Source organism: Melospiza georgiana, chromosome 4 (assembly GCF_028018845.1).
Source record: "Melospiza georgiana isolate bMelGeo1 chromosome 4, bMelGeo1.pri, whole genome shotgun sequence".
Classification (NCBI taxonomy): domain Eukaryota; kingdom Metazoa; phylum Chordata; class Aves; order Passeriformes; family Passerellidae; genus Melospiza; species Melospiza georgiana.
In genome coordinates this window covers 44,200,070-44,272,158 of record NC_080433.1, presented here as the reverse complement: position 1 = coordinate 44,272,158, position 72,089 = coordinate 44,200,070, and the positions used below count along the sequence as shown (strand labels likewise).

Genomic DNA, 72,089 nt, shown 5'->3' with positions numbered 1-72,089 from the left:
AGCTAAGCAATTCTACGAATCTGTTATTCTAAGAGATGAAAATGCTGTATGGGAGTGTGGCCCACAGCCCAGCAGCTAGAGGTGAGAGAGGCGTGGATGGTTTGTAGACTGGTGGCCCATTCTAACAACCAAAAGAAGAAGCTACTCCTGGGCCTCTGAGAAGCCTGTCTCACCCTTGTGCGGGCCAGAGCAGATGCCTATCTCCCATATTGCAAGAGTGGGTGAGGTGGCTGCAACCTCGTGCCACAGTCTGCCCAAGGAGGCAGTCAGCCCTGCTCCCCAGGGCAGCAGCTGCAGCTGAGGCCAGGTGAATCATGGGCTTGACTCACAGTGATTTTTTGCTACAATTACAGCCTTCAGGACCGAGTTGAGGCTCTTCCCCTGGTCAGCCAGGCTTTGCAGACACCAAGCCAGACCTGTGCTAGGCACCTGTGTTTAGAAGGATGGGAGGAGGCTTGCCCTCTGGAGACAGCAGCCTCTCATCACAGCAGCACAGCTTGAGTGAGTTATGGTTTCTCATGCCGTGTCCTGCAAAATCATCAGGCTCCTGGCATGTGTGTGACTCTCTGTATATCTCAGAGAGCCAACTTACAAACAGATTCTGAGGGCTTTTATGCTAATAAATGCTAAATAAATTTTAGCTGCTGTTTTCAATTTTCAAAGCCTGCTTTGTCAGTGAAAACCCGCATCCTCCTAACCATGGCATGGCAAACTCTGCTGACGATTTTTCCACCAGCAGTTACAACACATCACATTAGGTGGTCCTATCTTGGGAGAGGAGACAGCTGATGGATGGGGAGGGGAAACTGATATAGCCTAACCACGAGGTCTTACTGCCTGCCTGGGAAATAAGGGACACCAAAATATAACTGCGTGGGAAGGACTTCTAAGAAGAATTTGTCCCAAACCATTTCTGGAAACTGATGATAACATTATTTACTCAAATACAGGAAGCTTGAGATTGCAATGAATGATGAAAGAGTGGGGGGGAGAAATATGTACTTTCCTCTGCCCCTTCACAAAAGATAGAAGTAAAATCCCCACCAGCAAACCCCTGGTTGTTAGGCTGTGCAGTCAGAAGCTGATATATCCTTCTGTGTTTGTGCATGTGCACATCTCACACCCACACACTTCTGCCCATCCTCCTTTGGACCCTAATGCCAGGGGCCCTATCCAAAGCCAGGCACAGTATCCCACAGAGAAGAGTCCAGCTGTTGGGATCTTTCCCAGAAAGCAAACACTGCTGCATTGAAGCTTTTCCGGCTTTTCAGTAGTTAATCTGGGATACCCAGAAACCCTCTCCAATGAGAAGGGATGGGAAGCAAGGGGATGTGCTTAAAAGATTTTGTATTTATGTATTTATATGTTTGTGTTCATGTTTATGTAAATTTTGCATAAATCCAGACTGAACTTTGGGAGACTGATCTCTCAAATACAGAATCCAGCTGTTTGAAATCACGAGGAATGTACATTCCCACCAGCAGTGTAAAGCCAAAATATAAAAAGGCAAATAGCTCAGCTAGCAAAAAGAGGGGCAGAGGAGGGAATAGCTCTCACAGAACAGCATTCTATCTCCTTGTGAATTTATTTTTTTATTGCTGCTGCTTACTCTGGAGTGTGGGGAGAAGGGGGGGAATAGATGCTGGTTGTTTTGGAATCCACCGCAAGATGAAGCATCTGTCAGCATCTACTTAAAGAGATTCCAAGCCATGGGCTCTACTATGCTCAAAGCCAGTGAAAGCAGCACAGTCCCCAGGTGTTTTGCTATGCTGACAGACTGAGTGATCTGGATTTAGCAGCATTTTATTTATCTCAGCAGTGCCAATCAGCCCAGCCACTGTGAATCTGCTGGTAAACCAAAGAGTGCCTCCTCATCACACTCCATGGCTCAGTGTACCCATAGAATCACAGAACCACATAGATTGTGTTGGAAGGGACTTTAAAGGCCATCTAGTCCAACTCTTCTTGGAGTCACCAAGGATATCTTCAACTAGACTGGGTTACTCAGAGCCCCATGTAACTTGAATGTCACTAGGGATGAAGCATCTATCACCTCTCTGGGCAACCTGTTCCAGGTTCCTGCTCCTCATTCTAAAGGACTTCTTCCTTACATCTAATCTAAATCAATCCTCTTTTAGTTTAAAACAATTACCACTTGTACTATCCCAAGGCCAGCTCGGCTCCTGAGGGGCCTTAGGAAAGCTGAAGATCACAGTGATGCTGGTCTTGGCTTCATGGCACACTGACAGCATTCTCAGGATGCCAAGCACCAAGACACCACAATCTCACCATTTTCATTCATCTCTCCCCAAAGCAATGCAGCTTGTTAACTTTGCTTGAAGGGGCTATATGTTAGTACAAATGTCAGCTGCAGACCCTTCTGCCAGCATCAGGGCACATCATCAGCACAAGCTCCACACTGTGTGCCCTGTAAAATTGAATAGCAATGTCAGCACAGGCACACATCTGGTCTGTACATACCTGTATGATGGGGCACTCCAGTGAGAGCTGCAGTACTGGTGACCTCTGAGGCTCAGGCTGCCCCTCACTGACTTCAAGATAAGTTATATCTGTTCCTTAGGCACAGAAATGTACATAACATCTCTGCAGAATACATTAAAGTACCTGCTACAGAGATCAGCCCTCCCTTCCTATTACTTTACAACAGGGGGAGAAGTTCTGAACATTCTTTCAAGCCCTAAAAACATTCTTTCAAGCCCTAAATAAATTGTCAGGCTTTCAACAGCATTCTTTCTGTCAAATCTGTGAATATTATTATTACAATCAAGATTATAATAATGGTTATGACAATCCGCTTTGACACCTAAATGTGGAATTTAGATTATGATGCAAAAATGTCAGTTTGAGTGGGAAAAAAACAAGGTATCCTTAGGGCATGCATGTACTTAGCCTTGCACCCTAAATGAGCTATGCATTACATGGATTAAGAGGTCTCCATTTTTATAGATAATCATTTGCACACGCACAAAAATGCACCAGCAGAAAGGAATAACCAAGGGCGAAGTCAGCAATTCAGAGGTTAATTACTATCATTAAGAAAAATATCCCACTTCAGCCACATTAACTTTAAAGCTAGCTGGAAGTGGCCCTCTAAGAGGTGGAAGCAGCCATAAATAGAAGCTGTTCAATCTGTGATATAATAAGTGTGATGTGATACAGAGTCTGTGATAAAATTTTATTGTAAAAGTGCATTGCCAAACAAGAGAAGGGGCAAATCAGTTCAATGAACTCCAAGGGCCCCTAAACCCAGATGGATCTCTCACTGATGCCCAAGGTATTTTATAACCCTGGTCTGACACAGCTCCAGGAGTGTGACAAGGACTGTTACCCGACTTACAGCAGCACTTCACAAGTAACAGGGGAGCCCTGATTCCTGCAGCACTGGGACCCTGACTTCACCACTACAAACCCTCTGCAGCTTGGGGGTGGATACAGTCTGCCTGCAAAACCCACTTTTCTCCTCCCCTGTTGTCCAGACAGGAGCTCAAAAGGAGCAGTGCTCCCCAAACCTCCCCTGATGGCTCTTCATCCTTTCAGCCACCAACACCATATTTCCTAGTCCTCAAGTTGGTCTTTGCTAGTCTTTGTAACTTGAGTAGCTGTGTCTGTGCAGAGGGAGGTAAGGATAGCACTTGTGGGTGGATACACCTTAAGGCATTAAGTGAACACTTCAGCTGAGCACAGGAGATTTCTTCCAGCTGACTGATGCATTTCAATGTCAAAATTCATGTATTAGTGTTTAGATGACAGCTTCTCTTACATTTACGATGCCTGTGTTACAATGATGTCTCTCCAGAGCCCACTGGTAACTGAGTGCTGGTAATTAAAATGATTCAGATCATCCTTGTTTATGCCTCTTCCCAGTGAAACTGCCTTGATGACACTTCCCTTAAATGCTTCTGCAACACCTGCCACTGCAGAGAATCACTAAGGAAAGAATTACAGCCATGATTAAGTTTCAGCTTTCAGAAAAGAAAATGCTTGAACTAAAACCCATCACCTGTTTTGATACAAATTGAAAATATTGGTTTTCTTCAGTAAGTCAAAGCTCCAAACACTGCACCCTAAATTCAAGCAGATGTTCTTTAGTCACGGCTATGTGCTATTACTTTTTCCTCAGCTCAGCAACAGAGCAGTAAGCAGAAGTCATGTGAAAGGGGCTGACATTAAACAGAGAATGCCATTAATGTTACGGTTCCAAAGAAAAGTGAGATTTCTTTTATATTCGTTCATGGCTGTGGCTGATAATTGCTTCCTGTCTTACACCTACACAAAATTCATGAATATAATTACAGCAGCACAGTGCTGAATTCAATCAGAAGGGAGTATTGATTTGTGTATAAATCAAAAGCCATCTTCCTCCAGTTCTATTTACAAGGGGGAAAAAAAAAGGACCTTTCTAAAAAAGCTGCAAACCAAGGAAGAGTAGCGTATTGCAGAAAACCCCACTTGTAGATTATAGGGCCAGAAGGGAATATGATAATCTAAATATGTCTACATATGCAAACCACAGATTTCCCAAATTAATTAAGCTTTTCTCTACAATGTATTTTTTGAATAAAAAACATCCACTTATTTTGGTAGATTTTCAAGTGTTTAACTTCATTTATATGTACATAAATTATTTCCATCTTCTGTGCAGCAGAGCCTGCTGCCTGGAACTGGAGCAGGTGCTTCTGTTCTTGGGGTGCAGATCCAGGTGACTCACTGGCAAAAGAGGGATGCCAGCTAGCACTAGGGGTTGCTAGCAGGAGTGGGGAGAAACAGCTGTAATTTTTTAGCTCACTCACTTTCTTCCCCTGCTAGAGCCTCATCATGACTGGGAGACATATAATGAACTTTGCAGTAAAGGGGAATGAGAATGAAGGGATGTTTCTTTTCTTGATAGGCAAAACAAGACCACATCATTCCCTCTGCTGAACATCCATCACCAAGAATTCAGCTCAAATTAACTGTCTTGGGAACACTTGCAAGTTCCTGACTTCACCTGGTGCCACCAGCAATTAAAGCTTGTTGTTGTTAGCCGAGAAAGAATCGATCAGAACCGATGGCTGCATGGTTCTGCATGGATGGTTCCTTCTAGTGAGCCACGCAAACAATATTAAAATTGATTTTGTGAAGCATTCTTGGATGTTTTAATAAATGTATACTAACAGTCTATTTATGAGGCCACAGTGTAGAAGGATTAAAGCCTGATCAATTGTGACATGCCTTCATTTTTAAATAGGAGCCTGTTTGAAGAGACACAATCTGTGCAGACTATAATTACATATATAAAGTTATGCCACAGTCTGTTCTGCCACTGACTATGTAAGACTAAAAACATTGCTAGGAAATGGCTAACTAATTAATCAAACTGGCTCATTTCCAACAGCTTTAATTTGATCAGTTGTACCTCAGATCTACTTCTATAGAAACAGTCAACCAAGGAGAAAAAGCTACTGCAATGGAAAGTACTTCAAGAAATCACAATAAAGAGTCCAACTTTTTCCATTGCTCTAACGAGTATGATTCAGAAATTTGAAAAAATGAAGTGTAAATATCTTATTTCTAAGTATCAAGGAAAGATGATTGATGAGGTGCACTGCTAAAGCACACCCTATACATGAATATATACAGCCCCTACCCTGTTTGCCAAGAGCCATCCACCATAAATAAAAACAGGATATGAAATACTCCAAGTGTTAAGACTTAGGAAGCTGCATTGTATCAAGCATTTGTGACACTGACTTTGTAGAAGATAGCTGGAGAGTAGCTATTGCTGGTTAACTAAGGACTTAAAGCTATGGGAAAATGTTGTGGGATTTTCCTTGAAGTTTCATTTAGGAGGAGTCTCAAAGACATTATTGGTGTATTCCTGTGCCTAGCAAGCAAATGACCAGCTCTGTGGGGCACTTCAAAGCCTAAAGTTAAGAGCAAATTCTCACACACAGCCTAGAAGAAGAGTTCAACCTCTCAAATGGCATCCTGAGCAGACACCACCATGTAGCTACCAGAGAAGGTGATAAAGGCAAGGGATGGCTCCTGCAGCTTTCTCAGGGGTAGCACCTCATGAGGCACTGAGCCACAGCAACACCTCCCTTCTGAAGATGAACTTGTTGTACCCTGGGGCATGGAGGGCCACGTCTTCAATTTCTCTGTGCACAGAGAGCATGGTGAGCAGTCTTGTTGAACTCATGTTGATTTAAAGAATGTTAGAAACATCAAGGGGATGATAATGTAAGAAAATCAGCAGTTTTTCAACAGGGTTATTATCACTGTTTCTAGAGCATATTTTGTCTGTTAATAAAGGAATATCTAAGGAAATTAAATGTATGACCAAACAGGTGATAAAAAACCCCCACTGCCTCAGACAGCAATGTCAAAAGATGTGGCAACCCCTTGCTTTTGGCCTTGGATCTAGATACTCACAGAGAGACCCTGGGGAAAACACGCCTTCCCATCCCTTCCTGTGAAGCAAGATTTTTGGGCAGATGGGTCTGGGAAGGTGATGAGACAAGGTGGAAACTAAACTAGAAAATTACTTGCCTCTGTAAAGTGAAAACCACTGTACATAGAACATAAAGAAGTCCTTGCAAACAGAGTCATAGATACCTTTTATGAAGATTTGATCTTTCTCCTACTGAATCCAAGAGGATTCAGAAAGTGAGCCTACCAAGGTGCTCTGGAAACTCTCTCAATAGCATGTGTGCATATTGACTTGTTTACCAGCTTGAGAAATTGGACCCTGACTGTTCACAGCATGACAGCTTAGGTTGCAAGAAGGTGACACTCTCTTCTGTGTACAGAATTAGTTAATCCCCATCTGCTAGTGTGCCTACAATTCTAGTCATCTCCTGAAAAGAGACCAAAAGCCAGGCATGTAATTAAAACACAAGATGTTTTAAAATGCTAAATTTTTCACTCAGGCAAGCAGCTGAAATAATTTTTGCCATTTTGTCTCCTTTTGTCTTCTCTTCCCCAAACATTTGGTGAATTTGTTTTCTGACAGGGAGATTCACTAGGCATTTATGTTCTGTGGAACCCTTACAGAATATCTATAAAAAGCAAGTCCCAATTATTCCGCCACCAATGTTGGCATATGCAGCCTACACCTTGCCAGTCAGGAGTCACTGCATGTCACACACACTCACTGAGGGAGCAGAACATAGCTGAGAAGGGATAAAGAGAAACATCACCAACATGAATGGATACAGAAAGTTTTCAACGAAGACCGATATATTGCATAATTTGAAGATGTCCATTTGGCCAGGTGACACCATAAGCCTAATGAGCAATCAGGACCTCCAATTAATACTTACTTGGGGAAATCCCTGGGATGAACATGAGAAAAGCCAGCACAGGCCAGACTGGCCAGACTGTCCAGCCACACCAGGGCCCAGGAGCAGACAGCCCTGGTCCCCAGGTGCTCCAGGGAGCAGCACCAGCTGCTGTGACACGAGCACACGAGGAGCCCCAGCACAGGATCACAGTGCCATAGCAGGGCAGGCCAAGGGCCAGGGCTGGCTTGAGTCCAGCTGCCAGGGTCATGTCACCACTGGCACACATCCATGCAGGCACTCCACTGAGGACCTTGATTTTAGGCACATTGAAGACCACTTACATTTTAGCAAGGGTTTTGTAAAATTGCATTTTCCAGCTGGTGTTCCTGCAGTGCTACTGGAATGGTTCCTGTCTGTTTACCTGCCTATGGTCTAATTATTTCAGAAAGTGTTCCCAGCAACACTACAAAGAGTGAGCTTTATTCTTTGGGCACTTAACACATGGCTAAATTTGACTAAAGCCCCTTCTGAACTCCATAGCCCTTAAAGGCCTTGGAATTTGAACCATCATACCAACTAATTACTTAATATCTATGGCCCAGTTTGAAGTAATTAATGTAGTTTCACCTCCATTTATTCAAATTAAAGCTCATCCCGAGTACAGGAAATGTAAAACACGAGAGATTTACAAAGATGAACTGGCTTACGAATGATCCCTGGACAATTAATTTTTGTTCAAATGCTTACTGAATTACACATGTATGCCACATAATAAATTCAATAATGTCAGAAATTTCATCTCCGTGGTAAAAGTGTCCTGACATAAGGACTGTTCATGTTCCCCAAATGCATCCATTTGTTCACAAAAGAAATCTCCAGTTACAGCCTCCCTTAGAAGCTGTCCTCCAGCACAGGAGAATTAAAATCCCCTCATTTCCTAGTGAGAAGGTCTTGTGACAAGGAAATCTGGAAAGAAAAGAAAAAGCTCTTATATTCTTTTTTGTTGCTGTTGTTGCTTGCAAAATGTAATAGTTACTATATAGTAACCACCATATGAGCATTGAGAACTGGAAATACTGTTCTTTTGTCTCTCTTTTTTTACCAGGTTGCTTTCCCATGTGAGATTGGTGAATGCAGACCAATCACAGTGTCCACAGGAGACCTGGTACCTGACTGAGAACATCAGGGTGAATGAAGGGGAGAAGTCACCATTGTCACTGATAGTCCTGCTTGAAGAAAACATCCCAAAATATGACCCCAGGCTTGACTCCCATTGCATCAAAGGCAAAGTCCTTTACCTCTCTCTGCCTCAGCATTCCTGCCACCCTGGGTCTCACAACACGATGATCAAATTTGATGATTTGATTTGTTCATCAAAGGACTGGAGCACATCTCTTATGAGACAGGCTGAGAGAGTTGTGCCTGTTCAGTGTGGAGAAAGGGAGGTTTCAAGGAGACGTTGTTGCACTTTCCATAAACTGAAGGATGCTACAAGAGAGTTGATGAGGGACTTTTTGCAGGGACCTGTAATGAGAGAGGATGAGGGAATGCCTTAAACTGAAGGTGGGCAGGTTTAGATCAGCTATTAGGATGAAATTCTTTACTGTGATGGTGGTGAGGCACCAGAAGCAGTTGCCCAGAGCAGTTGTGTGTCCCCATCCCTGGAAGTGTTCAAGGCCAGGTTGGATGGGACTTTGAGCAACCTGGTCTAGTAGAAAGTGTCCCTGCCTATGGCAGAGGGGGTGGAACTTAAGGTCTTTAAGGTCCCTTACAACACAAACCACTCTGTGGTGATTCAATGAATATCATTAAGGTCCACCCTTCAACTGGACTCATCAGGACTGTCCTCATGAGAGCAGGACAAAGCCCTTTGTTCATGCACTCTTTCCACACCTAACTACACAGTGAGGAGCCATCTGAAGTAAGTGGCTGAGAGGGGTTATTCTCCAAATCTGTGGGGACTTGATTCAGAGGAATTCTGGTCCCTTAACTGTCCCTTACATCTCTTCCTCACACACAGTCACGGGGATCTGATTCCCCATGGGCACTGTTCTCTCTGGAGAGGTTCAAAATGGAGAGGGTAAGGAAAGCAGCTCCCACAAGCTCCTGGCAGTACTACTGCAATCTGCAGGAAACTCCATACAATTGCGCAAGGAGAGTGGGAATCAGAAGGTTCCTTGCCTACAAGACAGGCAACGCAGGGCACTGTGAGACTGAGGATAACACACAGGAGGGAGCGTGGGGAGAGAATACAGATGGGTTTTGTGAAGCTATCCTCTGCTATTTAACAACCTCTGCTAAACACTCTGTGCTTAAAATGTCCTTAAACTGGAAACTGTCTACCAAATGTAGCCTGAGGGCAGCTCTCCGGTTTGTCTTGTAACACTAACCTGCTATCAGGACAAGGAAAACATATGAAACAGGTTTTACAATTAGGCAGGTAACAGCTCCCCCAGCCCCTTGTTCAAGTGGGAAAATGGAATAAGAGACCCTGGTGGGCCCAGGCAGACGCTCCAGGCTGGACTGGGTTTCCCTCTGGGGCAGGGCTTGTGCCCAGCAGTGGCTCTGCCACAGGAGAGGGGCACATCCTGGCCTCCTGACCCACAGGGGTGAGCCTCCAGGGCAGCCAGGTTTCAGCATTCAGACATGTGAGCAGGAGCACAAAGAAGCCATTTATGCTGCTGCAATTGCAACATTAGATTTCAGTTTTATTCCCAAACATGAGCTGAGCTCTCAGTCATAGACGGGCTTTTTAATCAGCCCTGGCAGAGATGAAAAGCCCGAGAAAGAGAGGCAGTGTCTGTGCAAGAACAGCTCATTTACATTAAATAATTATCCTGGAGGAAAGAAACAGCAAGGGACCTAATTTTTTAATTATAAGGAAATAACTGCAGTCTGAAGGAGCATATAGAGTCCTAGCTTTCCCTGCAAGTTACCTATTTTCTGTAAAACCCAAACAGTAGGTCTGAGAGGTAAGAAATATCTGTTTGTTATTATTTTGAAAACAGTGTACTGTATGAGAAGAAAGACAGGGAAATACTTCTGCATCCCCAAAAGGCTGATGCTTTTATAATGTCTCCTCTGCACAGCAGGATAGAAAATCAGTATCACAAACATAAATGCTAAAAATACAAGAGCTGACACAGAAACACATTCTGTAATCTGTTAGGAATGACTCTGTCAATGAATGTCTGTGTCTGTGTGTGTGTGTGTGTGTATGAGAGAGCAATGCAGTGCTCTCCTACAGGGGTGTCTGACTGCTGCACAAACTGCTTGTGCAACCTGCTACGTGCTTCCTCTTCTTCAATATTGCTTATTTAGGAACAAAGAGAAAGGATTCAGCTCCAGTATATCCCCATAAAAATTAATTTTGAGATGAGATGAGATGAATGATAATAATAGTACCAAGTCTCCAAATTAGGAACTTTTTTCATTGCCAGGAATTTATGATAGGGGCTGCAGTCTCTTCTGGTCTTTTTGGATTCCTGCCCTGGATGGAGCTGAAGTCCTGAGCCTCCTGGCACATAGCTCAAGAGCACCGTTTTTTGGAACATGAGCATTCCTCTGCAGGCTCTATTGCTTGCACCGAGGTAGTGCCAAAATCTGTGAGATCCTGCCTGCTCCTCCTGCAGGATCAGGGCAGTGCTCATCACCCACTGCTGCTCCTCAGCACAGGACAGTGAGCACACTTTAGCTGTCCACAGGGAGCTCAGGGGCCAGCCTGGGGGTGACCAGCAGTACATTCAGGAATGTGGCAGGGGAGAGGGAGCTCCTGTGCTCCCTGTGACCTGGGCAGTCACTCTGCAGCACATCCCTGGCCATGCCACATGCCTCAGGGCCACAAACAGGGACCTACAGGCACAGCACCCCGTGGCACCTCAGGGTGCCCTGCTCCCCCAAGCCTCTCTCCTGCCTGGTTACAGGTGGGCCAGATTTCTACTCTGAAGGGGTCTGCCTCCTGCTTTTATCCACTGCATCTTACTGTGCCTTCTCACCCTTGGTTAAAGACCTGCTTGTTAAATGTACCTCCAGCTATGGTGGCAGCTTGAAATTTGAAAAATATTATTTCACTTTGAAAAGGGAGAGAAGTGCAGTCATAGGGGAGGCCCAGTAGAAGTGAGAGGCTGGGGAGAACAGGCATGGCAAGGGTCACTGGTGGGATAGGGCAAGGAAGGACTCCCACAACCAGGAACATGGGCAAACAAACAAGGCTGGACTTCCCCCTGAGGGCACATGGCAGCTGCAGCTTGGCACTTTAGCTTTGCTCCATCACCAACACCAGCTGATGGCATGGTTTATGGCCTGACTTAATTTTTACACTGGTAAAAATTTTGAAATATTGGCTTGTCTCTGTAAGTGAGAGCAGGCTGTGAGCTGACAGTGGGATACCATCTTCCTGTGATGATCAAAATGATTGCTGCTGAGATCACAGCAAATGTAATCATTGCAGAACTTTTGTGTTGCATACAACTGCATAAAAATATATAGAAAAATAACCATCTATACAATTATAGAATAAAATTTACTACATTAATTCCATCAGATGCCAATTCTAAAATTTTCTTGCTGTCCTAAATTCCCAGAAAATCTCCTTTTCAGGCCATGCATGCTACTATGTTAGAAAATTTAAAGGCAACAATAGCAGATATAGAAATCAGGCTGTAGTGCTCATCTATACAAATGTCACTGGAACGTGACCATCAGGATCACTGATTTGCATTTACAGCTCTAGAAAATGGATTTGGTGTCATGCACTGTGTCAAGCACCCAAGACAGCATAGCAAAAGTTAATGGGCATAATGCATTAAGCTAATGGGATTCAGTCAATGGTGAATATGTCTCTTTGGGCTAAGAAAGCATCAAGTCTGCTCACGTCTTCTGAATGCTCTGCATCCTGCTGAGTGCTTCTGCCATGGGCATGAATGTGAAACCAGAGCAGGAGAGGAAAAAACCCAGGGTGTATCTGAGAGAACAGGGATGAAAAGATGTCAAGGAACACTGCAAAACACCAATTCTCTTCAGTTGGGGAAAAAAAAAAAGAAACAAACCCCAAAAGTTTTGTTCATATACCTATTTTGAACCAAATCCAGCCTCGAAAGGCTGACCACTGCCTCAGAAAAATATACTCAAAATGGCCTTGTTTACAGGGAAGAGAATTTAAAGCAGCAAACTCTTTTTGATAAACATGGGTGAAAAAATACTTCCCTCTGCTCCTTTAGACAGATAACTTCCTCCCACCTCTACCATGCCATGAAAATTAATAAGGAAGTAAGTTCAAATAAAAGACTTAAAATTAAATCTGAACAGTAAAGATAAATACCATTGATTTAAAGGCTTCTATTTTAACCTCAATTTGTACTATTTCCATGGATTAAAAGAAACAGCACCACCAACACCACCAACTCCCCAACCCTTAGCCAAGGCTTCAAACTGGCCCTTCCTTAGCTGTGTCCTCTTCCTATGAGGAAGCAAGGAAGGAAGAATTTAGCTTTACTTACAGGCAGCAGATGAGACAGGTTCCCAAACACACAGAACAGTCCAGAACACAGCCAAGAGTTTCTCCTGCAAACCATCTGCTTGCAAGGACTGAATCAGCACTTGTCTTCAAACATCTACACATCATTTATAGGTCAGCTCTCAACACTAGAGCTTCTCAGCTGTTTTATATGTTAATATAGAAATATGTTTCCTCTGTGACTTGGCTCAAAACTTTCTTTTATGGCAATGCATTTTATTTCAAGACTTCAGAATTTTCTATTCTTCTCAAAGAAATCGAATTTGAAAAGCTGAGGAAATTCTTCTTCATAAGGTGTGAGATAAACCATGGGTAAAACTCCCAGCAGAGAATATTCATCTACATGAAGCCCCTCTCCATGTCTGTGTTTGTATGCAGGTGTCCAAGCTCACTGTGTCTTCAGTTCCAGCTCCTTGCACCCAAATTCTTCCTTCTGGGTATCTCATCTTTGTCTTGTCCACATCCCACCAGCCCACCCAGATGTGCCTCTGCTTTCCCTCTTTAGCTGCCAGCCTGACCTCAGGCACTGCATTTACCTCCCCTGTGCCTTCCTGCCTGGTGGAGCCTCTCAGGAAAGGTTTTGTCACACGGTGCCATCACAAAGACTTGTAGGATACACAGGACAGGAGAGTATTTTCAGGCATACCAGACTCACTTTTACATCAGACCCACAAATACTCAACACCATGAAAACTGTGCAGTATTTTCCAGTGGACAGAGATATTTAGTGGGCAGTGTTTTCCTGAGTGCAAAAAGGCCAGAATAAATTAAAATATGATAATAACTCTAAGCTAAACACAAACTGGTCATTGGTCTGCAATGTAGTTGTATATTTATATGCTTAAATATTGGTGTAAAATAGTTTTCAGACAACTGGTTTTCTCTAGAAGATGTAACACACTATCAGTGACCTCTTCAAGAACTTAGGAAAAGCTTTGAAAGAATGATAGATCTAACTTTGTGATGGAGCAGCCAAATTCTAGTCACATTTTAAGGGAAGATAGAGCTATCAGAACTGAGACAAGCTATGAAATATTCAAAATACTTGGAGGATTTGAGCAGTAAAGGTTCCTTGTCAGCAGAAGAGATTAAATCATAAAGGTCCCGATTATGTTGCACAAAGTCTTGCCCTGAAAGAAGATCCACAGAAATAAATTAAAGGAAAGTAACAGGACTATTCAAAGACTTCATTATTTTTCACCAGAAGGATGTCAAAATCTGGCCTCTAATAAAGTTGATTTCATTCCTTCCCCTTATTCCTGAGATTGTTTGCAAAACTATAATCAATCACACAGGCCAGTGTTTAATTAAAACCCCAGTACTGAGCTAATATGAATACTGGTCATGACCTGAATGGCATCAAAATCTGAAACAAGAGAAGAAATGAACTGTGGTGGATTAAACAATCCTCTAAACAAAACCTGGGCAGAAGTGGTAACCCCCAGCGAAAGCTTGGTGCAGGAGAAAGCGCCCAGGCATGTTGGCAGGACAGGCTGAGCTCTTGCCACTGGACTTGGTGAACAGCTCTGCGTTCAGAGGCAGGCTACCATCAGCTTCCTTCAGTCCTACTGAATCCCTGAATGAAATTCAGTCCTTATTACAGGTGGTCGTGCACAAACAAAGCCCACTGCAAGACAGTGAGTGGCAGAAGATCTTTCCTGGAAACAAATAACATCCTATTTTAGCGGCCCATTGCTGATGCACCAAGGCCTGATGCACAAGGAAATGAGCATGAGATAACATTTTCAAAATAGCCCGTGGTGACACTTTTGCCGCATGGGGTCCGTGGCATTCTGATGAGTAATGTCCGTCCTTATCAGGGACATGGGCCGTGTGACTCATGCCCAGGAGCCGCGCAGGGCCCGGTGCCAGCAGAGGAGCCGTGCCCGGCCTGCTCCATGGCGGCACCAGAGCTGTGCCCCTCAGAGGGCTGAATCCTCACAGCACAGCTGCTGCTGGCACCAGCACAGAGCCAGGGGGCATTCTTGCCCAGTCTAAACCCTCTTCCTCTGGAGACACATCAGCTCTTCCACGTGCCAGAATGGCCAAGCAGGTAGTGCGAGCTGCTGCAGAGACAGGTCACAGAGCAGAGGCCGGTGGAGAAGGGCACCATGACTGGAAGAGCGGCTGCCATGTTCAGCAGGATTTTGTTGTCCTTGCACTGATAAACTGCCTGAAAGGTCTGGCACCAAACCCAGCTGGCCCCATATGAAACGTGCCCTCATGAAAGGCAGAGTGGTGCTGAAATACTCATAGCAGCCACATTCCATGCCAAGAATGGAGAGACAATAATTCAAGATATGAGAAAAAATCATGGCGTCTTCTGATTAGAAAAATATGATTCGTGTTTTCAGTGCCACAGTATACGTGTTCTTATTGTCAAAGTTTACAGTAGCAATAACAAAATTTCTGGCACCAAAAAAAAATTGATAGCTTACATCAAAATAGCTATTGATTTCTTATTAATTTCTCTGGATAGATAATACACATCAAGAAAAATATCAACATCTTTTTTCTAAAAAAATCCCAGTTTTTCCTCTCTCAATCTAGCTAGCCTTTTCTTCTCCCATTTCCCTCCCATTTCCCTATTCTCACAATAAAAAATTTAATGTGGAGAATAAGGAAAATCAGGTAATGTATATAAATAGATGGACAACTGCTCAGACCCTTTCTCAGCCCAGTCAGGATTCTGGAGTAGAGTGGAAGTAGTTCAGTCCAGGTTACTTGCGTCACATTAAGCTCAGGAATTATTATTTCTTACTTGAAAACAGTTATGAGGTAAGAGGAATTTCAGGGTATACCCAGAGCCTTTACAACCATATACTGTTCTTCATGAATCATTTCCTCTGAAGTTAAGGAGATGAGGTACACAATCGTATCATTGCACACGCTTGTATAAAAGGTACAAAAGGCCTTTTCTTTTAAAGTTAATAGCAGGAGAATGAAATAATCTCTTCTTTTTTTACAAGAGAATAGTTTCATTGTTCTGCCCACACACTTTATTTGTTGATCTGACATCTGTAATAGTGAAGTGGAAGAGGAAAGGGAAGCGGATGAGAGAAATAAGTGAATTAAAATATTTGGGATAAGCTTTTGGAGAACACTACGACTATGCTTGAATAAACTTGACGTGATCTAAGTAATAGCACAAATAATCAAACACTGAAGGAAAAAGTCCACTCTGATCTAGTTGCAAACACTGACCTCTCTCATACCATCACTCCTTCCTAGAGTGTTATTCTAATTTGCTTCTAAGGCTGTTCCCTGAAGACCTAATTCCCCTTTGTGCATAGACAAAATTTCCACTGCTGCATCCGAGAGTTGTTTTTTTACTATGATGTGTTTGTTTCTGACAGCAGCTCCTTGTGCTGAGTTAACTCTTTCAACTTAAATTTGGTTCCTAGGTTTTAGATGTCCCATGGGGTTCACACCATACTGCTGTGGAAGGTGCTGGAAATATCAATTCCTTGGCAGGGCTAGGGAGTCCTGTCCTTATCTCCAACCCAGAGTCCAGGTGAGGGACAGCCCCACGGCCTTGCAAGGTGCGAAGCAAAATGTGGGTGGAGGGAGCCTTTACATCTCACTTCTGCCAGAGAACACCAATGCTGGCGCTCCAAGCCACCACAGCCAGGGCTTGAGCACCCTCCTTCAGGGGACGACTCACACGGAATGGGGCAGACTGGAGGGCAAGCAGCCAGCTGACTTGGTGGCCCTGCTCCTGTCACCAGGCTGCAGAATTTGTGCTGGAGAGGAGGAGGAGACTGAACTGCATAGAAAAAAACATACCCCAACATTTGCAAAGTTCCGCTGATTAAGGCAGTGCTCCTTACATTCCTTCCTTGTGCCAGGGACTTGTTGCTGAACCAACAAGACAGAGCCTTGAATAGCAAGTTAGAAGAATTTGGCACAGTGCAAGGAAGCCCCTCAAATTTTGTCAGTATTCCTCAGCAATGTCTCTGCTTGTTAAATATTTTCTGGGTGTAATGGGAGGGATAGGTTAATTACCACGTACATTTTTATGTGGACCAGCTGTCTGCTCTGTCTGCTGTCAGAAATGAAAAGTCCTCTGGGAATCCCTCTGAGAAAACACATTTTGTCTTCTAGGAATAGAATGGCTTTCTTTTAATATCCTCTTCAACTGTAACTCATTTAGCTTATAAATCTTGACAACAGATTCTGGCCACTGATGTACTGTTTTCTTATCTTAAGCCCTTTTTTTCTCTCCTTCCTCCTTGGATACCTTATACTCTGTGTTTAATGTGAGACACAGCTGTCTCTGCCAGCAGGAGTTCACATTCTGAAAATCACCAAGATTTATGCAACAGGTGTTCTGTGAACCCACTGTAATAACATTTTCTTCATGCAATGAAACAATATACTGGGCTGGGATAAAAAAAATAAATCAAAATAAAAGAAGAAAAGATTTGCTGGCTGGAAATAAGATTTGGCACAACTTCAGCTTAAGAGCTGAGTTTTTCTTTTTGTCTTACAGGAAACCTAAATAGCTTCCATATAAGTGGATGGGTGAAAATAGGCAGGTAGAATATAAGTAAAGGATTGACAACCATGGGACAAGGCTTAGTAGCAGGAGGATAATTGGGAGGAATCTCCTTTTAAATATATGCATCAGTTGCCCCAGTGCCTCTTCTTTGAGTAGTCTGGGTACACTTACCAAGCACCAGAAACAAGGTCACAGACCAATGCATTTCAACCTCTTACAACTGTCAGTCCCATAATATTTTTCCAGTCCATGATATGTAGAGCCCTGTGTAGAAACTTTTAAGTCTAGTGGCTTTTGCTTTTGTCCTGTAGTCCAATTTAAGATACTTCAATTATCCACATACCATGAGTTTTAAACCATTGCTTGAGTCCTACAAGCCTCATGGATGACAGAAGCTCCTCACGTCCCCAAAAAGCTGAAAACAGCTACTAATGTTTTTTAAATATATGCTCTGTGTGTTTATGTATATATATGTAGAATATCATTATGTTTAGATATAAGATACACAATATTATAGCAAAAGTGCCCCTGCCACCACGCAGTTGCAGAGAGAGGAGCACTTTATGTGTTTTATTCAGTGCTGTAAAAAACATTCAAAATTTCAGTCAGTATGTATGTAAGAGACAGAATGACACTTGGTACTCAAGCTTTCAAATGGATCAGATCAACTGTCCCTCAGGAGAACAGAGTTATAAGCTCAGGAAATGCTTGAGCACTTATCTCTGGGCTTTCTTCTGACAATGTGTTGGGAGGCAGAAGGTGGGGACAGCAAGAAAAGCAACAATTTCACAGGGGAAACACACACATAAGTGGGTACTTCATACAGTACAGAAAATGGCACTCGAGTTCTGGGAGTAAGATCCTGCTCTTCACACCTAAAAGAAAGACAGATTTGATAGCTCAGAACCCTTTGACTTTCAGTCTGGACACATCTACCCATCTCTTGCCTCTCCCCAAGGCCAATGCCAAGTGTTTGAATGGCCTCAATTCACACTCAGGAGTAAGACAACACACCCCTGAGAGCTGTGTTGTTCTAAGGACAGGTGGAGCATTTCACCTTGCCTTCCCTAAATAGGTTTATGACAAGAAACTTCAAGCAAAGAAAGACAAGAAGCCAAAAAAAGAAAGTTGGAAAAAGCCCTCTCATTGACTTACACACACATGGGTGATCCAAACAGTGATGATACAGAATAGATAAGACAGTGCTGATCATGACCATACACATCTCCTCAATGCTAGTAACAAATTTGAAGTACAAAGTCTTGAATATTTTGTTTAAATCAGGGGATTCACTATCAAGGCATGTAAAGAAAAATGTGCCAAATAGATGTGACTAGGGCAAAAATGACGGAAGGATTTTTGAATTCCAGGCACTTCATGCTACTGTCTTGTGGACAGTGTGGATACCCAGTGGAAGACTGTAGTGCCCAGCAACTGAGCAGAATCCAACCTGGAAAAGCTCTGTGCAACTTCAAAATTATCTCATATCCCTTGCTCGATTACAGCTGATCAGTCAGTAAGGCAAACCCTTTCAGCAGGCACAAAGGAAGCAAAACCCTCCAAGGGTTACTGTGTACTGAACAACAGTATCAATAAGCTCCTGAGGGAAATAAAAAGAGCCAGCCAAATGTTGACTGTGAGGATTTAAAACTCTGCTGAAACATGTGTTTCACATTCAGGCCTTTCCTGTGAATTAGCTAGCTGTTCTGAAGGTACTGAAGATACATGAGAAAGACTTCAAGTACTAAACTGAATGGAGGGATTATATTTGTTAATACTGTTCCACACTGCCCTGAATCCCTGAGGGTGAACAATACCTGCCTGCATATGTGACAATTCCTGTTGTGATTTGGGATTGACAATTGACCACTACTGTGCCTCTTTGCTAATCATGGTGCAGCCACCAGCACTAAAAGCATTCACCATTACTCTTGTTACTCATTCACTTGGAAAGACTGCAGTTCTTATTTTTTTAATTTGTTTTACATTGCTGAATTAAGCTTTGACCTAAGAGTTATTTTACCATGCGGAACTCACATCAATGAGTAGCAGACCTTTGAGAGGAAGCAATTTTCTGCATATTGGAGGGAAAATGACATAAGTGATTAAATATGTATATGTCCTTAAAGATACATGTAAATACTAAAAAAACTATTGTGCTGGTAATGGTATTTGATAACCAACACCCCTAAAACCCACTCTCCCACTCCAACCAAAAACCCTTTTACAACCAGCTGAAAACTCTTTAAAAACAGAACAGAACCCCACAACAAAGAAAATTGAACCTTTGGGCTGAGTTTACCCCCCTACAGAAAAATCACAGGTGGTAATGTTGATTGGGTTGGAGGCAGGAAGTATACAAATACAGTTAACATTTTTGCAAGAACCAAGGAGACTTTTTTGCTGTTGAAGATTGTCTGTAAATATCTTAAGGACAATTTATCAATGTTAGAGTCTTTCTCACTGTTATCTCTACTTTCTTACAATGACAGCTAATTTAATGCTTAATTTTAAGACTGTCTTTGGTTTCTAATGTATCTGTGAGGTGTTTTCTTTGACTTAACTGGCCAATGCTATCTTGGAGAGAAAAATAATCGATTTATTTGTTTCATTGCAATATTAAGACAACTATTGTGTTTCTGTGGTGGTCAGAGGTGGCTACGGACTGCTTTCAGAGAAAATGATTGGGCCTTCAGATGCATGAAATGCTGAGACCTCATGCTGCCAGTGTCAGTCACAGCCAGCATGGTGGCAGCAAGACCAGCTCAGCTGCTCAAGTCACAATGGCATCATTTGCAGGAGGCCAGAGGTGGGTACCTCATTTTATGCTTTCCATTCCTAAATAAAGCCTCCTTTCCCACTACATGGTCAGACTCTGGAGGCTGCCTCAGTCAGGGTTGCAGTGCCAACAGCTCATAGCTCATCACGCAGCCGAGACTGCCAGCAGCCACGCTGTCCCTGTGGCCATGCTGGCTCGGTGGGCACCATCCCTGCACAGGGATGTGCTGCAGAAGATGCCCAGCCAAGCCCTGCTGCAGTGGGAAAGCCATAATGCACAAGCACAATTGTTTCCTGGCAGTCTCAAGCACCACCAGCTGACAAGGCAGGCAGGATCCCCAGGCAGGTTCAGCTTGTGCCATCCTATCAGTAACAGTGCAAACCCTCAGCTGCCAGGGTCCTTCTCCTGCTGAGAGCCCTCAAGGTCATGGTAAATGGAAGCTCTTTGGCCAAAGATGAGATATTCCTGCAAGGAATGTATGTAGTGCAAGGGCAACCAGAGGTGCCAGAGGTTCCCCTATGCTCAGTGCAGCAAGCACCATGCTTGGAAGCAGCTTGGCAGGGTTCTGAGTCTCCCAGCCCTTGCACAGCCCAGCCCAAGCCCTCTCCTCGCTGCCTTCTCTGCCTTCAGAGAGGGAGCACACCATGTGTTATCCCCTGGTAGCTCATCTCCCTTTTAATTACATCTCCTGTCTTCAGATAACAATTATTGCTGTAGGGCCATGGCCTTGTGGTGGCAGTGAGAAAGGCCGAGCAGAAGGTTCCTGTGTGGCTCCAGGATGATGTTCAGATGGATGCCCTGTCAGGGAAACAGCTGGCAATATTATTTGGAAGTGGCTCACCCAGGAGCCACCACCAGCTGACATGCTCCCCTCTACTCTTAGCCCCTCAGACCTGTGCCCTCAGACTGGACAAGCTTCTGCAGGAACGCTCCCACACCAGCGTGGGGATGGGAAGGACATGCTTCCCTCTCAGATGTCTGACAGCCAAAAGGGACCAGGCACCTGCAGCAGAGACAGTTCTAGGACTGGCCAGGCTCTGTTCCACCAAATGTGTCTGGACTCTGACAAACACTGGAGAAAACTCAGCCCTGCTCTCTGCACCTGTCCTGGCACTGCCAGCCCCCCACGTGCCAAGACAAAAGGGCAGGCTGGAAACCTCTAAAGGAGCTGGTGAAGAAGGAGCCTGACTCACCACTGAAGCTCCAAATAGTCCTAATGGCAGCAATAGAGAGCATGGGGGAAACAGGGCAGCAAAAATAAATAGCTCTACTCTGGAGGAAGTTCTGAACATTTTAGAGCTTGCAGCTGGGCAGCTCTTCTGGAAAAGATTTTAATACAGGCAACTAAATGTTTTCCCTGGAAGTCTGCACTAAAACTGGATCTCTTGAGTGAGAGGATGCATTCTTTGGGCAGTAATTTACTGATGCTATTTCAAAAGTGTTGAGGTGGATCGTGTACAACTTCTCTCAGCATCTCAGTCATTCCATTTTTTATGCTTTGCATTGTGGGGATGGGCTTGTTCCAAGTTTTTGTAGCTCATAACACAGCAGTACTACACTGGCTTCTCAATGTTAATACAAAGATAAAACCCTGCAGCAGAATCACTTCTGCACTAACATCGTTCCAAGTGGTAATCAATCCAGCCCTAACTACTCTGTTTCATCAGGTCACTTCCCTTTGGGAAACCTCTCCCTCTCCATAACAAAGGCATAGAAACATGCACACCAACACAAGTCCACCTTTATAACAAAGGAATGAGTGATAGGCTTCCCTCTGTCTTTTTGCTCTATGATAATTGATTAGCCATCGGGCAGTCATATATTTGAGTCCTTGCCATACTTCTGGAAAGAACAAGATTTCTCACAGACATGGTAGATGATACCTTCAGATCATTTTAAGTAACTAAGGTATTTGTGGCTGGGGATGTGAAATGATGATGGTAACTTGGCTGCAGTGTTCAAGGGTCACTAAGGATCTGAAGGTCTTTTGCTTGGAGATCATTGCCTCTCCAGGCTGCTCTTCCATGACTCACTCGACAAACCAACCTTGTTGCCACAGCCAGGAGGAAATGATTCATGAATACTGACCTTTCCCCTTGCCACCCCTGCAAAATGAGGTCTGTGTATAAGCACTCCCAGAGCTGGAGCCATGGGAATTACAACTAGATAAACCATCCACTGACGGCAACATCACGCAACGACTTCCTTGCCTCTGCTAATGGGGGAGATGTTTGCTGTGAGCCAGGCACACTCACAGGAGAACATAACTGGGGCAAAACAGACAAATTAGGCAAGGAGAAGGGGACTCAGAACAGGGGAGGTTGAAAAAGAAGGGTCAGAGCTGGATGAAATCCCTCAGTCTCCTCTTTGCAGATACATGAAGTCAATGTCTCATAGAAAAATAGACATACTTAACAAAACCGATATCCTTCATGCCACACCCAGTCTATGGGATTCACAGTGCCAAGTCAGCAGTCATTAAAGAATAATATTGCTTTTTTATTTGCAACTTCCTCAGGACACAGGATGCCCAGCCTTGGGTTTGCAGCCTGTCATCGACCTGTTGCACAATCATAAAGTGATGAGGGGCTGGGACCCAAAGCACTCAAAGCTCAAGCTCCTGTCTCAGGAGTGGGTGCAGCAGATGGGAGGCAAATGCAAAAGGGAAGGATGGATACCTCTTTGTCTCCCTTCAGAACCATCCTCATGACCCAGGAGGTGCAGCGAGGCGGTGGTCTTAGGTTGAGAGTCTGACTAGCAGGAGGGGCAACCAACAGCCCACTGCAACTGGACAAGCACCCCTTGGCATCAACGGCCTCGGGCTGTGCTCACTGCGGATGGATTCGCTGCTATGCCGACGAGACAGAGGAGTCTGGACACTCGCTGGGGACTGTCAGATTTATTGTAGAACCCAACGTGTCAACCAGGGAGTAACCCTGAACAACGGGTGCAACAGGGTTATAAAGGGGGGAGGTATGCAAGGGAGGGGTTTACAGAGGACCAATAGGGGAAGATAAGGGAGTGAACCTAAGATAATAGACATTAAGGGAAAGCCAATAGATACAATGTAAGGGAGGGGCCCCGGAGCCCTAGCCAATCATGCCTCCCCGAGAGGAGAAGATTCTGGTAAACTAGGAGGAGTGGGGGGTGATTGACTGGGCCCAGGGAGGAGAAACAAGTCTACTTAAAAGGGAATGAGGGGAGGGGAAATTATATAACTCAAGGGACTGACAGTGACAGTGGCAGGAGTTACTAGGGCAACCGAATAATTGACAACACAATGGTGGGAAAAACTGGTGAGGGCAGAACCATTACAGAAGATGGGGGAGCAATACAGAAAATAGGGGAGCAATTAAACAAACTAACAGAACACACTACAACAAGGAGGTCCTCCCCACTTCTAGACAGACCTCTCATTGAAACTTCCCAGTTTAAGCATCGCAGAATTTATTTCACTCCAAATAAAAGATGGGCAAAAGGATCAAGACTTTTTATTTCTTTATCACACCATCTTGGCCTCCAACTCTGTTCAGCAGAGCATTATTCCAGGTCCTGCAGCATGCCTCATGCAGCTATCACCAGAAATGTCTAATTAAACTAGTAGGAATATCACCCAGACCTGGGAAAAGAGACTTGCTCCTTGGTTTTAAGTCCATGCTTCTGTGAGGAGTTGCCACAGAGAAAGAGAATAATGGCAAAGTGCTCACTGTCCTTTAGTGAGAGCTGCCTCTAATGATATGGCATCTAGGTACAAGCTGCTCTTCAGGTACCAGATATAACAGGACCTCCACCTTGGGACACAGGGAGTGGACAGAGGGGATAACAGCCAATGTGCACCCACAGGGAAAGCTGCAGGCTTTACAGGTGGGACTTCTCTTCAAGTTGAAACGTTGGGGTGGCCCCAGCTGCAGCACATAGCTCTGGCCAGCCTGCAGTGGGGCTGGCAGCCAGTCCCCAGTGTGGCAGGCTGCATGGGCACTGCTGTGCTGGAGTTTGGGGTGGCAGCACCCCAGCATTGCCCTGGCTTTCCCCCAGGCAGCCAGCTCCTGACCACCCAGTCCTACATGTGACAGCACAAGGGCACGGACTTGCAGCTAGGGTGGGGCATGTAGGACCATGCAAAGGCACGTTAAGGACCTGCGCCTGCTCCCAGTGCCCTGTGACAAATTTGGACTTCCACGTTTTTCCCCCAGCAGTGGCAATGTTTTTGCATAGGAGGCAGCAGCTGTGAATCCACCCCAAGTGCAGGGGGCACAGGGTGCTGGCTGCCCAGGAGCAGCAGCTGCCTGGCAGAGCATCCCCAGGCAGCCATGTGGGTGGGACAGTGCCACCTCCTCCTGCCTGGTGTTCCTGGTGGCAAGCACCCCCCTGCACAGCTTTCCTGCAGGCTGCGTGGGACAGCTTGTCAGGGCTTGCAGGCAGACTCAGCAACAGCATAAATACAACTCTGGTGGCAAGGGCTGGCTCAGAGGCAGGGGGAGCAGCAGAGGAGAAGACAGCTCAGTAATTATTTATGCTGCGCAGTGAAAAGAATTCTTAGGCAGCTGTTGGCAAGCAGGCAGAGGTATCGAGATAAGCCAGGCTTCGTGGTTTAAGAGTTCTGGGGAGCCAGTGACCAAGAGCAGCATTCCAGCCTCTTGGTGCCATGTAGACCCATCTCTGCCAGTATGACAGAGCTTTACCTTCCTCTCTGATGTTCTCAAAGCACATTCTCAACTGCAGCATCCTGCAGAGAAATGTAAGTAAAGAGAAAGATAGCAAACTTTCATCGTTATTGAACAATACCTATTTTGTTGCCACTGACAAATGTTGAATTCCCAGAGACAATTGGGAAACTGGAACTGTGTTGAAATGGCTGGTGAAGACTTGGACCTAGGCCAGTTGTCCCTTCATGGGTGCACAACTGGGTACCATGTGCCAGTGAAGCTCTTTCTTCATTATCTAAACAAGCGCTGGAGCTCCTTCTGGGACCAACAGGACTCATTTCTCAGAAATCATCTTATCAGAGGGTGAATACTCAAATATCTGGTACCTTTCTCTTTGGGTTCCTAAGTCTCCTCCCAATACCTGAGTACCTATGGCAAACTATGACAAACGTAACTGATTTTTTTTAAACATGTTTTTCATATCAACATATTCCCAAGAAGCTTTTGATATAAAAAAATCTCAAGCTTCCCATTTTGATCACATATTTCCTGAAGAGGCAAGTCCTTCAGTGAAGTCAGTGACATTCTGACACAGATTTCAACAGTGCCATAATTACATCTCTGGAGCTTTATTCTTTATTTTCCTGAATGCCCCATTCACTTTAGCTGTTCTAAATTTTTGGAACAGTTTAATCACTGCTGTTAGCATGGCAAGGGTGGCTGCAGCAGAAACATGTTCACCTGGGGCTGAAGGGATCTCCGTGGGTGGTGCCCATCTGAGGAAGGCCAGGTCTGGTCTCCACTAAAGCTTCCACCAGGGTGTTTTGAAGTCTCCTAGAAAGACTCCCTCAGAAATGGACTCTATCTGGTTATGAGGCCAGGGAGGGGCAGGGAGAGGCCTTGGTGTCCCATATCCTGCAGACCTTTCATGGAGCGGCTGTGTTTGAGGGCACTGTGTCTCGAGCCATTTCACTAATGTGTCGCTCCCACCAAAGGCCCGGGGCCCTCCCTGTGCCCCTGGGTAATGCTCAGGCTGAAGAGCAAATGTTAAAGTATGGTGTGTCCTTCCCTGGGCCAGCCTGAGATCAGATTGCCAAGGAGGCCAGGCTGTAAGTCAGAGGAAGGAGGGTGAGTTATGCAGCCCCTGCACCATCCACTTTCCATCAACGTGCCAGCAACAAACCCATCCCCTGCAGAATAGCCTTGCAGGGTGCCAGGTCACCAGAGAGGAGGAATCCTGATGTGTCTGTCAGGGACTCACCTCCTCTGTGGGCAGCTGGGCTCTGGCACCTGCTGTGAGCCCTCTCTGCTCCATCACACCCATGGGGTGCAGGAATTCCACTGCTGTGCACACTTCCATGCACACTGAAACACAGGGGTTGATTTCTCCAGCAGAACAGATCCAAGGGCTTTGAAATCTTCCAATATGAAAAATTCAAACCTTTCCTTTGTCCTGAGCTGCAAGATGTGACAGCTTGTCAAGGGTGGGCAGCTACTGAGCATCTCTGGCTGCTGAATAGACTAATTTTTCCTCATTCCTAGCACCACACTTGCATGTGTTCTGTGAACATGAAGGAACTGAACGCCCCTGAGTAGGTTGTGTGCAAACCTGGGGGCTGGAGATCTCTTTGAAGCTGCTGACAAAATTAAGAGCAAAGTTTCTTGGAGAAGGGAGGCGAAGTATACAAAAACTGAGCTTTCCTCTTCAGAAAGCTAGTAAAGGATGTAGAGGGCTGGAGAAAAAGAGACAGGATTTATAAAAGCTGAGGATTTCATGGGTTGAGAGTGGACAGCAATTAATACAGTTTGCTGCAGTTCTGAGCTATTTAGCCCACTGGCATTGTAGCATCTATAGCAACACTGCTAAATAGACCAGCAGTAGTAAATTTAAGATACCGCTTTGCAATGCCATGTAGTCAACATCTGGGAGCTGAAAACAGCTGTATCCTGGTATATATCCTCCCCTTTGTGCACAGGAACAGGGGTGGCCCTCATGAGTGGCCCTAAATCTGGGCTAACCCTGCCGGCTCCAGAGAATGCTATCAGTGCACTCAGAAGTCAGGCACCTGCATAAGAATCATACTAAACAAGACCTGGCTTGAATTGCCTCACAAACTGGGAATTCTGTGTTATAAAAGCATTTTTCTTTTCCAAGTGGTACACACAAACCTTGCCACCCTGACCTCTCCCAGGCTACAGGTCAGTGAGGTACTGGATTTTACAGCAGCTCTGTGAGGTCTGGGCTGGAGAAAGGCCACACACAGAGTACTGGCAGACCCATTAGGAGTATCACAGAAATACCCTGTGCTCTCAGACCATTCCTGCTTTTCAGTGCCCCGTAACTCCTGCCTGCAGCACAAGGGCAGCGGTGACGGCGGCAAAGGCAAACCAGCTCTCACCTTAATCAATCACATGTGGAAAGCAATGCTGGCAGCTGGGAGAGGGCGAGACCCATCCCATCTCCTTAATGTCTGTGAATGCTTTCCAGTGACTGCAGCAGAGGTGTGGCACTAAAAGACCTTCCTGAAGGACACTGGTGCAGAGTGCTGCTGTAGGGCTTTGCCTCCAAGGGCCAGTTCAGTGCAGACGGTGACAGCTGAATTCAGAGCAAGCTCCAGCTACGCCAGAATTTCATTTTACAAGGGCAAATCTAATGGAGGGTGGCTGCATAGAGACTGAGCAGAGGACACAGCTGTGGCTGCTCCAGGGCTACCATAGCTTTAGGAGACACATCAGCAAGGGGCACAGAGTGGGTATGGGAGCAGCTGCTCTCATCGCGGGTCCCACAAAACGCTGCATGCTCAAGGATGAGGAAAAGAAAAAAGAGGCTGAAGAAAGACAAAGCGTATCCAGAGCTGAGCAAAAGTAAATTACTTCTCCCAAATTCAGCTTGATTTAAGGTTTCAACTTTGAGTGAAAAAAAATCCTTAAGAGAATATTCTGAAAATTAACCATTAAATCTGCTTAGATTCAGTTAAATTAAAACATTAGGAAATCAAAGGCAGCAAAATGATGTTTGTAGCCATGACAGATTTGCAAATACATATAATCTTTGCTTTTATGCAAGCTTTGCATGGTGTTAGATCTCTGCCATTGCCCAGACAAAAATGAAATATTGTATTAAGGTTACCTGCATAAGCATTCACCCTTTTGCACCATGTTTCAGCAACAAAAGAGATTGCTGAGGATTTTCTACAGTCAGGAAAATTGATTAAGTTATTTAGAATTTCCTTTGAGAAGAAAATACCCTTTGGTATGTGGCTCTGTGGCTGAAACCAGCAGAATTAGGGAAAAACTAGGAAAACCCCAACCCTGCAAGTGCCACCAAGCATGGATGCTATCGTCCCACTCCTGGGATGACTAGCACCCAGCCCTGGGGAGCTCTGTCCTCAAGGTATGTTTACCTTGCACCTTCAGCTCAGAGCACCAACTTCCCGCAGCCCAATTCAAGAACATGTCACTGCAGCTGTTTCTGAGCTTATCAGCACCAGAACTGCAGGTAAAAGGTGTTCTGCAGAGCCCTGTGAAGCTTTCAGACCTCACCCAGCTGCTCATTGCAGTGTTAGAGCTCACAGCACCCTGGTGAGGAATGGCAGCACAGGTGAAGCTGCCAGCAAGCCAGTGGCATGACACAGCCAGGGGGCTGGCAAGGGCCTTCGATGGCATCCATGACAAAGCTTGTTCTGTGGGGCAGAGGCCTTTGGAGCAAGTGTGGCCCAGGAAGGCTCCTCTGGTCAGATGTACCTAGCAGAAGGACAGAGGTGGGTCCAGAGCCCACCCATCTGGCTGCCCCAAGTGCCTCTGGGAGGCAGCTCCTGCCTGGGGAGCCCCTCCTCAGCCTCCCTCCCAGATGACTAAGGATGAAGGCAGGGTGGCAGGCAGCTGATTGCCCCATGGCTGCAGTTTCACAACTCCAGCCATCTGTGGGCCAGGACTGCAAGCTTCTTAAGCCCTCAGGAAAACACACGGGAACACTTTCCAAATTGCTTGGGAGTGACTGCAGCAGCTTCCCTGGGGCAGCAGAAGCTGAGTTCTCCTTTGCAGCTGCTGCTCCCAACTGCCTGGGCTAATCTTCAGCACAGGAACAGGCCCACCTGTCATCCTCTCCACTAATGCAAGCTACACTGTTCTCTTAATGAGGAGGGGGGTGGAGGGGGAAAATGGCTAATTGTTCATAATTAGGAACAATTATAAGAAAATAATGGCCTATTTCTAGGACCATTTAATATGGCCCATAAATACATGAGCATTGTGTTGTGGTGTCTTACTGCCATCTCAGCCATCAGATACCCCTCTCTCTTTGCACCCAACAACTCAGCTCGTGCCTGCAGAATCGCAGTGTTCACTATGGGTTCTGCAGATGCATAGGTCTGACCCTCCCTCTGACCAGAAAGAGGCCATCTGACCATCCCTCTCCATCTTCCTCAGTTCTGGAAGGACAGGCAGTTTATTTTAGAGGCCCAGCCCCCACCCCCAAAACAGCAGCCTTTTCCCAGGCCAGCTGGGTGCCCTGGTGAGGAATGCTGACAATCTGCTGTCCTGGAGCAGAGCTGTCAGCATTACTTCCCTACTGCTGAGCCCTCAGTCAACACTCACATAAAGGATAAGTATGCAGCCCGCTGCCTTGTGACAAGAGCTGTGACTTTGTTTAGGAGCCAAGCACTAGGAAAGAGTACCAGGGAAACGTGGCTTAGTGGAACAGGAAATATTAACAATCTGTGATAAAAATGAAAAAAGCAGCCAGTACACATTTAACTCAGCTGGAGGCACAGCTCTCTGACTGGCTGAGAGTAGCAGCAGCCTCCGAAGCAAACAATAAAGAATAGCTTTTCCAGTTCGAGGCTGACTTTTTTTTCTTCTAAAAAAGAACAGTAATTTTTCATGTGTTCATCTGCATACAAGAAAAGCCCCTATGCAAAGTCATCTGCATATTGCAGTAGCTGCTGGCACAGGAAAAGTCATGGAGTTTTCAGGTCCACAGATGGTTGAAGGAGCTGTTGTGAAAGCCCACAAAGATCCACTCACACAGCCCCATCACCGTCCAGCAGCAAGCTAGGATAAGTGGGTTGGTTCCTACAACTTTGTCCACCAGTCAGTTTAGGTTTTTCCTGCTAGAAAAACAAGATTGGGATGAGTGTCTCTGACTAAAGGGACTTCTCTCAAAGCTCCCTCTTTCTGAGTGAAGTGGTTAAATGACAGAGAATAGTAGAGAAAGAAAATTATTTCTCCCCCCCTTTATTTTCTGTATTTTAGTCAAAGCAGGTATCAGGCTGGAAAAGCTGTGTTAACATTGGATTCATTCTACAGAGTCCTTTCAAGTTATTATGGGACTGATAACCTCTCTTTGTCCTTGTAATCCACAGTAAAGAGAGGAGCTTAATCGCTCAGGAAATAGGGAACAACTCACAGATCCCTAGTACGCCGTTTGCACAATGCCTAGTGCTGGGAATAGCCAGAAGCTTATTTAATAATCTGAAGTCATCCAAGATTCTGCTAAATCCCAAGTGAAGCCCAAGTGTTTCTGCCTTGCTCTTGTCTCTGAGGAGCAAGTAACTGCAATACAATGAATCTTATGGGCTGGAACTTAGATGGCAAGGCAGTCACCCATTGAGGGCTCCATCCAAGGAGCCGTGGCACTGGCAGGGGGATTGGACACTGGAAGGTGTCTACCAAGCCCAGGAAATGAAGCAGGCTGTGCTGTGAGAGGCAGCCCTTCTCACACGGGGACAGGGAGCCTGGTATGGATGGAACACTGCTCTCTGGCTCCCAAGGCATGACCTTGGGCAGGCAGCAGGGGCTCTCCGGTCCCGAGTTTCCTCTTCTCCAAAACAGAGATATGATATACAAGTGGGCTGAGGGCCTTGCAGAGAGGTGCTATCGCTGGCACAGAGAATTATCATCCCAGGCCCAGTTCCAAAGCACACAGCAACATGGAGAGCTATTCCCTCAAAGGACCCTGGCTCTGGCACCCAACCCAAGCACAGGTTGCATGTGCTCTCTGAGCTGCAGGTTCACTGCTATACTTTTACCTTTGTAGGTACAAAAGTTCCTAAAGGCTGAGCCTCAAAACCTGACAAAAATGAACAATAATGAAATAATCTCCTCCTAGATGGTATGCAGCCCAGCTCTTGAGCCTAAGTTACAATTGAAGCCATATGTACAGTCATAAATATCAGAAATATTTACAAAACACAGACAAGATCTTAAAAACAAAAGCAGTGATTTCTTCATCTCGCTGGAAGCCTTACAAAACATGGGGTAAATTGTCTCAATTGAAATATTCTGCTGACCACAGAGGGCTGTATGCTTCATTGTAATGGTTATTCATTATATACATATTTTCTGGTTTAGTTAATCTACTATGGTTGCTCACAAACTATTGCAAGGCAAAGATTAGGAAGCAGTGTCATTAGAAATTTTGTTTATCAGAAATCCACTGTAGTCATAGCACAATACAACACAAAAGGTAAATCTAAACCCCATTCAAACAATCATTTCCCCTGCACTGGTGGCTGGCATAGCCAGAGACATCTAAGAGAAGACCAGGAAAGGCTGCGAGAGTGGCTAATTTAAATTTCCTGTGATGAGCCTCTACTGGGATACATATCTCTGCTTTGATGTTTTTCTAAAAGCCTAAACAAAACCAAAAAAACCCCAAGCACTTAAGCACAGAAACCTCACCCCTGGCTTTTTCTACAAGTCTCCTGAGGAAAACTTGTAGGTGCTGCAATGAAACCAGCACAAGATCCATGCAGACTCCAGCTGGCAGTACAGCCTCACTTCCCAGAGCTTCATAGAGGAGCTGATGTCCCTTTCCTTGTAGATTCACTGTGCACCATTGGGCCAAGACTCCACAAGTAACTGAGCCTCATGCTGAGGTCCCAAGCAGCTCCCAGCTCCTTTGGGTGCCAGGACACCTTGAGGATGTTCAGCTCTCAGTAGGCCCAAAGGCACCTCTGCTCATCTTCAGCACAGAAGGCACAAAGCAACACTGTGAGAAGCACGTATCAGGGTCCTTACTTAACACATCAAAAATCCCACACTGGAAAGGCAGAAAAAACCAGAACAAACACCCATGGTACTGTTCATGACTTTTATTTTTTTAACGCTTATTTCAAATATATAAAAGACTTAAGCTAAAAATTTTTATGATGGCTAATTTAATTTTTTTAAAAATGTGGATAGGTGTGGAAGTAATTTGGCACTTTCTAAAAAGGACTGAGTTGTTCCTGATAGAAACAAGCACTCAGAGGAGTAAAGGCTTTCATTGAATTCTGGTTTGGGTTCAATTACAAAGAAAATAGTTCAGTTTGAGGTATGCTGTGAATTCAGTGAAATTGCATTCTGGTCTAGATTTCATCTGGGGGAAGGAGGACACACACACATTTAGATTGGCTTTCCTTTGTATTTTGTTTTGCTCAAAAAGCATAGGGTCTATTTCATCTTCCTCTCCCCGTCATTTAATTGGGAAATATGAAAGGGCAGAATGTCAGTGTTACCCTAATCACACACCATCAATACTGACACAGATCATGGGCAAAGGTCTTGCTTCTGGGGTTTTAAAACAAAAGAGAAGCAGCCACCATTTGTGAAAAAGGCCAACATCTGTCCCAGTCTGGAAAAATTCTGGTTGATTTCAATGAACTTTGAATCAGATCCAGATAATCTCTCTGTACCCCACATTGTACTTCAGATGAGAAAAAACTTAAGAGAAAATGCTAATAAGACAACATCCCCTGTTAGGAAAATAACAACCTATTTTCTAGGACCATTTCATATGGACCACAAATACATAAGCAGTCTTATTTCACATCCTCTTAATCAAAAGTTAAAGCAGAGAAGCATGTATTGATGTACCTTTGTGAAGATATCACCATTGGTGCTGGAGCCGAAACAAACACCAATTATAAAACTCTTGTTCTATATTTATGTCCTTACAAAGACACTTACCACTGCTATTAAAAGCTTATAAGGGATACCTCCAACAGCTGTAAGGAACAGTGGGTCCTTGGATACATAATAAATTTAGAGATGCTTAACTGACTTTTCAAAACTGCTGAGCACCAGCACTTGTGAGAGGTCAGATCTTGAAGCTATAATTTGCATATCAATATTAAGTTCAAATGCCTATATTTTAGGGTGTTTGCTATTGAAAAGAGAACTTGTACTTTTTACAATAAAAGCCTTCTTATGGAAGAGGTTACTGACATCTCCCCAGTGAAGGCAAACAGCACCAACATGTCTAGGTCAATGCACCCTGTGTCCCTGAAAGTAATACACCTTCAGCAGATGCTTGGAAATGAGGAACTGCTACCATACAAATACATATCAGGGGAGTCCAAGACATCTGAGCAGCTGCACCACTACAGAGAGCCCAGAGCAGCACATGTTTCTTGTTACACCTAATTTCTTTTCCCATGAAGCTAGAAAAGAACAGGTCAGAGTTTATGCCAGATGGTGGAAGTGGTTTTTTTCTGGATTAATTTCAGGTTACTTGCAATTCAATCATAGTGCTTAAGAGCTGAGAAAAAGAGAAACAAGGCATATTTAAGGCCTCCTAATGTCACACAGAGCAAGGCATTTACAGGTGACAGTGATGAGCCTGAATTCTGTGCCCCAAAGACCTGCTGTACATGAACTGTGACACTGAGTGTTACAGAAATCAGCTACACTTGTGGTGTGGGTGCTCACACATCACACACTGCAAGAAGCAAAACTGAGGACTCTGAATCTCATCATGGTGCTATATATATAAAGATTAATTGGAGCATCTGAGTGGGTCTTCAGAGAGTACCTACCCAGGTTCAAAGTGTTCCTCTTAGGCTCTTAGACTGAGCTTAAGACATTGGAAAAGCTTATACCAGGCTTTAATCATCACAAATAGCCCACCAAACAACCATTCTTCCAACATATTGAGAGCTCTTTCAATAGATACCTCTTTATTTGAAATGGAATGTATCTTGAAAAATATGAAAAATAAATCGCATCTCTCAGAAATCATTTATGAGTCATATTTACACACAAATTTTTTTTGACGACACTGGTATTTCTGCTCACAAGAGGATATGCTAGAAAACATTTCGTACATCACTGCAGCTATAATTCAGAAGCTGGCATCTGAATACCATGAACCTTAAAAAAGAGGAATTCCTTCAGGATGTCACAGAAACAGCATCCACTTGATCTTCCTTTTCCCCCAGTTCCTAAATTGTCTTGGTCACCACATCTTGGATTTTCTTGCTAAATCCACCCCTTGATTAATTTTTTTCTTTTTTATTACAAGTAATTTTAACCTTTTTATGAATGCTGTTCCCACTTTTGCTATCTATATCAAGCATTTGCCTGTGTGTGTTTTACCAGCATTTTTGTTTATTCTGTAATGAATTTACTTCAGCCATGTGCTGTCAGATTGCTTTCTGGGTTTTTTCTTTTTTTTGGAAGAGGAAGGACAACTTAATTTATTTATCTGCAAAGCTCCAATAAGATGGAGCATGCTGTGCTGAACCTATTTTCATAGCCATTGCTTACAATGCAGTAACAGACAGTATTAAATCCAGATGTTCAAATGAAGACTATGTAGTAATAGAGGGGCAAGATGAAAAAAAACCCAGAAGTACCTCTTATAACATCAAACAATTTCTTGGTCTAAAATTACTATCAGTCAAAGAAAAGAAAAAAAAAAAAAAAAAAAAAAAAAAAAAAAAAAAAAACCAAAAAAACCCCAAACAAACAAAAAAAAACCAAAACCCCAAAGCCCTAAAATCCCCACACACCATGGAATTCAGAGCGTGAGAAAGCTGTCAGACTGTCCCCATCAGACAATTTAGCCTTATTTACACTGACAGGGCATGAGCCACATGGTCCAACTGTCCCCAGGGAACCCCAGCCAATTTGTTCCCATTCAGTTTCCAGGAGACAGTTTGGAGACACAAGGGAAAAGTTTGATCCTTACACCCATCCCACCCACTCAGGCTGGAGGTATCAAGGTAGATTTTGTGATGTGACCACCTCTCACACTAGGAGGCTCGCTGACACCAAAGTTTCCAAACAGGCAACACAGCAGGCAATGACAAGGAACAAAAGTTTGTTGAACTACATCAGTCCAAAAGGTTTTCAGATCCTCCTTTAGACCAGCTTGAAACAAGAAACATGACAGCGGGGTATTGACTTTAACCAGTGAAAAAGAATAGCAAATTTGAAATTAACATAGTTTCCTCATACCTTCATGGTAATTTTCTCACTAAAATGATCATCTTTAGCTTTCAAAGTACAAGTACTTCCAGAAGAACAGTAAAATTTCAGCTTTAGACTACATCCACACTTTTGTGGCATATAGAGGCTTGCATCCACCGAGGACAAGAATAACTGCCTCTCTCAGAGAAATACATGTGTCTCTGATCAAATAGGAATTAATTCTCATCAGTTACATTTATCCTTCAGTAGGCTAAAATGTATTTTAGTAGGTGAGATCAGCAATACACCTGTATACCTGAAAAGGTGGATTAGTTTCTCAGTAAACTGTAGTTAATCACTGTAAAGAGAGGAGCCAGATTACAGTCTATTTTGTGAGTCTCTGACTAGCTCATTAGAGAATCCCCTTGCAGCTCTAACATCCAAGCGTTAGCAGAATGATAATGGCAGATGTACAGAGAAGTGGAAATTGAGTGTTATGATTGCCAAGCCAGCGAACCTAATCCTAGAAGATGAGGGGCACCTTCAATTTCAATTAATGGCCAAACAGTGACTTAGTTAGTTAGGACAGCTGTAATCCACCACCCCAAGTTCACCACGCAGCCCTGGCGAGGGCCAGGTTGAAAAGAAGCGCTCAGGAGTACCTACAGAGCATTGTCAGGGCTTTGATCTGCACCATACCATGCTTTACTTGTCCAGATCTGTGACCCTGACACCTGGAGGTGGGAACAAAAGACAAGGGCTAGCACAGACCTCAACTTACTCCCTTACAGGACTGAACTTAATCTTAGAGTGCAGAGGAAGGGACCGATGGACACCATAGTGAATGCTAACATCTCCCTTTGAGCATCACATCAGCTTTTTGCTTTAAACACTGACAGAAACAAGCTTGCACCAAGAATGTAAGGCTCTTGCTCATTTACACAAAAAGCGTTGGATGTGTAGCTTTAAAAGATTTTGTTTATATTAATGTAAATTGTAAAGGGGCCAAAAGCCATTTTCCTCACCACACTAACTGAAATAAATATCTCCATGGCATTGACATTTTACCTTGGAGCAGAGATAATGGGCCACATCGCTCTGTCCCACTTGCAGCCTCCCCCTTTCATTCAAACCCGAGAACCTGGGCGGCGGCAGCACCCGAGGTGAGGCAGCCACCGTCACAAGGGCCCTGTCCTGGAAATGTCACTGCCCTGCCCGACTGCCTCCTCTGCACTGGGCAAGGAGCTCCGACCGGCATCGGCAGCCCAATCCCACTGACTTCTAAGAGGCAGAGAAACACACACCAGCTGTGCAATTAGCCCTTTGTTTTCCAACTTCATGGCTTCATCAACGTTTTTAGAGGCAAGATGGCACGCCTCTCTCAACATCTGACAGTGCTAAACACCAAAATTAATCTAGTTCATCTCAGCTAGAGAGCAACTTTCAGCTTATAAAAACTGTGACCAAAATAATCCATTTGCACGCTAAAACATACATAAAATTATAAACTACAGACTGCTTTAATGCAAGACATTAAAAAACCGCCATGAAAATGCAACACGAGTTGAGAATCCAGATCACTCTGAAAACTGAGCGTGCAGAGGGAGCCCTGAACTTGGAAGCTAAGAAACATTCATGAACACTTCCCAGTCCTGGCCCACCAGCCTAGGAGCAAGCACACCACACAGACAGCTGGAATCCAGCTCAGATTCCTGTAGCACAAAAGAAGTTGGTCAGATTCCTTCTGCTCATACACTAAACAGGTTGGTTTCAATCCCAGAATGACAAGCAACATTGCTTTTTTGAATAGCCAAGCATGAATAACTTTTTATCATCTTCCACCACGTTTAATATAAAAAAAAATCAATTAAGCCCCAGACTATAATTGTCGTTCTCATTAGAGAAAATAGGTTTCATATGCAGTACAGGTTTCAGCCAAATTTTGAAACACACATGACATTTTCCATGCTGGTGGAATACAGTGTATTTTGGGTAAAAGATGAATAACTTTTTGTCAAATTGCACACAGTCAAAGTACCCAGAACTTCTCCATTCTTTCAGGGAGCTTACATGCATATTGTTTTTTTTCTTTACTTTTTGATACTGCCTACATTCAGAAATGTCTTGCAAATAAGCCTTAAAAAAAAAAAAAAAAAAAAAGGAAAACAAAACCAAAAGAAAACAACCCTAATAAATAAAATAAAATACATTAAAATAAAGTTACAGTACATCATGTCTCCTAGAAGTCCCATCGCACCAAAGGATCCTTTCCAAGGTTCATAAATAATGGATTTGAAATGCTTCTCGGCACCGAGGGCGGCAAAGCAGCAGCAGCAGGCTGAGGCTCGGGCTCTTGAGCCGCTTCTCTCCGCTCTACCCGCACCTCCGGCGTCCGCCCAGTTTCTGAGCCCCTGGGGCAGGTCCCTCTTCTCGGCAGCGCTCCGTGACCGTGACCTGCAGCGACAAGAGAGCACACAGGGCACCCGTCAGGCGAAGAGGCGGCCGGGGCGGGCAGCCCCGCGGAGCCGGAGCGGCGGAGCCGGGTCCGTACCTGCGCTAGGCGGAGTTGGAGGCGCCGCGGAGCCGCGACCCGTGGGGCGCCGCCAGGTGCTGCTGCTTCTGCCGGGTGGAGCGCACGGCCAGGATGGCCTGGCGGTTCTTGTACTGCACCATCTGCAGCGTGATCGCCGCGTTCCAGCCCTGCTCCTGCGCGCACCGAAAGTCGATCTCCTTCCCCTCGGCCATCACCACCGTGAAGTACACGTACTTGCCCTTCCGCTCCACACAGTCCACCGTCTTCATGTTGGAGAAGTGAAGCTCCTTGATCTTGGCCGCCGGCTCGGCCGGCTGCTGCTGCTGCTGCGGCGGCGGGGGGTGCTTGGGGGGGATGAGGAGCAGCCCCTCCTCGGTGAGGATACAGCGCTTCTTCTTCCAGAGCTGCAGCAGCCCGTCGCTCCTCTTCTCCAGCATGCCCTCCTTCACCGCCTTACAGCCGCTCTCCAGCATCCTTCTGGAAGGGTTCGACGGCCTCCGCCCGCAGGGGCTGGGCTCGGGGTGCAGGCGGCACCAGCCGAGCACTCTCCGCCGGGCGCCGGCTCCGAGGCGGAGGGCCGGGAGCGCCCCGGCCCGCAGGAAGCGGAGCGGCTGCCGCCCGTGCCGCGGCGTGGCGAGCGGCGGGCACTGCCGGTGCGGGCGGCCGGGGTTGTCGGCGGGCTTTTCCCTCCCCTCCCGCTTTTGAATGCGCCTCTCCCACCCCAGAGTGACACCCAGCGGAAAGAGCGGCTCCTCCCGCCCGCCGGCCGCGGGGAAGCCCAGCGCGGTGCGAGCGGCGGGGCGGGACGGGGCGGGGACTGCGCTCCCCGGCAGCGAGCCCGGCCCCGCTCCCCGCCCGGGGCTACGGCACCGCACGGCTGCGGAGGGAAGGGGATCCCCGCTGTATTAACCAGCGCTAGAATGTTACACGGAGATTACCAGGACTCGGCAAATGCCCCAAAGTGCTCCTTTGCCTTCCTCGGGGTGTTCCCGCACTATTTAGTTGAAATGTAGTTCCTCATCCTGCCTCCTTGGGCAAGAGCAGTAAAGGGTCCTCTTCTGCATGTTTTCGATTCAAGCCCAGTAAAAGACTGCCAGTTTCCAGCGGAACCCTGATATTTAAGCGATCATCGCCCCATTAAACAAAAGAAAGCAATAACCGATAGAAGAGCTTGATTCCTACCCTGGCCTGGGGAGAAGCAGCTTCAACTGTACATATAAAATAAATCTTTACCTTCTGCAGCAGTTTGAATAATGTCTAAAAAAAGACATCTGTACCACTGCCCTAAGGAAACAGCAGGACCTCAATGCATGGAAATTGCAAAAACAGACTTGGGGAAAAAATAAACCAACCAAACAAAATCAAACTGGCAAGCAGCTAAGAGCATTTTTATCACTCTGCTTTTTTGCCACACATTTGCTTATTGTTTGGATTATCCCCCGAGGTTAGCTTTTGAATAAATGAGTAAAAAAGTAAAGTGACCTAAGGTTAATATGAAACTATTTCATTCTTAATCCTCTGATGTATTAGATGTAAATCAAAATCCCACATAGCTGAATTTGGCTGACAAAGCCAATGTAAACTGAATGCTAGAAGTTTCATACTATGTCTGAGAGCACTGTTTTTAAACATACATTTATCATGGCCATAAAAAAAACTCTCCTCACATCAATCTTGTCAGCTAGGAAGCAGATCATGCTGCAGCATGTGCTGTGTTCTAACAGATTAGAGAAAAAAAAATCAAGAATGATGACAGCGTCAATGGAGTTTATCTCTGATAACATTTTTAAAAGGGTTTCCTCTTATAATCTTTTCCTCTTGAAGTTCAAAGGTAATTTTGATAAATTGCTGAGGGGTAAACAGTTTAAGGCAATAAAAGCAATTAAAATTTAGCTGGTTTACCATTTTCAAGGTAACTGGAAAACACTCAGGAACAAAGGCAACTTGACTAGCCATAAATTAGGCAGAAAAGGAAATCAATATCCTAAACCATCCATTTATATAAAGAATAGTCCCTTCTCCTTAGAGCTGAATGGATAGACTGTAAGATACAGTTCATTCTCACAACCATTTTATGCCTATTTTAACAGAGGCAAATGCTAATTTTCAAAAGATCTGAATACCATTCACCAATTGCCTCCACCAGCAGTTCACAGCCATTTGAACCTAAATTCCTTGCACAAATATCTGTGTCTAAATACAAGGTGTCTCAAAAACAGTTTGAGCTTATTTGCTCCTGATGAGGTGACACACTATCTTGAAACTCTCCTACTAAAGCAAACTGGTTAAAATGCATTCACCTATATAGGGCAGCTTAATAAAATACTGAGTTTATGTAAGGCATAGGACACTAGGCTAAACCTACAGAAGACCAATTTCTAACAATTCACCTGTTCAGTTTTGGTTGCTGCTCCACTGCTGCAAGCGAGCAGCCATTTGATTCCAGGTAAATGCACTAACCAGTAGTGAGGAAACTCACATTTGATTTGAGAGTGCCATGTTACACTGTACCAGCACTCAAAAAACTCTGCCCCCATCCCACAACACTGCACTGTAACACTAAGGACATGAACACACAACCTCTATCTGTATAATTTAAGGTGAGCTTTTTCTCGTTCTCAGTAACTGACAGTAAACTGCAATTAATCATATGAAAAAATGGAGACTAGTGTGGAAGGCCAATATTTTCATCAAACATACAGGAGAAAGAGACAATTCATTCTATTTCACCTTTCCATGACAAAGCACTGAATGTCAGATTTTGAACCCAACTCCAAACACTGATGGACATACTCTAATATACAGACTCACAGCATTCTTTATTCCTGGTGAAATTCACCTAAGCATGTGGTCAGAAGCAAACACACAAAACATCCATTTAAATTTGTACTCTATAAGCCAACAAATATTAACAGCCATTTAAAACACACTATGTTTGACCAAAAAATCCAGATCAGTCAAAAGCTACAAGACTAGTGCAGATGAAATACTGACAGTTCCATGATAAAATAAAATATTGTGCAGAATTTGCCAGTAAAGAATAACAAACTTTGTTTTCCTAGATGCAAGTCACAACTGAACTTCTGCAAATGTTTCTTGCATTACTATTTTGAGAAACCACATTCAACAGCTAGGCACACTACAATATCACACTGAGATTTTACATTACTTTTCTTGAAATACATATTTAAACCATTGCATTTATATAAAATGCTTCACATCCGCTACCATTATTGAAGTTTCAGTAAATACTAGGCAGGTTCTGCAGCTATTCCAGAAATAGCTGATGTGAAGATGCCTCCTACTGTCCAACCTTAAACACTACAGTCTGAAAATGTGACCTTGGGTGTAGACCTTTCCTGTCAGCAACTCCATCTCACAGATACCTGTATACACCCCTCAGTAAATGAAGCATAAATGAAACATTTATCATAACTAACAACCACACTGTGCCAGGCCTTAGCATTCCCTAAAACCCCTGGAAGTACCAAATAAATAAACTGTAGGCAATTCATCAGCTACTGGCATAGCAGCTTCTCCAGCCTGGCTTTTTCAAAGTCCTTTGCAGCACTTCCAAGGCAGTGGTTTTCCAAAAATACTCCAACTTAAGCTCACATATTGTAGAGACAAACTAGGCTGTAAACGAGCTTTTAAGGTTCTCAAATCTGACCAGTGCAGTAAAATATGCTATGAATTCAGAACAGTTTCTCCACTACAGGGCAAATGTAAATTTGAGCAATTACTTGCCAACACTCGAGCACACAGAAGCAAAGCTCATAAGAGGAAGTTCAGGACTCAGCCCCTCCTGCAGCTGCAGAGCCAACTTGTGTTGACAATTCACAGGCTTTAGTCAGACACCTGTGAACACAAGAGCCCTTCTGCCGTAGCCTCTCAAACCTTGTGTGCCTGTCCCTGGTGTACACAGGCACAGAAAAATATGGAATAAACAGCTTATCTGTGCCTGGTGTACCCTATCTTGTATGCTTTACTCACTCTGACTGACTTTCCTACAAAAGCTGAGATGCAGAGCACATGTGAAACACTACCAGGCCTGAGCAAAGGTCTGACAAGGGGATTTTTAAGAGCAATGAGACAAATGCCACATAGACAAATTTCTACCTCTTCTTGTTAGTGTATAGAAGACTGTATTATTTTCAGTAGATAATTTATGCTCAATTTAGGCAAGCATTACCAATTAAAAGTAAATTCTTTCAACATCCTCTTGATGTTGTGGGGAACCTCAAACAGGTTACTGAGCAACTATTAAGAAATGAAAATGGAGATGTGGTTGCAACTTCTCTGACCTGTAAAAATCTTGGATTAGAGAAGACCAAATCTGTACAGAAAAAAAGAGAAAGCGCTGTAAAGCTGAGTCTACCTACTCCAACATCCATGTGGCTCTGGACCCAACCTAGCAGACCACCAAGGCTATTCATGCTTTCATTATCAGGCTGTCCCTTTTATACTGAAGGATGTCGTATTTTGCTTCCTTAAGCTGCTGAGAGTGTCACAGCACAATCCTCTGCCCAAAAGAAGGCATTTGGTAAACAACTGCTGCATAGACACCTTTGGAAATAGGAAACCTTTAGCAGAAGGGTTAATCATTCATCTGCATATACGTTTCCTATCAATTTCCACATTGGGTTAACAATGGGCCCTGAAACACAGGGAAAGTTTTGAGTATCAGCTTGAAGGTGAACACATTAATTCTCTCCAGTTTTCTATATTCTGCTGGCTTTTTCCACTTAAAAAGCAAAACATTGCAAAATTACAGTATCAGCTATTAGTTTCAGGAACATCAATTTCAATAACCCAGAAGAGCATCCAAGCTTATGAAGCTAGGAGACACTAGTAAGCAGTGTTGCTATGCCCAGTGTTCAAATAATCCAAGGCATCACTTGTAACTGCACCAAAAAGTAAACTTCTAACACTTCTAACTCCAAAAATTAAAACTTTGGAATGCTAAGCTTAAATCTGGGCTCCTTTATTTCAGGATGCTGTATTTCTTTACTTTTTTTAACATGAACAAAGTTGTTTCAGACAGGCAAACTCCTCAGTTCTAATCTAATCTAGATTGCAAAGAGCAATTATGAAAGAATTGCAAAGAAGCCTCCATCTCCATCAAGCATAAGCCTCAAAAACCCCTTCCCTGTCATCCAAAGTCTCACTTAATTCTCTCCTCTTTCCTCACCCACCTCCCACTTTCCCCCCCCAAATAATTCTCCCTTTCATACAGCAAATAAAACTGGACAGAAGACACTATTTACACAGCTGTTAAATTATGGTGCATTTCTGCAACTGCTGCCAAAGACAGCAGTTCCTATTTCAGTGACACATTTTCCCAGTCAGAGCGTGTTAACAAGGTAAATTACCCTCCTCAAATATTAAAGGAGGAGATTCTCTACACCTGGTATAAATGAAAAGTGAAAAGAATGAGTCACGACACTCCAATCAATGTTGAAAGTTTAATGTTCCTGCTACATACTGCCTTTCAGAACTGCTAAACAAGAGTGTCATTAATAACAAAACTACAGTAAGCACCAGAACAGTTTTAATTTAACCAATGCCATAAGAACTGGCACCTCATTTATATTCTTCTTTTTGCTGCAGTCTGGAGAGCACAAGAACTGCTGATTTAGAACTAGCATGTCAATCTGGAGAGAAGCTTACCAAAATCTGTCAATAGGATGTATTTATGACCCTGGATCTTGCAGGCTGCAGGTGTGCATCTAACAACTCCCCTTTTCAAATATTGTATCCCATTGCATGTTATGAAGATGTTAAATGAGAAAGTAATCAAAAAGCAAGCCAAATTTGTTAAGTACTGAATTTTGAAACTTACTTTTAACAGTTCATTTTCTTTTAAAAATACAGTTACCAGATGCTGTTAGCAAAAATGGGCTAGATCTAAGTAAGGACTTCAGAGACTTCCCATATCCAGATGTATGAACTCCAAAGCCCCATCCTAATGACTTCTCAAGCTCAGAACATACCATCACAGTTTGGTCTCTACATGTGCTCAAGCTGAAACCTAATCTTGGGAGATGTTTAGAGAAGAGATCATGTGAAACCCAAACACCTGGCAGGGTCAAGGATAAAGGATAAGCATAAGCATGTTCTGATAGCACAAAAAACACAACCATATCTACTTTAACACATAGCTACTGAGAGTATTTGTTAACCTTTCATAACTGCTTTTTCTATGCTATAATCTGTTACCTAAAAACCACCTAAGATCACAGCTTCAATGGTCCTGCTTTACATACAGCTATAGATAATGAGCTCCTTCTCCCAAATCCACAGATACCTGGAGAGGAGAAGCTTGACAGGGATTCTGAAATGAAGCAGTGTGGTATTTAGGCCTTCAAGGAATTAAAAAGAAAAATCAATAAAAAACTAAAACATTTTAGTCAGAGGACACTAAACCCACATCTTCTTGAGGGGGGCTGAGGATTTAGAACGGCACTTGGGATAAGCTTCACTCTGTATTACTTACCCTCCAGCGAAGAGACATGCTACAGAAACTCTTCCATCAGCCCTATCCTCATGTGGTCATTGCCTCCTCCTTGTCCTGCTCTTTTAAAACCTTTATGGCTAAGTGTGTAAGTGGCACAAAAACCAGTAGCTACTGCAGAAATAGATCAATTTCCAACACTACAAGGACTATTCCATCCCTGAAAAAGCTATCTACTTGCTTAGAAGATTAGAATATATATTTAGTTGTGTGAAGGACAAGACAGCATGGACTATACTAGCATGCTATTTACCAGCAAAATTCAGAATACATCAGTTCATAGCCTCTTTCAGCTCAGTATGTTTAAGTACACATCTCACCAAGCACCTCCACTGCTAGGCTACAGGCAAGGTAAGAATGAGACGAGAAAGATCTTCTAGCCCATGTGTTTCAACTGACAAAAATATCCAATATGGACAAAGTATGAACCAGAATGTGCAAACACAAGCACAGTGAACAGAACATTAGGTGAAGAAAGCAGAATTTCTTTGGGTTGGTTTCCTCATAGATGTTTGATACAGTGAGGACAAACTAGAATACAGCCATGTGTTGCCAGCACTCCCTTTGACTGCAGGGCATGCTTTGCTCAGGACCACCTAGCTCCATCTACACAGACTGAAAATCCAAGGCACTTCGCTCCAGATTTCATACTAATAGGCAATGCCTTAGGGTCAGGCACAGCAGCACCGAAGTCCTTTATCAGATCTAGCCCCACTTCTAAGAACTTGTCTTCTCTAAAATGGCAGTGTGGACCAATCACTGAAACACTGAGCTCAGATTCACAAGTATCACACTGCAAGTGCAAAGTATGGATCAAACTTTCCAAACTATTGTGTTTGTTTTTCAAATGCTATATAATTTACTTTTCAGTAATTATCAGCTTTTTTTTTCTAGTAAAACATGAACTGCAGCATGTAAGATATGCATTACCAGTTTACACATGCAGATACACAAGTAATAAAACAAGACTAGCTTCTTAAAATACAAGGTTTTATTCACACCCCTGTGGTAAACAATAACCCTAATATGATGACTAGGTTTCTTTTGTAGATCACTATGTCACATGAAATACAAAACCCATAGCATAAACAAGCTGACAGTTATGAATGTGATCTCGTCAGGAAATTAAAACAAGTTATACTAGTCTTCTCAAGTAGTCAAATTCAAAATGCATCATCATCTCCGTTAGTACAAGTCACTGCCATTTCTATAACAAAGTAATGAAGGCACAGCTAGTGCAAGCAGACTTAAACCCATTCAGACTACTGGGCTGAAAAAATACTTTGGTTGGTTCTTCAGGAGAGAGTTTTCTCTAAACAAATATTGGTCTCAGTTAACAGTTCTGATCATCTTCACAGCTGCAGTCTAATAGCTACATGACAAAGACTTCACAAGAACCAAACTATGTAGCAATGAATTAACATTCATGCTTTAGGGCATTTACTGCATTCTACATATTGGCAGAAAATTATACTGTTAAAATGCTAGGTAGATTGAACCTACATTTTAAACTGGTTCTTAAGTGTTCGATTTCTTTTTTTAACAAATTGGTTACTTAATTCTACCAAGATACAAAACATAAGGCTGTAAGTAACTAATAGTTGTGTTTAGGCTATTACAGTGCAGGTAATCCTCAAGGCCACAGACACACTGCTTCACTGCTGCTTGCATTCTGCTGGGTTTTGATCCTTCTGTTGAAAAAAAAAGGAAATACAGTTTAGAGAAACACTATTTAAGAAGAACTAATCAATATTGCTAAGCATGCTTTCTCAAGCTGCAATATTCTTCTAAAGTTCTTCCATCTTATCCCTTGCACTAATTGTCTAGCATTTGCAACACTACTGTCATTGGATGCAGCAATATCCACACTGCATTTATTCTGGCTTTGTTGGCACATCAGGATACAATCCAGAATAAAAACCTGTTCAGAACTAAGTGTGGTGAAGTACTCTAAAAGACACTGTAACTGGAAAAAGGAGAAGAGTGAGGTGCAGTAACAAACAACCAAGCTCAGAAGAAGCATGCAGACCCTCTTCACAGTTTGAGACAAAAGAAACTTCCTATGGGTGGTAACAAGAGCATGGCCTTATGCCAGAAGACACTGTACAGCAATGCAATGAAATGCCAAATCACAGTTCCTAATGCCCTGGAAGCATCTTTTGCAATAAATTCCAGTTTAAAAATTCTAACATGGAAAACTTCTGTTCGTGAAACAGGCAGCCATTAATATGTCACAGTAATATGGGAATTCAAGAAAGTTTTTGGGAGGGGCAGAGTTCAGTTGCAGTTTTTACTCCATCACCTTCCTTGGTCTGGATAGCTATTCTAGGAGCAGAGTGCTTCAATAAATTCAGCTGGCTTACAGCCTGAGATCAGCTGGTACACCACTATAACACTACTCCTATCTCCAGCCTTTGAGCAGCTCTCTGAGCCTAGTCTAGCCCTTTCTCAGTTTTGTTTCACGGAGAAAAGCAATCTGAAATGGTGGAAATAAGTCCAACTTGCAGCTGTTTCATTTGGATTTCAAAACTTTCTTGACTAGGAACCAATCTGAATACACTATAGCAGATCAAACATCACCAAGATGGCTGCACATTTTGATCACAAGTTTGTACCCTGCCTTTCTATGTACAAAGCTAATAAGATTAATGTAATTTTCTCAACAATACTTTGATAGCAGCTCAAGCCATTCCTACTGAAAAACACTAATTTGAAATGACAAGCCCTTTTAACAGCAGGCATTTTGGAGCATTTCAGACTTCATGACTGCAACTTTCACCTGCCACATCAGATGCTTTCATGTGGCCAGAGGCTCCTTTCTCTCAGCTATCAAAAAGCTATGAATTGAGTGGCTCACAATTGTTTTTCCAGCCTGATTAATGATTTTTCCCTTCTTGTGGAATCAGAAAGCTTCCAGTTGCTCTTGGCTGTTCACATTTTAGGACTTGGCTGTAGATGCATTGCTGAACCTTGACTTCTGCTACCTCAAACAATGAAAGATTTGCCATTGACCTAACATGAAAGTGCGTGTTTTGTATTCTGCTGCGAAAACCTGTGCCAGAGCCAGCTTGTAGCAAGTCCCCAAAAACTGAAGCCGGATGACACAATTCTCTCCATGTCCTTACAACCATTTTGCAATGTTCATTAGGCAGCAAATTGGTGCAAGACAAGTTTATAGAAAACCAAGCCTGACTAACCTCAATGCTCAAAGCCAAAAGTTACTTTTACAAAATGACTCCTGGAGAAAGAACTTTTACAAAGTTTCTCTACCAATTCTACTCTGTCAGAATTAGGCCCGAAACAGCCTCCAAACAAAACATGCTCACCCATAGGAACTATTGGTTAAATACTTAATCTAAAATCAAGATTCAACATACATAAAATTTTAAATGTCTCTATGCATACAAACTTTAAACATTCATTTTAATTCCTTACTTTTGGTTCATAATCAGGATCATTTTCTTCATCTGCTTCTTCTTCTCCCTCCTGAAAAAAAACACTTAATATTTCTCTAGCTTAACCACATTCAGCTTCTGGAGCCATTTTCATGACAATTAAGATTAAACTGTACTCAATACATCCATTACCACTTTATGTTATACATATTGTATTAGTTTATCCTCCAATAATGTGTATCTTTTGAAATCAGTGGCAGCTTAATTTTTAAGATACCTTGAACGTTGTCTTAGCTTGGTTTGGGTTTTTGGTTGCTGTTGTCTTGCTGGTTGTGTTTTGTTTTTTGGGTTTTTTAAACTATTCATCTGAGAGCCACCAAACAGTATGCTCTATCTTATTTCAGAAGTAATTCTTAGCATCCACAGCACTCAAAAACTAAAGGAACTCTTATTCTAGATAACAAACTACAACACGTAAACTATTTGAATCAGGGGCATCTGTCATCTTACCTCATCATCTGCCTCTTCACCTTCTTCATCATACTAGAAAAGAAAATAAATAGTTTTGATAATATCATAAATGCCGCTATCTATAGCTCAAGTAGATGCCAGAGACCACTCCATATTGTGATCTTAAGAGAATCATACAATGGTTTGGGGTGGACGGGGCCTTGAGGGTCATCAGCTCTAACCACCCTGCCACAGGCAGGGAAACCTTCCACTAGACCAGGTTGCTCAGAGTCTCATCCAACCTAATCTAAATCTAGTCTCTTTTAATTTGAACCAAGAAGCTCCTGTGTCTGTCAGATTTAAAAACACTTTTTGCATCAGCATGAGCAATGTTCAACTTCCCCCGGTGAGCTCCGGCAGAGCAGACTGTCCCCGTTCCATGCAGCCCGGGAGGAGCTGATTACCCTGCGGTACCACTGGGGAACAGCAGAGGACAGCGGAGCCCAAAGCAACCCGTCCTGTCAGTATGTCAGTACCTCCCTCCTCCGCAGCCCCAGCCAAGCCTTTGCAACGAGGGACAACAGTTTAGATTCTAAACATTTATTTTTAAGATGGCATATATCTAAGCCATCTTAACAGTCAAACTGTCCTTGTTTAGCCAAGGCAGCGACAGAAAAAATCTTTTATACTTGTATAAAGTTCTGAGGTCTCACGTTTTGACAATTTCAAGCTTAGCTCTTTTAAAACACTTAAGCTTTTGCAGAACTTGCTATGATTATTTTGGCATGCTTTGAATGTGCTTATCTAGCTTTTTTTTTTAAAGTAAGAGAGTACTTTTGAAAGGATGAGACTTGAAAACTTCATAGCCCAATGTCACTGTAAGCACAAAGAACAGGCTTAGCAGCTAGAAAAAGTCTCATTTGTTCCCTGGCAGTTCATTACAGTTCCACAAAGTATTGGGTACACTTCTCTAGGAATGCCTTAAATACAAAATGCTACTATGACATCCTCTAGATGATCAGCTTCTACCACTGCTTTTGCCAAAAAACTCTGAAGTCACTACTTCAAAGAAGAATTATTTTTATACTGCTCTTCCTGAACAATCTAGGAAGGTCTGCTGCAACTAACATCCCATTCTAAAGATACCAATGTAAGAAATTACCCAAGCATGAAACAGCATTATTTGAAGATTTTTAGTGCTCTGCATGAATATTATACTTACATCATCATCATCATCTTCAATAGCTTCTCCAGTGAAGTACAGTACTGACCGGGGCACTATACGTTCACGCAAGAAGTGACCTATTTCAAAGTCTGCAGCAAGGATTGCCTCGGAATCATCATCCTGCAGAAAACAGTATTATTTTCTAAACTATAAGATGGTAACTACTTTTGATACATACACACAAGTTACATGGTTTTGATGTGGTCAGATTTACACAGATCCCATTACTGATTTTTTTGTTCCAGGAGTTGCTTTAGAGAACTGAACCTGAGGAGCCAAGCTCGACACTCTGAACAGCCCACCTACATTATAGAGGGAGGAGCTGCTGCTTCAGAAAGCCTAATTATATACCATTCTGGAGTTTCTTTTATTCCAAGTATAAAGATTATTTAATATCTCCCATAGACTTTCAGTTCCTATGCACAATACTCTTAAATAAGTGAACAATAGCCAGGTAAGCCTATCACAATAAAGATTCTACAACCTACTTCTGATTCCTACAGTGTATCCCCTTGATTCCCATTAGACAAAGCCACTACTGAAGCACTTGAACACTTAAAAACGCTCTCTGATCCAATCTGAGACTTTCACTCCTCTTGATTTCATACCAAGTGTTCTGCTGTCTCCCATCTGAGCAATTACTTTTTGTTTTTCTAAATGTTATGAACATACAGTTTTGGTGTCCATGCCAACTAGAGTTCTAACAGCATGCCTCTGGAAGCTTTAATTTCGTATTTCTCACTCAAACTGCATAATATATTCCCTACTGTTAAGTATTTTTGGTAGATTTCTCATTACAAAAATGATGGGTTATTACCACAGTGAGCACACAGAAAAGCAGGCTCATGCAGTTTTCTGTTCCTGTTTTATTACTTTCAAGAGTTAACAGCTTGAGAAATTATTAACAGAATAAAACACAAACTGGATACATTCAGCCATTAGATAAAATCATCCAAAGAACACCTGAAGGGAGAGACTTACACCACCCATTAGATCAAATACTAATAACGTAGATCACTACATTTCTACAACTGTTAACAATCCACAAGGTAGCTTTCAGGAAACATAAGCTATTAAAGTTGACTAAACTAAACTCTACCATCCAACTCAAACATTCCGCCTGAAAAAGAAAACTCAAATACATACTAGTCTTCATAAGTAGTCTCAGTTAAAGACAGAAGCAGTTAAAGCTGAGGCTGTCTAACAAATTTTAAAATTCCATAAACACGCCATCATTATTTTTTAAATAAGCCAACTTACCAGATCTCCACTTTCAGGAACTGTAGGGAAAAAAAAAAAAGCAGAAGAAACAAGTGAGTGAGATACATTCTACATCTAAAGTTAATACATGCAGCATTAACTAGTGTTATATTACTAGTGTTTAGTTTACCTTCAGGAGGACTGAAGAAGTTGAAGAAAGAGTCATTGGAAACAGTTTTTGTAACTGTCCTGACTGTTCCACGGCCCTTATGTTTTTGCTTCTTCTTAATGGTTTTCAAAGTAACATTCTTTCCTTTTTTCCAGTCTATCTGGCAACTAAAGAGTAAAAAAAAAAGCCAAATTATAGGGAAAAAACCCACAACCACCTCCTGCAGCTTAATACCGTTCCCCTTGTTACGAGTATCTACTGAGACTATCACAACTGCAAGAGATACAGGGAAGAAAGAATATTAAGTTAGTATTTATTTAGTCCTATCTTTTCATTAGTTTATCGTTTGAGAACAAGATTAACAGGTTAATTTTAGGATTATTTCCATCCAGAATTTTTTCCTTCTCCACTCAATCTCTGAAATGTTAATTTTCATTAGCTACCAAATAGTGCCTAGTTTTCTATCAATAGCTAGTACTGCACCAATTTTAGAGCCTCCCATCCATTGTAAAGCAATGTCATATTTGGGCATATTAGTAATATGCCAAAGTTCACCACACCTATCATTATAACCAGTAAGTCCCTAAAACAATGCATCAAACAAGCATGTAGGTTTTGGCTGATTTTGAGTTGTTTGTGGGGGTTTTGTCATCTTGTGTTATATTCATTTGTTTGGGTTTTGGGTTTTTTTGGGTTTTTTAACTCTATTCTGCTTACAGAGCAAAATCATGCCTACAGGCTTCCCTAACAGTCAAAGCATTCTGGTGACAAGTAAATGAAAAGTCACATCAGTGAAAGTAACTGCATTTGCAGAAGTTTCTGGATTAGATTCTTTTACAGACTCAAAGGAATTCAGTGAGTTGCTTTGGGACAAGAAGGGGCCATCCTAGCTACAAGAGAAACCAAGGACTAGGAGTTAATAATTTTTATAGAAGCAGTGGCAACTCACACCAAACCCTGTCAAGATTCATGATTTGCCAATCAGTCCAAACTGGGGAAGACAAAACAATTTAATCAAAGCTACCCAAGCATTTAAAATTAAATCTTACAGGACTTTGGAAAATATGTTAAGTGACTGGGAAATAAAGAGGCAAAAAGTCAGTATGAGCAACTGGAGATTAATTTTAGAGCAAAACCAACACTGACTATGCAGTGATAGTCTGTAACTCAGTTGTTATCACTCAGAAGAACAGTCAGAACACTGGAGACTTGAACACAAAAGTTACTGAACAGGCCCAAGTGTACTCATAAGAATAGTTATGTACAACATAGTTTTCTCTCATCCCTCTGTTCACAAAAAAGGGAAATGTAGCAGAAAAAATTACTTAACTAATTTAAAACAGAAGATTTCACTAAGAAAGCAGTGTGACAGCTTTTTAAAAAGAGTAACCTGGAATTATGAGGACTATTCTCCATTTCTCAAATAGACAGAAATTCAAAGGCAAACATGCAACACTTATAAAACAAAATGGACAACTGCAATATAAAAAATAAATCTGATATAAATTCCCCAAAATGCGGCATGTCAGAAATACAAAAGTATTAATAAAAGCAATCAAACAAATTCTAGCAAAAGGTATACAGGCCTACTAAAAGATACTAAAAGATTTCAATTCCCCTTTAGTGACTGCAGAACAGTAGTTCTAAACAAATACTGACTATATTTTTATTTATATGCTTATAAATTACACAATACAAATAATGTTTTTCTATATTGTATTGAAGTTATTGGTAACAACAAAAAAACTCATATCAAACCTAGCTGATCCCAAGTTACTAGGGGAAGTATTTTTCCAGCACCTCCCCAAGATGCTGTAAAACTCTATAGCTGGATAATGCTAAGGACAAAGCTGCTATATTGCCTTAATAGTATCTATTAGCACTTACCCTGTACAACCCATGATTTCTGGTCCGTCAAAGGAAAAGGGATCAGAATCATCTGGCTCTGACCTCATTCTATACGTCTTTGTCAACACTTCATTTGTGAAGTAGTCGTTTGGTTCAAAATGAAATTCTAATGTGAAACTCTTAAAAAGAATTGCAGAACAGTAACTTTAATTATTTACAAATACCTTTAAATTCTTAACACCTAAATCCAAGCAGTACACATGCAACAGAATACACCTTTCTCCAATACACGCATAACTTATTCTAGAATTTGCCACCCAAGTCTTAAAATCTTTTCATTTACTTGATCTTGCACTTTCTAGTTATTGTACTGCTGGCAGTAATGACAGATCTCCCAGCACACTGATTTCCTGCTACTAATGTATAGGGAGAATTTCCAAATTTAAAAATATTATAACTTAGAAAACGGTCTGATTTCTGCCAGGGAAATATATGAAATTACAGCAGTTACACAAAAAGTACCCAAAGGTATCAAAATGCAATGGTGAAACCTAAATTATCAGCTGTTAAGGCAAATCTCATCAGAAGCTGAAGGCTAAATTCAGTATACACTCATTCACAGGGTGATGCAAGATTAGCACTAGACCTTGTACTGCTTTCTCAGAAGCAGCAGCTGTATATTTTCTCATGATTTCCACAAGACAATTGGCTATCACAGACCATGTTGCTAAAATACAAATAATTCTTAAGATAACATAAAAGTAATCTTGTTTAATAAGTCAAACTAACCATAGGTTGTCCAACTTCTGAAAATTTCACTTTTATATCTTTTAAGTATTTCAGGATAGGTTCATCATGTTCCTGTAGAGAAAACACAGTGTATTTAATTTTCATAACATTCAATTACACACAGATTTAAGGCCTCACAGAGATAAAAAGCCATGTTTAGAACAAGTTTGACTTAAAAAAATAAAAACTTGTAACAACACTGAAATACTTCCATGAACATGACCAGCAGATGGCAACAATGGCTGTTACAGAGTCCCCAGTACAGTACACAACCAAAACCCACGCTAACACCACATACAATTTTTAGTCTTGTCTAACACACTTGTCACACACATTTCTATAAACACCAAAAATTCATTAGTATCGTAGAATAGGTTCAAGAAATAAAACAGCAGGGAGGTATTTCAGTACTCTGTACTCTCGCTTGAAAAGTTACCAGAGATGACATCCAAGTAACAGTTCCATAGCAATAGCTCTCCAACAGACATATAGAGTATCAAAGTGTTTCCACTGCTTTCTTAAAGACATTTGGATTAATTACCAATGCAACTTTAAACAAAGCTAGACCACTGCCTACCTGAACCATATCACTGAGTAAGTCCACATTCTTGAATACTGTCAGCCAAAACTCAGGGATTCCTTTAGGGTCTTCTTTTTCTTCATCTTTTTTTTCTTCTTCAAGCTTAGCTTTCTCTTTCATTTCATCCTTGATAAAATAAAAATATTTGGTTTCCTTAATTTTAAGAGGTTCATCATAAGGTTCATCAGTTCTTTGTTGATATCAGTGTCATGTGGATGTTTAAGCAACCATTAAGAATTAGCATCATTACTAACAGCAAATAATCATTACAAACCTCTTGTTTCATGCTAAAGCTTGAGACATTGATGAGAACTAATTAAGATACTCACTGAAATTTCTTCGTCAGCATCTGCTTTCCATTCACATTCTTCTTCTGTAGGTTCATAAATGGCATTGATGATTTCACTTCGCTGGAAGATTAAACCAAGAATAGTTTTTAATTTCCTACTCATTGCAATCAGCAATGCCCTAACCAATAAATTCCTAATCCTAAATTACACAATTAGTAATACATTAACTATCTACCTTTTCCTATGGCTCTAGAAGATTGATTCAGCAGTTAGGAGGTTTACAACACACTAAAATAAACACCAAAGTCCCAGAAAAGTTACAGTATCATCTGACATTTGCTCAATTAAAATGAGGTTTGATATACTGAAGTCATTTTGGCAACTATGGAACAGACTTAACTTTTCACTCTGTCAATCTTAGTTATATTCACTTCAATGGCAAAATTGTATCAATTGAATTGAAGGGGCACATACGAGACCAAAGTAATTTGGAACATGAATAAGTGTTCTGGTTTTTATAATCCCTTGCTGTATTTTAGATGAAGCTTTAAAGTACAAATCAGAGTAGCACTAAAATACCTTGTCAAATAAGGGCTGATAGAGAGCAGCATACTTTCTTTCCAGCTCATGAACTTCCTCATAGAACTTTGCTTCTATCTGTGCACACTGAACTTGAAGATTCTTGAGAGCATTCACACGTCTTTTAACAACTTTAGGCAAGCTGAAAAATTCAGTGACAGAACTGTTACCAACACTGCATTTTAAGGACATATTGATCTCTCCTTAGCCAGACCCCTTGCAAGTTAACCAACTTGTACCACAACACATTTTACACTCTGTTTTAAGATTTAGAAAGTTTAAATCAAAGCTGCAACCATTTTCACCAATGACATTGAAATCCTTAGCACAAACTCTTAAACTGAGGCTCAACCACAGTTAAAACCAGAGTATTCCAAACACCTGGGTAAATCATGAGAGAAATTTGTGCAATAAATCTTCCTTCTAAATACAAGTTCTACATTATTAATGAGTTACAAAGTAAAATCACAGTATTGAGTACAACTAAGAAAGGTCTTACCATTAATTTATTTGGTTTCATGAAAAAGTTCAAGACAGTTGTTATTTTTCGCTTAGATATTTACTCTTCAAAATTTGCTGCTTTGTTTCACTGACTGCAGCAGCTAATAGCACTGTCTTTAAACACACTGTCTGACCCAAAGTGAGCCAGAACTGGTTGGCTAAATGAGACACTGTACTACAAATGTGCAAAAGGAAAGCAATTACTGCATGCCTCATAAATGCAGATCAACTACAGAAAATTTTGGCAAGAATTTATAGCAAGTTTTCATACTGAGAAAACCACATGAAGTACTGCTAATAACATTGCTGTATCAGCCAATGCTTACAGTCTAAGCCTAAAATTACTATGCTAGAGACACCAGGCCTCCAAGCATCTGTCCAGTTTAAATAACTGATGTTTCACGACCAAGGCAAAGCTACAAGAGAGATTCCAAGGATCAGGAAAGTATCCTAACAAGTGTGCCATACTGTAACTGCAGAGGAAAACATCAGCTACTAAATGCTAAATATCAGCATTCTTCATGAAACTTCAAATAAAAACTTCAAATCTGAGATGCACTACAAACAGACTACATCAGTTTTTCTGCTATCTGAGCAAATAAAACTACATAAACAGTGGTTTATGACCATAAACCATAGATAACACTGTTCAGAAAACATTTTAAAAGAACCATTTTAACACTCTGCTCATACTAAACCAATGCTGTACCTTTCTATATATCCTGCAGATGTTCCTACCAGACCATCAAGTCTTTCCTGAAGGGCTGCAAGAATCTGAGGATTTTGCATCATCTGCACAGTCAACTGCCGAGCTGAATTAAAAAAGAAGATTAAGTAAGCACAAAGTGCATCTTCTGGGACCAATCTTGAAAGAAAGAATTGTGCATAAAATAAAGAAAATTAGACAAGCAAGAATTACAAATGCAGAAGAACTGTTTAAAACTGTGTGAAGCCTCCCTAATACCAAAATACGTTTCTGATTTATAAAATCTGATTTCTGTCTAGGATTTCTAGAGTATAATTTCCCCTCTGATTCTCATCTAAAATAACTGGGAAATCACTGAAAACACACATTATTCATCTCTAGGCTCCTGTGGGACACCTGAATACTTACCATTTAATTACTGTAGGCCATTTAATTACTTCAGCTAATTAGCGCTCCCCAAAATTTTGCAATCCAGTTTTGAAAACACTTCTTTCGATAGATTAGCAAAGTATACCATATTGAGCAAAATGTTCTATTTTAATGTTATTATTCTGCTTGGGCAAACTTGAAACATGGCACTATCAGCAGTCCAAGTAATTTTATTGCAGAGATTATTAGTTATTTCTCTTTTGGCTAATTGCTCTTTAGATTCCATCTGTGCCCCCACACTTCAAATACAAAGCATGATTAAGACTGTTCAGCACTGACAAAACAAGCATTCTGATATGTGCTTACGTTATTTGTTGAGGGGGGAATAAAAAAGAATTTATTAATTTCAAGAGTGGTAACACTAAGCATGATTTGTTCTGTTCACTGTCAACTCAACAGGAAATTATTAGCAACTAATCAAAAGTAAGAGATACACATACACACATATGCACACATTAATTTTTTATACTCAAAACTTCATGTTTTAAGTTTTTAAATAATCCTGTTACATATCCACAATAATCCTGTCTTTTCCAATTATACAGGTGGCTGGCACTGCATGAACCTGGTATTAAACATGACTACAATGAGTAACTGCAACTAATAAAAATCACTCAATTTGAAAGAAAAAGTCCTTGCTTCAGAACTTAAACACAATTGTCCATCTGAAATTGTTTTACCACTTCCTATTTTTTTTGCAGTAAAAACTTTTTAACACACTAACTAGAAAGCACATACGCTTAGAAGTTTAGAAACTCTTCTTTTCAACATTACCTTTGCTGTTGGCATCTTCACCAGTTTCTTCTTCTTCTACTTCTTCAACATCCTCCATATCCTGCTGATCAAGTTCAGACTGTTCTTTGCTATTAGAAATATTCAGTAACAAGTTCATTCAATCAAGTAGTTAATTTTATAATATACTCTAAGGAGCTTAAAGAGCTCAAACTAGAGGTTATGTTGGTAGAAACAAACTGTTGCATCTTTTGACATGTGACAAGCGAGTCTTAATAGACAAACAAAACCAATTTTGTCTTCACAGAAGTTTCACACTTGACAATCCCAGAACAGTTTACGGAATTAGCAACTTTCCAGAATTACAAAGTTTCTTTCTATAAAAAACTCCTTCATCTCCTGCTCTTATCAACCAGTCAAAGCCTCCTTCTGCTCCACATATCTTCCTTAAGAGTGGGTAGGATCACCTACATTATACTTTGAATGCCACAAAATAAGAGCACTCAAAGTATAGAAAGAACCCTACATGGAGTGAAACAATAGGAATGGGCAATATTATCTGGTTTTCCCCTCCAGAATTCCAACTAATATAGGAAGTTGACTCATGCCTTCTTCCACTTTCTTATTTACTTACAATTAAGATCACAAACCCATTTATCATGAGCAACATAAGCTTTTCTCCTCAGGTCTTGCCACAGTGCTCAAGGTCAGTATGCAGACCCCGCCTATCCAGTATCTGGAGAGCCCAGCCATGTCAAGTACAGCACAGGACACACTCAGAGCTGCAGTAAAATCACAAACAGATTTTACTTACTTGTCTACGTCTGCCATTCTGCAAGACTTCAAACTCTAGGGAAAAAAAAAGAAAAAAACCACATTAGAACAGGAGCACTAGATTTCAGTTATAAACTCTATGGCCACATGCCATAATACTAAAGGAAACAAAATCATGTCAGCTTTATGAAATGTGATAAATATATATTACACTCTGAAGCGTGGCACATCTCCCTTGCACATTTTGAGCTGTCAGTCTTTAAAACACAGAAATTTTGAAAAACTTCATTCTGGTTTATAACCTATAGATCTACTCACATAAACTGAAGTACCAAGTACCAGCAAAACACCATGTTGAGTTTTGGATTGTAGGACTGTTCTAATATCACTGACTGAAAATTAGTCCTAAGTATAAAACTGGAATATAACCTGAGAAAAACTGAAGCAAAAAGGGTGCTGGTAACTGTTTAATCATTTCCAGCATGTGATTGCAGACAGAACATACTTACAGCTAAAACAATTTGAGAATGAAGACGCCTTTTCGTGGCTTTACTTTTAATCCTAACTTTACAAAACCAATCCAAGTCATTCCTCAGAATAGCCACAATATTGCAACATTTTACAAAAAAAATTATGCCAGGTGCCAGGATAAAATTTTTTAACGTGACCAATTCCCATGCTCAGAATGATCACAATTTTCTTAAATATCTTAGTGAAATCATAAACATATTCCATACACAGTAACTAGAAGGATTTAATATTGACACTAATGCAAATCTTGCATACCATGAAGAACCCATGTTCTCAAATATATTATAAAATGAGTAACATTTTCTACCAGCAAAACAGTACTTGGGAGTATATTCTCCAAAAAGATCTTTCAGGTAACTTGAAGTCTAACACAATACTATGCACAAGAAAACACTGTCCTGTTATTACCAACTGCCAGTAATTCAGGAGGCTCCAACTACCAGGAATAATTTGCTGGCCCAGAAAGCAAGGAAACTAATGCTTTGGAGTCTCCATTTTACCTGCTCTCCTGTAAGCTAAACAAATTGAAATTTCCTTCAGAAATTTCAACTCCTTACAATGCATTCAAATGGGAATTTTAGCAAAGTGTTGCACGGATGTGTTCCAGAAAAAGAGAAAACTGCATTTGATCTACTGAAGTGTAACACAAAAACACAATCCCAGTAATTAACAGTCAATATGAAGAAACAACTTAGAATCTTCAGAAATCAACTCCCACATTTTATGTAAATATAATCTAAATATAGTTTTTCTGGTGTCATAAATACTTCCCAAGAATTACATGGAAAGAAGGTATCTGATGTCCTCCTCATTCAGGACCACAATTTCATAGCACCAAATAAAGATCTAGAATGTAATCACAAAGATTCAATTCCTTAATATGCAGAAAAACTAGAGAACCAAAGCCATCTATTTCAGAAAAATAATACAGTATTCGCTAATAAATAGGATGGGAGCACTGCAATAAATCAAAGAAAATCTAACAATTCAGTAAGAAGAATTACAGCAATATTCTTGACTCATTTTATTCAGATCACATTTGCTTGTCTTGCGATTTCAGTTTTACCCATGTAACAATTCCCTGCAACAATTCAAAAGACCCTCCTTTGAATATCATTCTCAAAGATAGCATACACTGAAGACCTACAGAAACAACATACTACAATTACAACTCTCACATACAGGGCCCTGTTTTACTTGAGCAATGTAACAATTAGCATTATTTTTGATGTACACAATATTGCATCCATGAAAAATATACTACTTTTTCCTTACACACTTCCTCTTAACTTGTTTTTAATGCATTTCAAGAAGACTGATAGTATTGCTGTGCAAAAGAGCACAAGATGCACAGCTCACCTGCCTCTCACACATTTTTCTGCAAATCCAACATAGTGATGCTCCTTGCAGAGACCAGCAATTCCTTTCTCTGTTCTCCCTATCAAAAAACACTTTAATTTCCATAAAACAGGAGGTAGTTCTTTCAACAAACAAGAGACCAGTGGCAGCACAAACCCTGTGGTCTCTCCAAGTCAATGGGCTAGATCAAACAGCAGCTGAAACACCTTAGAGGTTTTCTGAAAGAGACCAACTTCCACAGTTCATTTAAACATTTTTTCCCAAATGAATACAAGAGTGGCTATAAACAAATGATGCCTAAAAACCTCAAGAAGCATCCATCCCACCTCCAACAAGGGCCATTAGCCAATACATTGGAAAAAAGCCAATACATTGGAAAAAATTCATGGTAAGAATTCTCCCAGAAACACTTGTAGCTTTCAATTACGTTCAGCAAAAACACACTGGATCAGAAGTGCAGGTATTTGACAATGTCATAACAAATTTTTATTTCAGAAACTAGTCCTCGTTTTCCCTAGAACCAGCAGGTAAGCTGATGATATCACTCAATTTCTCAGGTGCAATATTCAGCTCAGAGATCAGTTCAATGATTTTTCTACACTATGCAACTGTGTAGCAGAGAAAGTTTCACCAGCAGTCTCCCATTACTGAATTCCTCACTGGGCCCTTATTTTCAACCTCTGAACAACTACTTGTCATCACAAACTTTCCTCCATCCTCTCACTGTTCATCCTCTTTCCAAGATCATTTCTGACTATGCTAAAGGCATTCATCTTGCTACAGCACCCTGTGGGACTCCAGCATGTGCCTCTCTCCTCATTGCAATGGGCAGTTATCACCCTCTGCTTCCTGACTCTTAAAACAATCCCTGCAAGCACTGTATGGTTTCAAATTATGGCCCAGTTTACTCAGAGAGTTTGAATAACATTCTTCAAAGATTTTTTTGAAATTAAAATAGACTGTATCAAGCAGCTGTCAGCTTCAGAGCCTCCCTCCAGTGTGTTTCTCTCTCTCATCCAATTTTTCCTATTCTCCTTGCAGCAGTCTTTTTCATGTCCCATCCTTTAATCTTCCCTCCAGTTTTTACACAACTCAGTATCAGAATGTACACAGTTGGAAGAGTTCTTCTGCAAACTGAGGAGATACTAGTGTCTGTCATGACAATTATCTGCCAGCTCTAGACAACTGTTCTTGAGTAAGGAGACTACAAGGCACTGCCAAGAAAACTATGCTGGCAGACATTTAGGCTAATCTGTGCAACCCACTAGCATGGAAGAGATGTAGCTGCACCACATTTTGTTTACTGTCATTTACTTAACCATAAGTTTCTCTGCAAACACAGCTCAACTGGCTAAAAAAACCCAAACAGAAACAAAAACACTGCAAAAAAGCACTGAGAAAATGCATTCCTTGAGAGCAAACAACCTCCACTATCTCTGAGCAGTGCCCAGCTCAAGGTCCTGGTCTAGTCTTCAGAGTTTCAAATACACTACATACCACATTTAATAAAATTTTAATAGATCACTGCAGTATTTATTTTGCAGGATCTCCCCAGCAATAAATATTGAAATATAGAACTCCTATCAATCCACTTTCCATAAGACACAGTTCATTCATAGGTGCATTTACTTTCATAAACAGCAGCTACACCTTGGCATGTGAGCAATGTAACCACTAGCATCACTCCCTGAAGTAGTGCCAGGGAGATATCAGTTCACCAGTTGTCACTGCAGGATTATAACAAACCTGGATACACCTGGTGTGTTACTTCAAACCTCAGTGTCTAGGTAACTGTTTTGGACTAAGATACTGCTTGGAATATAGGAGTCCTGACTGCAGGAAGAGGCTTATGAGCACAGGTAAAGAGTAGTCTACACCCCTGCATAAAGCCAGCATGCAAAAAACCTTAAAAATATAAATATACACCTTAGTAAAATATTTTACTTCCCTCTTACTTGAACAGCTACAGCCACTAACTGTTTGAATGCAGTAGATGCATTAGCATCAAATACAGAGGCACCCACTGGTTTTACTTACAATGTTTTGCTGCTCATTGTAAAAATATGCAGAAGAAAAGCAACAGTTATCTTTTCAGGGCTTGAAAGAGAACGTGTAGGAAGTTCATGCTACAAAAAGAAAGCAAAAGTACAGAAAAGCAAGGTACAGTGCGAATTTCCTATAGGTTTAAATTAAAAATCTCTTTCATACAGGTACCTTAAGCTTGCCTGCCATCACAAGAAAGCACATTCTTTATCAAAATCAAAAGGTTGGAAGACTTAATCCAGCACTAGCTTACCCACTGTTTTGAGTGTATCCTCCAGAATTACTAAAAATTAGCAAAACTCCCCTAAAATTTAAAACTTATCAAAACTGTGTGACAATTTGTTATTTTCATTAGGCTTAAAGGACACAATCTTGTTAAACTGTCATGTTTTTTTACAAAATGGAGTTTGATACAAGCAGAATGTTCACGTGTTCATCCTCAAGTAAGTCATTACTGAGCTTTCAGTTTTCAAGGGTTTTCGTTTCTTCACTGAGTGATTTTGCATAAGTGAAGACAGAAATACAAACTCCAAGTGTTCAGTGCTTCCTAATCTTTCCTTTATCCACACACAAACTAGCCTGAGTTTGCAGAGGCACCAGTCATGTTCCAGCTAGGGCAGAGGCTTTGGTGAGAAGCCTTTTCTAGTCCAGATCAGCTTTACATGTCCCAAGTAAGCACAGGCTATTAGATTACCCGGACATCCGCTCGCCCTCAGGAAGGCAGGTCACAGCGAGGTGAACTACAAGTCAGCTGAGGCAGCAAGACATTCCTGAGACACAGCTCCTCCAGCAAAACATCGGCATTTCTGCACAAGCCCCAGGGCTGCAGGCTGACAACACATCTCAGCTGTTCAGCAGCTCTGAGCACACCACACCACAAACAGAACCCACAGCCTCCCCTTTCAGCAAACACCTCTTCCCCTTCTCCAGACAAACTGCCCACACAGGAGGACAGCTAGTTGTATTAAAAAAAATCATCAGGATTAAGTCTGGTAAACTATTTGCAATGTGTGCAGAAACCAAAGGTGCCAGACAAATGACATCATACCAGCCAAGTTCAACTCTCACTAAAGACTGGGAAACTCAAGAGCAATATATCCACTAGAAGTTACTTCTAACTGATGCTCTTGCCTAGAATTCCAGGACTTGGAATTCTTAACTTGTAAGATTTCTCCTTACATCATCATCAATAAATACAGGAAACAAAAATTAAAATATTGTAGAGATCAATTAGAAAACACTCTTTGACTGCACATGGCCAAAACAATTGTCTGGGGTATTTTGCTCAAAATCTCTAACACAAGTTTGTAACTTTAAAGAGCTCAGATGCTCTGCATAGTGATCTTAAAGGTCTTTTCCAACCTAAACAATTCTGTGAGAACTGAGTGACTGTTTAAAAAGTGCACAGTACATGGTATAGAGTTTCACACTTCAAATGTCTTGGGACTACAACCCAAAAAATGCATCAGTCATTCCAAAACTGTTAGTAGAAGCTATGGTAGCAATCATGGGGTAGGGAAATCATTATGAGAGAGAAGATCATACAGTTCAATAGTAACTAGGAGAAAATTTAGCTCTTCTTCACAAAGAAGCAATGGAATAATGTATCAGGTTAAAAATGTCATTTTAAAAGGGAATAAAGCAGAAGACTGAGTGTTTCCTTTATACCTATGAGATCAAATTCATGCATCCATTACCACTAGCATGAAAACTGGTCATGAAACTAAGGGATATTGTACCTATTACTATCCTGAGGGGAGACCTATCACTCCCTGCTACAACCCAAAAGCAGGCTGTAGCTGGGTGGGGAGTAGTCTCTTCCCCAATGTTAACAAACAGGATGAGAGGAAATGGCCAGGGCTTGTTTAGATGAGATATTAGGAAAACTTTCTTCACTGAAAAGGTTGTCAGGCACTGAAACAAGCAGCCTAGGGAGGTGGTGCAATCACCAGCCCTGGAAGCACTCAAAAGATGTGTTGATGTGGCACTTGGGGACACGGCTAAGCAGTGAACACAGCAGGGTTGGGTTAACAGCTGGACTCAGTCTTAGAGGAGAGGCCTTTTCCAACCTAAACAATTCCATGTTTCTATGATTAACACAGCAGATAAACATGTTAAACAGATAAACACATTATCATTCATCTTAAGGAAAAAATATGGCTTCTTAGGAAAGCTGAAGGTCCAAAAGAAAATCAATCTCAATCAAATGAGCAGAGTAGTGCAGTGCTAGAACATCAACATATCTCATCTGTGTAATGAAAGACTTTATCAGCCACTGAACTCTCCAGAGACAATTCCTTTATTAGTGCCACAAAGTTATTCTATTAACAAAAGATTTCTAACTGTTAATGTAGGAACAAAAATTGACAAAATCTATTTAAATTTGCAAATCTAGAATAGATAATTAAAATTTTCTGCCCAAAAATAAGCACAGAACAAGGGAGTATGATCTAATAAAGAACACAATACTAATATAAAAGCTATAAAGTTCTGCATAAAGAGACCAAGGAGTTAAAGGTCAGTGGAAGCAAGGAACCCAGGTGCCTCAATACAGTAACAAGAAGGTGACACTGGACTCTTGCAGTAACTCCAATCCCATCATTTTGACACAACTTATTGTGCTAGCACCAACTCATCCACTATGTGCCAAAAACATATACAGTTAACAGCAGACATGCTAACTGGCATGGAGATGTACAGGAATCTTCAGCAGAAGCTGAAGTAAGGTGTCCTGACAAAGCGGAAAAGCCCAAGAAATTCAGACAAGAAGCGGTGTCTCACATAGCTACAAGAACAACTTGTAGCTATGCATGTGAGCTTAAATATCTGAGATGGGAAGCACTCATATCATCATGTGAGAGATACATTCCTTTCATAAAGGGAACAGCCAGTTTCTCTTCTGAATGATCTTCAAGTCAGAGAAAGTAAACCCTGCTGGAAAAGTTTATTGTAGTTCTTCCTCAGCTATGCATACTCCCTTCCTTCCATCAATGTCTGAATGGCAGTAAAGTTAAAAACTGCTGAAAGCGTTTCTTTGTACAGTGTTAGACCTTCAGTTACCGAGAATCAGCAGGGTCAAGAGACAGAGGCTGTCACAGGCAAGTACCTTTTATAACTCATGAAAAGGGTTAGGCAAGTTTGAAGTTACTGTGACACTGTACTGATACATCTGGCTTATGATAATGTGGAAAAATCCAGATTCTGACTGTAGAGAACAAATAAACATGATAAAAACATTAGAATGCTGAACCCAAGTAACACAACACAACTGAAACTGCTCTTTCCCCTTCAAGTGGTATTATTTTGCACTCCCTAGTAACTCCTGAGGTAAAGGCATCAACTTCATTTGCCAATGCAACTATTTCATTAGTCCTTGCAGGCCTCTGCACAATACATGTATGCATGTTACAGCATGAAAACACATTTTCCACATTTCAATTTAGAAGTGCTCTACACTTGTATGAGAATGCCAGTTGATGGGAAAAAAGTCAAATTCTGCAAAACAAAGCAAAGGGATCATATACATAAGTAATAATATTACTCAGCTATTAGTAACCTCAGGATTTGTTTTCATTCATGTAGAACCCCACTGTAAGCTTTCCCCTGAACTAATTTTTCTATCAGGAAATGAAGATTCAATCAACAAATACTGAACTCCTCTCTATGTAGTATTTTTACTGCATTTTAGATAGTGCCTGTTTACTCTTTCAGCAGAAAAGAGCCTCCATACCAAGAAGGAGATGGACTACCAAATTACAAATTAAAATCAGAACTAAACTACATCTGCATGCTTGTCTATGCTACTGACCTGAGCTCCGTGATCATGTTCTAAAAATAGGGTAATTAGCACACAATGTTGCCTTTGTTCTGAATGCCAAGATTCTGCAGCAGAAAACCTAACAAATTGTTTCTACTTAGAACAATCTTTCATTATTAGATAAGTAACAAGTTGAAATACAAACCTGGAAAAATTAACAAGGATCTTTACTTTTTTTAAAACAAACTACTTACTATAGGTTTTTATGGTTTTACTTTCCATCATGGATAATGGGAAGAACTGCAGCCATCCTAGAGGGTTGAAATCAAAGCCTTTGTGTATAAAGAAATATTTGAAATTTCCTATGACAGTATTTCCCAATACAGTTCATGTTTTCAGGTATTCAGTTTGTTAAAAAGTGGCAAAGTAATAAAAAAAAAATTGTCTTTAAACAAAGTTCTTCAGGTAGCAGGGTGCACTGTAACAGCTTAATGAAAACCAAACTTGTGCGTGCCACAACATCAAACAATGGGAAAAGAGCATTAATTGGCTGCCTAGATGGCCACATAATCAAACACAACCATATTGGCAATTACATTGCTATCTGCAAAACTCACACGCTGCAGCATTCAAGTTTTTATCCAATTTGACTTCAAAAACATCTAAGCATCCTTCTGTGAAAAGAAAGTTATAAAATACTGAAAAAAATGTACACGCTTCAGAAGTGTGCTTTTTGCTAGAACATCTGATGAATGCAATTTTAAATTTATTCACTAATCAAGAAGCCACTGAAATTCCTAAATGTATTTAGCAACTTCTTTGTTAGTTTCTGTTTCGTATTTTTCCTATGGAAGCCAGGCCACTACTAGACTACCAACTCTAAAGCACACAGTTTTCAACTAACAAGTCAGTGTGCACTAAAAAAGAACACAACCAGAACTTTAACACATTTTGGAGGCTATTGGGATGAGATGTTACAATTGGCAGTAGAGACTCAACAGAGGAATGCCCATGGTTATGGTTTCAGCCAGTGACTTTCAAATGAATACAGGTGCCATTTAAAAAGCAATTGTAAACATGTAGTAGGGCTACGGAAAACTTGAATCATGGAACTTGAGCGCTGTTTACAAAGTTATCTTCAGAAATACTCTCTTGTGAATTTCACTCAATCTTGCCTTCAGCAGCAATACGGAAGTATGTGGTACCTCCAACACACTGAAGATGGTGGTTAAAGGATCAAGAGGCTGTGTCATGAATATCTCCCCAGCTCAAACATAGCAAGCATGCATCTGATAAAGCCACCCTGCACACACCAGAAACAGCATAAAGCACTATACCAGTTGATACTTGCATTCAAAGATGAGTTCTTTCCAAAACTGTAGTATCATGATTTAACTACTGCTTAAAAGGGTGAGTCAAGTGAGGCAAAATAAATAGTATTTAAATCTAAAAGAACAAATAAAAAGATGCAATTCCAACTGCTTTAGAATTCAAAAGATCAAAAACCTGCTATGTAAAGACATATATAATGGCATGCAGTCCACTGAAGACTTCTTCTCAACATGCAAAAGTGGCAAGATCTGAAATGAATCCATGGTGACTAAAACACACAATTACAAAATATGATCACCCTGCACTTCAGCAATGTATCCTTAATGAAAATACTGTATCCACTGCTCAACACTGAAGAGAGGAACTAGCTCAGTTAAGGGCCTAGCAACATAAATACCTGAGCAACAGAAGATGTTCACATTTTGTATTAATAGCATTTGAGTGAAGAGCAACAAGAAATGACAAAAATACTTACATTAACAAGAAGTTCAAAAAGAACTGATTCAAACTTGGTTTCATTATGAACAACTTTTTTTCATGTACCCTCCCTGTGTTCCTCAACTTGACTTTTCAATGTCTATCTGGTTTAACAAGGGCCTGAACTAAACCAAAACTTTCCCTCGTGGGCAAGTAATCCCACAAGAAATCTGTAAGAACTGCTTCTCTGTTCTTTGAAACACTGCATATTAAACAATAACTAAATAAAGTAGTGGATTGAACCAATTGTAATGCAGATGGTCAGAAAAGATAACATTTATGTTTCTATCCTGGGTCTTAAAAGTCTAGGGATTTGTCCATTCCAGATTTCAAGCACCCACTTTGTCAAACCTCATAACCACAATCTCCAACACTCAGTTAATTCTAGTATCTCTCATGTTTTGGGTGAAGGTTTCCTCATTGCTTGTTTGTTATTTGGTAGTGGCAGTTTTTTAAAGAATAAACATAAAACCATCAATTGAATGCTTCAAAGATATAGGTACATCCAAAACCCAGCTTTTGTATCTAAAATTGGCTTTCATTGAACATAAAAATCTACCAAGGAGCAACTGGTAGTACTTTCTTCTCTAGTTGTCAATGACAAGGTGAAACAGTAGATGTGCAAACTGTCTATTGATTGTGGCAAGTTAAGATTTAAACTGAGACATCACCATTGCAAGTCATGTCTGTGCAGATGTACATTTAAGCACATAGCCCCCAAATGCATCGTATTTTCCAGTACTAAAAATCTAAACAGCTTTCTATCTAGGAAAGACCTGCAGCTTAACCTTTGACAAGTAGTTAGGATGCAGATAATGTCTTCATTTAAGCAGATGATGCAAATTCATTTAAAATATTAATCTTTCAGGAAGTTCATATCTTTAAATATTTATATTTTTAAGTAATTCTGGAGTATCAAAGGTAAATCAGAAAACTTTTTTAATTGACTGCAACTGAAGATTTAATCTGCAATATGTCAAGTCTTCCTGAAAACTTAAGGTCAAAAGTTATGGCTACATACACAAGTATATCAATAATTAGGATTTTTACTTCTGCATTAACTTTGCTGATTCAGAAAATAATATAATCATTTAGTGTAGGAAGCCCTCAAAGCCCTCACACGTTGCTTCTAAATAGCTTAATTTTTCAGAAGGTCATCAAATGAATCCCCAAGCAACTTCTGTGATGCCTTCCAGGCATGTCTGGTCTTCTAGACAAATACATTATGACACCAGACCTACTCTCCAGATTAACAATGTTGGGTGATGAGGAAATGCACTAACCTCTGAGCTGAGTGAGAATCAGCTAGATTGAATTAGCTCTAATTATAATCACTTCTGAATGCCAAGTAATTTACAAATGAAAACTGACCTATAAGTATTAAACCCCTCCTTGGATTAAACACATACTAAGAAGTTCCACTCTGTTATTTACTAGCCACCTCCCTAAGGAGAAGCTCAAAGCAATGCAGTTGCCCAGAGCAGTTGAGAAGACTCCTCAGCTGTACTAAAATAAAACCAGATTAAAAAGCCTTGCTTCTGTTTGCAAAGTTCTGACTTCTGTGTAAATGGCTATTTGTACCTCACAAATACCAAAGCACTCCCAGCTCATGGAAAATCCCAGAGCTTAAGTTGCACTGAATGTATAGGGACGCAGAAAAACAAACAAGCATTGAAGGAACACCTGCATCTCCATTTTCTGTAACCTGTCCAATTCCTGCAGTTTCCTTTAGAATCAGATCCTTAGCTAGAGATGTGCCATGTTTGCAGCAGTTTCACAAGAACCTCAACATGAACTGCATTACAACTGCATTAGCAAAAAGGTGAAGATACCAGAGACATGTTCCTAATACCTGATGTTCTACTGGAATAAACTGGCTTCCACCAAAGGATAGAACAAAAATTCAAAATAGAAGATTCTTGTCTTATTTCCCCCCATAAAATTTTTCACTATTGAAATTAATATCCTCAAGTTATTTTACTCCCTGAAGGAATACAATTTCTGCCATGATAAGTCAAGCTCTTCTTGTTACCATTGTTTTAACTTTTAGGAACCTAGTGAATAAAGACGTTTTTATCAAATGTACAGGGTAAGCCAAAGTTTCCTCATAGATGTGGAGTTCTCTATTAGAGGACACGGCCTCAGCCTGGAAGACCCAGGTCTCACTCAGGGTTGTGAAAACTCTGTTAACCGAGGTTTATAACACCATGCCCACACCACCTTGGTTTCAGTTTCGCTTGTGCACACATGCTCAAAGCTAAGGAAAAAACCACACCACCCCTTTCCAGGGCGTTTAGTAAGCAGGTTACCATAACAAGTCCCCCAGCTGCTCCCAGGAATAGTTTCTGAGTGAGGCAGGGGGTAGATGAAGCACCAGGATGGTGGGAGCATTGCTGTGTACGTGTAAACAGGCAGAGCTGCAGCAGATCAGGCACTTTGAAACACTGGGCTGGCAGCACAGAACTTCTGCATGCTCCCAACATTCACTCCCTAGTCTGTCCAAGGCAGAGAAAGACCAGGAGCTCTGAAAAACACCAATCTACCACCTGTGCACAGGACGAACATTCAGGCCTCAGAAACCAAGAGTACACGATATCACAGAAAAAGTGGAGGGCAGTAACACTGCTAACATGTATCACTCTCACGGGACTAAGTGGGACACACACAAGCTCAGGTGTCAGTGGCCTGTTCTAAGCACTTCTATCAATGTTTCAGGTACTCAAAGCCTGAGCGGCCTTAACCTTTGTCTGGTACAGAAGCATCCAAGTCACTCAGATTTCCATGTATGTATATTTTAAATACTATGTTCCTCTAAGGATTAGTATAGTTTCTGGATTTGCAAGGGCCTGGAAACCACTCAGGTTGCTTCAATCAAAGTACAGTGATTCTCTCATTCTTTAAAGAGTATCACTGTAAAATGGGCTCAGCAGGAAGGCTGCTAAAAAGCTACCAACATGTTTGCCAAAAACTACCTTCAGCAGTTCACAGCCTTAGGCCTTAACTCTTCCCTCAAGTTTCATTTCATGACTGTAATTAAAATTATCAGGCACTATCTCCTGCCTGATTAATGTAGCATCTACCAGCAGATGTTAAAATCCCAAGAGGTGCTGAGCAAAGGAGAGTATTTGTCATACCTTGCAGACACTGTGCCCACTTCTCTTACCCTCCACAAGTGAGGTAGAACATGAAATGCTCTCACTAGAGTGAGATACACTCAAAGTGTATCTCAACAAGACTTCAAACATATACCTAACTGCAGAGCTTGGAGATAAAATGTGGAAGGTGCTGCTGCGTTATTACTATCCCAGTTGCTTCAAAAAAGATTTGCGTTTTTTTCTGCAAGCAGACGATGTCGGTTTTTCAGCCAATATTGAAAGTCTCACAAGTATTGATAGTGTAAGGCCCCTAAACATTCAATATGGAATACAGTATGTTTTATACATCTAAATGAATGCTGAACACAAGATAGTAGATCCACTTGTAATTACTAAATCCTCCAGGCAGTGTCTCAGCCTTCCTCGGGGACACTATTCAGGGTGATACCAGCTAACAGGCGCCCGGAGAAGCGACATGTTGAGCTCCCGGACACCACAGTACCCCGAGGCAGGGAGCAGCCCGTGCGCTGGCTGAATCTCTGGGTCCCCCTGCCAGCAGCAGAGCACAGCACACCCGCGCCGCGGCTCCGCTCGGAGCGGGAACAAGGCGCGGGGGGCGGCACAAGGCCACGGCGCGCTGCCATCGCCGCTCCGCTCCGCCATGTGCGCACTCACCGCGCGGGGCCCGCGCCGCTCCGGCACCGAGCCCCTCCCGCGCCCTCCCCGCGCCCGGCCGGACGCTCACCCGCTCCTCCCCGCGCCGCTTTCCGGCCCCGCCGCCCTCCCGGTCCCCGGCCGCGCCGGGCGCGGCCCCGCTCGGGCGCCCACGTGTTGCGGGGCCGACCCGCCTCCCCCCAGCGCCGGCCACGCCACGGGCCCCGGCCTAGCGCGGCCCGGGCGCTCCGCGGGGCGCAGCGGAGGGACGCGCGGGAGGCGGCGGGCAGCGCTGCTCGCTGCGGGCCCGGGGGGCGAGCAGCGGCGTGGCCGCCCCGCGGGCCGGTACCCGGTGTGGCACGGGCACCGTCGGCCCCCCGCGTCCCGCCAGCCCAGGGGCCCCGCTAGGCCGGGCCGGCATCCGCGGCCTCCCCGCGAGAGAGCGGGGGGCCCAGCGCCCCCCGGGCGCCCCCCGTGCCCCCCAGCCCGGGGCGGCGGCGGCGGCCGCGCTCCGGCGGTACCTGCGCGGCCGGCGGGCGGCGGTGACTCAGGAGCAGCGAGGCGGAGGCGCCGCGCGGCCGGCGGTGAAAGGACCCGCGCTCCCGCCGCTCGCGCTCATATAGAATTAACGTCACCACGTAACCCCCCTCCCCCGCCGCCCGCGTCTCATGGCAACGCGTGCGCGCGCCCTCGCGCCGCCCGCCCGCCCCGGGAGCGCGCGCCGGCCGTTGGCCGAGGGCCGTTGGGCCCGAGCGGCGGCGCGCGCGGAGCCGCCCGCGCTGGCACCCCCGGGCACGCGCCCGCTCACGCACCGGCCGCCCGCGGGCCCGGGGGAACGGGGGAACGGGGGAACGGGCCCCGCGCCGCCGGCCGAGCCGCCCGGTGCTGCCCCGGCAGGAGCGGGGCGAGGGCGGAGCCGCCCGCCGGTCAGGGTGCGACGTACCCCCAGTGCTTCGGTGCTGCCCTAAGCCTGGACTCGGGGGCTCCTGAAGGCACCTGAGCATAAATAGAAGTTAGTCGGGCAGGTAAACTGCATTCACAGAGGCCGCAGGTGCCACAAAACCACAGTCAGTACTAGCTTACCTTGAAAAACCGAGCTGGGCACCGCGGTGGTTCAGCAGTTTCGACCGTTTCTGCCTTGGCTGGGATGAACGGCCAAAGGCAGCAACAGCTCCAACCCTCCTATTTTGCCTTGCCAGAGACTTGGTTTCCTGCAAGTGCCTGTCATGC

At 42.3% G+C, this 72,089-nt stretch overlaps 2 protein-coding genes across 2 annotated transcripts; both read right to left on the bottom strand.

Annotated features, from left to right (window-relative positions):
- Positions 1-33,644: 33,644 nt before the first annotated feature.
- PHLDA1 (pleckstrin homology like domain family A member 1) lies at positions 33,645-38,037 on the bottom strand. The gene is made up of 2 exons (XM_058023358.1): positions 37,449-38,037; positions 33,645-37,351 (listed from the first exon to the last, which is right to left on the bottom strand). Exon 1 carries the CDS (start codon positions 37,901-37,903, stop codon positions 37,454-37,456), a length of 450 nt encoding a protein of 149 aa, XP_057879341.1. The 5' UTR covers positions 37,904-38,037; the 3' UTR covers positions 33,645-37,351; positions 37,449-37,453.
- Positions 38,038-42,881: 4,844 nt separating this feature from the next.
- Positions 42,882-71,480, bottom strand: NAP1L1 (nucleosome assembly protein 1 like 1). The gene is made up of 15 exons (XM_058021996.1): positions 71,381-71,480; positions 57,652-57,686; positions 56,880-56,968; positions 55,680-55,782; positions 54,470-54,611; positions 53,930-54,010; positions 53,598-53,726; positions 53,021-53,092; positions 52,271-52,410; positions 50,405-50,550; positions 50,275-50,294; positions 49,012-49,134; positions 47,850-47,882; positions 47,380-47,430; positions 42,882-45,635 (listed from the first exon to the last, which is right to left on the bottom strand). The coding sequence occupies exons 2-15, from the start codon at positions 57,666-57,668 to the stop codon at positions 45,600-45,602; spliced, it is 1,182 nt and encodes a 393-aa protein (XP_057877979.1). The 5' UTR covers positions 57,669-57,686; positions 71,381-71,480; the 3' UTR covers positions 42,882-45,599.
- Positions 71,481-72,089: the final 609 nt, after the last annotated feature.

Excerpts from the sequence above, each read along its gene's own strand:
- PHLDA1 (XM_058023358.1), bottom strand. The coding sequence starts at position 37,903 with ATGCTGGAGAGCGGCTGTAAGGCGGTGAAGGAGGGCATGCTGGAGAAG.
- NAP1L1 (XM_058021996.1), bottom strand. Across the intron at positions 50,551-52,270 it reads GAAATCATGGGTTGTACAGG|TTGCCAGATAGACTGGAAAA; the intron begins GTAAGTGCTAAT and ends TTTACTCTTTAG. Across the intron at positions 47,431-47,849 it reads GTGAAGAGGCAGATGATGAG|GAGGGAGAAGAAGAAGCAGA; the intron begins GTAAGATGACAG and ends GTTTTTTTTCAG.